Here is a 72089-nt window from a genome sequence, read left to right on the forward strand (position 1 = left end):
TCCTCCGGGAATTCAGTGAAGAAGAAGGTCGTTGTTTTACACCCATCTGAATCTACTCTCCTACCTCCTTCGTTAGCTTCCCAATCTTCCTTTCTGTTTTCCTTGTTTCTTCCCTCTTGCGCGTAACTTTTTGCCACTCCATATGCCTCGTATGTTGCCGTGAAGATCATTGTTAGTAAGGGTTTGAAACTCAAAGAAAGAAAGAAGTCGGACCTTCTCTCTCTAAACTCATTTTTCCAATATAAAATTAACAAAATTTGAAAATTTGAACATAAAACCAAACTACTACTACCCTATAAATCAACTGCAAACTTATAAACTTTGATGAAATAAAGCATTTATTTAACTATTTAACTCCATTTAAAACCGTGAAACCATCACATGCTCATCACCAACTTTCACAACCCGAATCTTTGAATCACTCTCACCATGAGCTCAACGTGGTGTCCCCATAATAGTCACATGAGATCAAAGGGTCAACCCACAAGGAAAAACCATAGCCCCTTTTAACTTACCCTAGAATTGAAACCAAATCTAAATAAGTATCCGAAATTTTTTTCAATTTTAAATCTCAAAAAGTTCTTAACTTCACCACTTTCAACTTCTTCCCATAACTTCTTTCCTGAAATGTAAACTTGTTTTGCTACCTTGTCAAACTCTAATGCACCTCCAAAGCTCATGTTGAAGCTTAAAGTTGAAACTTTCTTCTAAAGACAACATTTGATTATAGAAGCAATCATCATTTGAATTCATAGTTTCTAGATCTGTATAGAATTTCTTAGTTTATGGCATCTGAGTGATTATTTGACTATTGGGCTTGGCTAAAGATACAACAGAATCCAAACACTTTATTCACATTTACACCACCTCCAACTCAATTCAAATGATTGTTCATAGATTGTGATTTTGTATTCACATATGTACCACCAGCTAAATCTAAAAGTTTATTTAAAGATTTTGATTATGTTTTCATATACGCACCTTCTACTGATTTGAGAAGATATATTTTGAGTCAAACGAAGATGATTTAGATTTTTTGGTTTTTGAAATTTTAATTTTTTAAAATTTGGATGAAGACCAACGAAGTGGTGATAAAGACGAAGATGAAGAAGGGAAGAAGCCAAAAGAGAGAGAGAAAAATATTAAGAGTTGATGGTGTATCGTTATCATTAATATATCATCGAAATCTATAGGGGTCTTCATTGTTTCGGGCAAATTCGAACCAAATCGGAATCCAAACCAAACAATGGTGTTTGAGTTGGATATTTTTTAGTTTGGATAAAAATCAACCAAACCAATGAAACCTAGTGGTAATTGGTTTAAACAACGAATTTCTAAAATTCTACCCACGAGTCCATCTACTCGAACCAAACATATTAAATCATATAATTTATATGCTTATTATCATGAAAACTAATATAAAATATTCAACAATGAGAAAAAGATGAAATGTTATTTGTAATATTCAAAACGTATATTGAAAAATGAAAAAAATTAAGAATTTTATATTATATGAAAAATTAGCGGTCGTAAATTATATATTTTTAAAAATATTTTTGTAAAATTATTTTTAATGTATCTGATCAATCCAACCCAAATCAATCTATTGTTTTTCATTTTGGTTTGAATTTGATCTTTAGCATAAAAAATATACAAATCCAATCCAATCCAAATCAATCTATATGTTTTTTATTAATTTGAACATCGAATTCTCTCAAAATGGAATCCAACCCACAATCACTCCTAAAAATTCAACAATATAAACTTGGTTAAAAAAATCAAATAATAAAAATTAAAAAATAAATAAATTATATAGTAAACACTCAACAAGATATTTAAAATTAAAATTTAACCAAATATATACTCAGTTAGCTTACAAAATAGTTATTGAGAAATGAAAACACAACATTTATTAGATAAGAGTCAAATTAAAAGCTTAAGTTAAATTAATTGATCGTGAGAGTAATTAAATCTGTATTATACTAATGCGTGCTGAAGATGAATAAATCTAAACCACTCAACCATACGTGCGCAACCATCTCAAGCAAGGCATAGTTTAGTAGACCAAAACATCGTTAAAGTCGTGTTCTCGTATGTAACAATTATATAACTCATCATCTCACGTTACTTCACACATGATCTTTTATTCGAATATTCTTACTCTAAAAAACTATACCAGAAAGAAAATAAGATAGATCATGTGACATATATCCATAGGGTCATGCTAACGAGTGCCCTAGGGGCACTCTTTAAACATTCTAAATAAAGAAAATATTCTTTCAAAAGTTCACCATTTTAATTTTTGATGCATTAATTACGCATATTTCCAAGAAAAACTTACTTTTTAAAGCTATTAAAGAGTGCCCCTAGGACACTTGTTAGCATTTCCCATAACCATATTAGAAAAATATTGTACAAATAAAACTACACGCCCTTATTTTTTAGGGTATCCATCCACGTGATGCAAAAAAATAATAATATTTATTGAAGGGACAGAAATGAAATGTTAAAGTGAAAGAAACAAGAGGCGATCCGTAAGTTACGACGTTCTTCAACGCAGCACGTTCCTTCTTCTCTCTTCTTCTCTTCTTTCTCTTTCTCTCTCTCTGTAACTATAACTACCAATCATTCTCAACAATTTTTTCCAAATGCTCGTCTTTTCAACTTCCATCTCTATGGTAACTAACTCTTTTTCTTTCTCTTCTCTTCCATATCTTCTTTCTGTCTTTTTTACAATATGCACATAAACTGTTTGTTTATTGTTCTCACACAACCTGATATGCTTTTAGCATTTTATGTGTTTGTGTTCTTTCTGCACCTTATAGATTGTACTATCTGATTGGTTGATTCATATGTTAGATTTCAATTACATTATTTGTGATAGATTGCAATTTGTTTTTAGATGATATACAGTTCTGTGATCTTACCAGAGCTCAAATGTGGTTACAGTTTTGCATATTGTTTTACAAAGTGATGCTGGTGTGCTTTTCTTTTTGAGGGAGTGAGCTGGTATTCTTCTAGGTCGTTGAATTCCCGCGCACCCATTTGTTGCTCGAGAAATTTAATTTGGTCTAGGAAAAATATATTACTTTTATACTTTTCAGCAGGATTTTGTTGCTGGTCATTTGTGGAAAAAGCCATATGGTTTTGTAATTCATCATTTTCCTCATGGTGGAAGCTTATTCAATTGATGTTTTCTGCAATTATTTGTTCTGGTTCAAAAAGAATCCGGGTCTTTTATTTATATGGTTTGTGTTGGATGTTTGGTATGCGTTGAATGTGAGGCAAGACTAGACATAATAAGATTTAGAAATTAAAATATTAGAGACAGTATTGGGATAGCACCTATAGTAGATAAGATGGTGGAAAATAGACTTAGGTGGTTTGGGTATGTAGAGAGTAGATCTGTAGGTTTTGTAGTAATGAGAGTAGATTAGATGGAGAGAAATCAAATAACTAGAGGAATAGGAAGACTTAGAAAAACTATAAGAGAAGTTATTAAGAAAGATCTTGAGGTTAACGATTTGGATAGAAGCATGATCCTGGATAGAACATTATGGCGAAACTTGATCCATGTAGTTGACCCCATTTAATGGGATAAGGCTTGGTTGTTGTTGTTCTTCTTGTTGTCGTATCTACGGCTTGCTGTTATTTTAGATATCACATTAGAAGATCAAACCCATATCATGATTCATACCTGTACAATTTTTTTCATGTATATCTCAATTTTCCCTCATATTTTTTGACTACTTTTCAGGTTTTAGCTGATTGCTCACTTGATGGGAAATTCTTGATCAAATAATATTCTTAGTTGTTGTTATTGAATTCATTCAGATGAAGACTGGCTCCATGATTTTTTCCTTTTTGCAAGTACCTAGATGCAGAATACACACCTTAGCTAATAATTGGGGTGAAACCTTCCACAGCTTCGGTAACATTTGTCAAAACAATCATAGTGTAAGGTTGTTTGGTTCTAGAATTTATGGACTTCAGGGAGGCCACAGAAAAAAATGGACTCGAAGACCATTAACTACAAATACAGAAAGTTACGCAGACACCAAATCAAGAAGCACCAAGCAAGAAGTTTTGAGCGAAACAGTTTCAACTAGCTCTACAATAAATGTAAATAAAACACAGCTAGGTCAATTTCAGGAAATTCAACAATGTAACATTCAACAGGAGATAGCTCAGAATAAAGACTTGTCTAGCTTAGTCACTGTTATTGTTTTTGATATTGAGACCACCGGGCTTCACCGAGAGAAAGAAAGAATCATTGAGATCGCGCTTCGAGATCTTCAGGGTGGTCCGAACAGCACTTTCCAAACTCTTGTAAATCCTCAATGCTGTGTTGAAAACTCAAGAATCCATGGCATTACTACAAAAATGGTGAACGAGCCCGGTGTTCCGAGGTAACCTATATCTCTGTGGCACTTCGAGATTATGCTTACCTTTACAAAATAAAGTATTCCATTTTGTCCTTACAACACAGCCTTCACTTATATCTGGAATTTATTTGAATAGCCAATGCTAAAATAGTTGTATTGTTATAGTTGGAATTTATTTGAGCACACCACACGCCAATTTTTAATTTGCGTTCGTTGTCATCTCACACTCTGTCATATAAAATGCCTGACTTTGTTGTGTATTTGGATGCTTATTAGATCATTGCAAATTGTTGAAGCCTCCCTATGCTCCATTCGTCTTTCACTGTGAAATGGGTGTAGCATTGTCCTGATTTAATTAGTTGCTTCTGTAGTGAGAATACATAGTTGTCGGATGAATATATGAGGGTCTGTAGAATCATTATAGACTTATAGTTTACCTTGTTGATGTATATGACTTAAGAACATGATTAGGTCATTAGGCACAGTTTAAACTAATAAGACATTAACTTAAGGCGTTGAGTAGAGTTCTACTAACCATGTACTAATACTATGGGTTGGAATCAGATACTATATGTTTGTCATACAATGATGGCATTTGAAGTTTGGAATCAGATATTCATCAGTTTCAAAACTTATTCAGATGTAGTTGTCAAAATTTTCTTCTTCCCAAGTTGTTCATTTTTTAGTCATTGTGCATGGTTACACGGGGTGTGAAGCTAAGAAGGTAACCAAGTTCTGTGTCATGTTAGTCTGCGAGTTTTCTATATCACCATGTTTCCGGTAATTATCCTCATGCTCCCATATGACCTGAACCGAATCATCTGTGGACATTGATGATTGAGTCTATTTGAACTATTTAATTAGTTTTGCATAGAAAATCATTGATTGTTTTTTATTTCTTATGATTTCTTTTGTAGAATGGAAGATCTGGCCCCTATATTATTACGCTACGTTCAAAGCCGTGAGAAACCTGGGGGATATGTGTTATGGGTTGCTCATAATGCTCGTACTTTTGATGTACCATTCATCATTAACGAGTTACGTCGATGTTCTACACCGATTCCTCCGAATTGGCTGTTTCTGGATAGTCTTTCTATAGCACGTCAACTAAAGCCTAAAGGTTCATTTATGTTTGTGTTAAAGGCTTACCAAACAATCACACACACGCACACAAGTCCTTTCTGTTTCTGTACGAAAGCAGTAATTTTTTCTGTTTACAGGAACAAAACTTCCTTCAGTATCCCTTGATGCCCTTAGCAAGTTCTATGAAATTAAAGTTGATGGCTCCGCCCATAGAGCCATGGTAGATGTGAACACATTATCCATGATTCTTCCCAAGTTGACCCGTGATTTGAAATTGACCCTGTCCGCCCTTGTCGAAAGATCGTTCAGAGAAGTTGATATGAAGAAGAAGAATTCAAAATAGTTTTCTGATGGTATTTTACATTGATATGTGACAATAAAATTATTTGTAACCAAGAATTGAACTCAATATTTGAAGAAGAAAATGAACACTTTTATTCTCAATAGAACTATCATTGCCCTGTACTTTACCAACTGCTGAAGCTTTTACTTTGCACTGAGAATATTACTGACGTGATTTTAGTGGATAGCATTAACTCTAGTGGTGTTTGTAAATACTTAGCATGTCATATCATATCGGTGGATACGAATTGCGTGTAGACTTGACACATTTGTAGTGTTTTATTAAATCTAAAATACGAGTTTAAAATTTAGATCGTCAAATCTCAATCGGGTAGCTAGAAATGTGACGGTTGCATGCAACAATCTGGATCTCATATTAGTTCAACATGATTCTATTTGATAACTCTACTCTCTTTCAAACCTTTAAATTTCTCTTTCCTGATTTTAACAAGACACAGAGAGAGTAAAATTGAACTGAATGAAACTTTCCATAAATTTTCTGCCAAAAGAATGTTTTAAAAATAAACTGTTTATGGTTTATGGATCAGTTTGCTCAAAGCTATTGACACAGAATTACATTTGCTTGGTCAATATAGCTTTTAGGGGAATGGAAATGTATGTTTATGATTTAGCAGAAAATGCTGTTTCAGAAAATAAGAGGAGTTGAGAGTGGTTAGTTAAATGCTTGAACATTGATGGAAAAAAGAAAGAAATTGCTTTCATTGAGAGTTGAACTCAAGACCTCCCGCTTACTAAACGGGTGCTCTAACCAACTGAGCTATGAAAGCTTGTTGTTCCGTTTTCTTCGTATACTTAAATAAATCAATGTACAGATAAAATTCTTTTTGCATAAAATTCATTAAACTTGGAAGTTACATATAAAAAACAATCACAGTTGCACTAAATGCTAAAACCGAATACGAGTACACGGCATTTAGATACAAAGGTTTGTTGGTATCGTCACTCTCATTATTGTTTTAGGACAAATTTAACAAATTATCCTTTTGATAATTTAAAGATGACAAAACATTATCTAATTTATGGAAATGAGAGGGAGCATATAAAAAAGAGATTTTGATTCTCCATACCTTATCATAACTATAAACAAACAAAAAATATGTGTATTTTTTTAATACAATATTTATTTTAACTACATTTCACCTTTTTGGTCACATAAAGAGAAAAAAAAAAATAACAAACTAAAACTTGGGACATGGGTAAGAAACACCACTAGCATCAAATAGGAGGAGTAAATACAACTCAATTGGAGGATTACAAATAGGAGATTGTTAATCTCACCCTATGTGATAGAAAAATATCATTTGAAAAATCGAAAAAATATCCTTTAAATTTTAGAGATGCATTTCTAGATGTACATAAGTATTTCTCAAATGCATTCAAATTCAATATCACTCAAATGTTCAAAATTTATTATAGAGATGCATCTCCGTAATAACTCAATGTACACCACATACATTCGCCAATAAAATGTCTTATGTTGACAAGAATTGATCCAGAGATGCATCTCTGTGAACACACTAAACAAATTCTGAAGATGCATCTCTGTAACCACACTAGATAGCAATTTCTGCATTTAATTTAGAGATGCTTTGATGAATTTGACGATATATGACTTTTTTGTATAATTTAAACCACACAATTTCATAATAATATGAAAATGACATATATAAGTTAATAAATCTATAGTACACGATAAAGTCAAAATCCAGAGTACAAAATAAAATATAACAGGAAATAGTGTTCCTAATACAAAAACTATAAACCAATGTGTATTGACTGACTGCGGCTCCCTGTTCCTACGTTGTCTCCTGTACTACAGTGCCTCTCTTGCCTCCACTATCATGGCATCTATAACGTCCCTTACTGCAGAGCCATCTAGAAATAGTCTGTTGTCTATACCAGCCTGCCCTATCTGCATGATACAACGACATATAGGAAGCATATCAACTGCATGATTAGCCATAATCTGCCCCTCCTCTAATATCTCCTGATGAGCTGACCTATGTGGATCTCTCGGGGCATTTTGTACCATATAAGAATGTGACACCCTGAAGTACCACCAGATGTAATTATATACAATATTCCACTCGCTAGGAGTTGGGGTACTTTATGCCTCACCAGGTACCAGATGATTAAGATAATCATGAAACATGGTATCCATATCTCGGCGTCTCATAACCGGAGGAGAAAACTGTGAAGGGTCTTTGGGAAAAAGATGCATGTAGTTGAATTGCCTCATGAAATGCTCAGGCAGATAAGGATATGTCAATGTGAATCGTAGGTCAACCAACTAAAGTAGAAGGCAATGTCGTCCAAGGGACGTGTCTCATGGTAAAAGACATGTGCGTTGAATTGTATATCCTCTGCTACCACGTGGTTAAGATATACTCTATATGGATGTGTCGCTTGGTTCCCTCCGAGTGGTGCGAATACCATAACACGTGACATATCCTCACTGTAGGTCAACACATATGACCATCCAGATATGTGTGGAAATTGCTGCAGAATCCAAGTTTGAAAAATGCTAAGTTTAAATAATTAGTAAAAGATGCATAAATGGATGTATATTTAAAATATTACGAAAATGACACTAAATGATGTATAAATATTACACTTAAAAGTGTGATGTTGTCTGTAACATGTTTCGTCTTCCACATACAACTTTTTTCTAACATGGAGTACATGTATACCAAACAAGCGGCCCCCTAATTATACTCATGGACCTAATCAAAGTATCGTAGGTATACCACGTATATGTGGCACTCTTGTCTACAAATATGGTTGTGCTAACCAAATCAACCTAATGATAAAATGTCATTGACATCTCAAAAACTCTGACCGAACTGAACTCTTGAGGAAATCAACCTCAATGACAAATTGTCATTGACATCTCAAAAACTCTGACTGAACTGGTATCTTGAGGAAAACAATCAAACTTGGTTAAATTAAATTTGTGTTTACAAGGGTACTTTTTAGTTAAGATACACAAATTTACATTCAAGGTTTATACAGTAGAAAAATATGAAGAGTTTATGCTTTGACGGACTTCTTCTTCTGTATAAGCTCTTGCATATATTTTCTTCTTTGTGTGCTCTAGCCATCTTTCTCTTTTATGATCGTTGCTCTGCATTCTCCACTATTATCACTTTGATGGAGATTAAGGATTTCAGATGATAGTCATACTTTTGAAATTTTTGCATTGTCTCTCATTTTCTTCTTCATAGTTGCTTCTTGTTGTGTATGATTTTGCTTGTGTACCAACAACATTTTTCTCTACTTTGCTATCAACCTTTCTGAACCAAAACATATATTCATTTAATATCTTTACTGATTTTCTTCAATTCAGTTTTCCTTCATTTTACACTCTCATATGTTTTTGCATATATATATATATATATATATATATATATATATATATATATATATATATATATATATATATATATATATATATATATATATATATATATATATATATATATATATATATATATATATATATATATATATATATATATATATATTCTCTTTTTATTATATGCACCTTCATTATTTTTCTTTCTACTTCTCAGCTTTCTTCTCTCATGTACTTTCTTGTATACATCTTCTTCTACAACTCCACTCTCCACTTTTTGAGTCTCATTATCTTTTGGGTATCTTGTCTACGTGTTGTCTATATATGCTTCAATCTTTTAATTTCTCTTTAAATAGATAAAGAAAGTAGATCTGTTGGAGGAGAGATTGACTATCCACACAACAAATAGTTGTTGGAGACGTTAGCTAGTAACCGAGTAGAGTGGCGCTTGCAATACTATAATAGATGATGGGGCGTGTGAAAGCAGTAACGGTGCATTGTACAATCCTTTATCTTGATTTATCGGGTGATGGATATGATGTTATATTATAGTCACATGATCTTGTATTATTATAACATTTCCACACAAACTCCTTTCACATTTAACTTCATGATTCTGAGGCTTCTGATAGAATTTGGTGAAGAATGATCAGAGGCCAGAAACACTATATTTTTCTTCACAATTAACTTCTTGAGTCAGAGGCTTTTGATAGGGTTATAATGAAGCTTGATCAGAGTAAGTCTTCAAAGCTTTGAGATATCAGAGTCGTAAGGAATTAAAGTATATCTCATATGTCTTCGTCATAGATTCTTGTAGACGCATTGACTTGATAACCCATATGCTTGATATGAATTATTGGTTCTTCAAGATCTTCTTTCAAAAGTTATCCCTTTGAATCAAAGGTTTCAGATAAATAGTGGTGAAGCTTGTTCCGAGTTCAAAGTCATTTTGCATATCAGAGTGTGTTTTCTTCAGATAATGCCAATCTTCAGACTTCGCTAGTCTTTAGATTCTAATGATCTTCAGATTCAGTGTGTGCTTAACTCATCATCTAGTGCATTCAAACTTGACTTCTTCAGAATCAAAGTTGCTTTCTTTAGATATGCACACTTAACAACAGTTTGAGTACAAACTTGAAGGATTAGTTGACGAACCAAACTTGTTCCAACCAACACATACGATACCACCACATTCTACCATAGAACCCAACCAATGTACAACCAAACATCACACGACCAAAGCACCAAACCAACACATGGCTTTTAAACACCACAAGAACCATTGCTCTGTTTCCAAAATGATTCAGTGTCTCAATTCAACTAACCACCCCTCCCACACATAACCCAACCAATGAGACCCAACTACAACAACATGAGCAACGAACTCGATTGCGGTAGTGCCGCCTACTGGAGAGATATGATCCAAAATTTGTATGATCCCACTATCATCCTAGGACCCTCGCACCAAACACCTCAAGCTCAGGAGAATACCAGGAGACCTCAAACACCTCAAAGAAATTGTGGGAGACCTTAACGGAAAATGCTGGTAGGCGCTTGGATCGAGGGGGCATTAAAATTCTCTTCAATCGTTGTGTAACTTTTTTAAAACAATAATATTGTAATTTAATTTTTTTCTATTATTATTTTTTGTTAAATTAATTAAAAAATAAAAAAATAACATAGGAGCCAACATGTGTGGCACATGCTCCTAATGCTATAATACATGTGTCATTCTCTATAGAATGATATAAGTGTATGTGTCATTTGCTCTGACAACTTAGTATTATTCAGAATGCATGCGCCAAAAACAATGACGCATTCTCGACATGACAATTTTTTTTCAAAGTGGTTAGTTTAAAAATTAATTTAAAGATGTGATTATTTGAGATTTTTTATTTTTTTAAAAAGTGATTATTTAAAAAAAATTAAAAAAAAAAAAAAAAAACACATCCTTTAAATAAACATAAACAAAATATAATAAAAATGAAAGAAAGTGGTGGACTATAAGAAAGGAGAAGAGAAAGGAACGTGTTTTTGGGTCGCTGTGTTTGTCTCTGAGAAATTAGTTACGAACAAGAACAGAAGCAACCAGCACCTCAATCTCAATCTTCAATCTTCACTTTCATCTCAGATTGAGATTCAATTTCATTCATGGACTCTGATTCTTCTTCTCTTTGGAACTCTCTTCTATCCTTTTCCACCCTCACTTCCTCCAAATCCTATCTCTCCGCTCTTCAATCTCGATCAGGTTTTTCATTTTTCATTTCCTTACTCTTTCTTTCTTTTCTTTGTTTCTTATGCACTCATTGATTTTTGATTTTGTGTGTGTTAATGTAGATATGTTTATGGATGGTTTTGATGAAAATGATATCGAGGATGAAGATGATGATGTAAAGGAGGAGTTTTTATGTCCCTTTTGTTCTGAGTATTTTGATATTGTTGGGTTGTGTTGCCACATTGATGAAGAGCATCCTGTTGAAGCAAAAAATGGGGTATCAAATCATTCCAATTTTTTTTCTATTCAACACATTTTCTCATTGCAGTTTTTGTTATCTAGATAAATATTGTTTAGTTGAGCTTGATTGCCTTGAAAATTTAATCAGCTTGTTAGTTCATCGCGTTGTTCTCGGCATCAAGTATATACCTTGAGTTGAGAGTTTAGGTTTGGACTGAGGTTTTAGTTGATTTGTGTGCTGGATGTTTTATAGTATGGAGTAAACCACCTGTTTAGTCCTTAAATTATCACACTCTCTCGAATATAGTTCCCTAACATCTTAGTAATTGGATTTTATATACTTAGGGTTTTATTATATACTTAGGAACTACTCAGTTCATTCCTTCTTATAAGCAAAAAGAATGACTTTTTAGATTGATTCAATAACCGATGTATTTGGATTATGTATAGGTTAGATATATCAGTTATTCAATGAATCTAAGAAGTAGATTTTTGTTTGTAATAAGGAATGAAGGGAGTACTTATTATTCCACTTAGTGAGATAAGACTTGGTTTTTGTTGTTGGGACTACTTATTATATTTACATGGTTTAGGGACTAAATTGGAGAGAGTGATAGTTTATTGATTAAATAGATGGTTTAAATCTTCAAGAGAACTACTAGGTAATGAAGTTTGTTTGACATTTTATTAATTTTGAAACTAATTGTTTTTATTTTTTATTCAGGACTATTCGTTATTTAGGGAACTCGTCCTGTTTGGGATTTTGTTATGCTAGATTATAATATGCTGTCTCTTCAGGATGTTTGGCTATTTTGGATTGTGTTAAACATTTGCTAGACTATTGCATATTTCATTCCTTTAGAGAGGGCCTAAAACCAAGTCACAGAAGTTTTCTAGGCGTCTTTGTTTGTAGAGTCAGAGTACCATGTGTTGTCGGTGGCAGATGGTGGTCTATGGAGGAGAACCAAAATTCCGCCATACTGGCCGCTTTGTGGTGCTGTCATAACACGGATTATGACAGAAAACCCACAAGATTGGCCGATATTTACCATTGCACTGAAGCCAAAAACTGCCACTGATCCATCATGGCCAATATTCAATATCATTTACAGTACCCTACCTAAAAGGAGTACTCTTGGTTAGTATTCTCAGTGTTATCAAATATCCGCAATTGTGACGCTATGACAGACTAACATGGTGGTTTTTGGACTCGCCGCATTAGTACATAGACAATATTGCGGGTTTTTTCGCCGTAGTCCGCCATAACGGCGCCACATAGTGTTTGGTATGGCGGGATTTTGGTTCTTCGCCACGGACAACACTGACTGTTCTACATCAGTAAAATTATATGTATTTTTTACTCTTATCCCGCATTGTTCCATTCTATATAATCTTTGATATCCTTTTGTTCAGGTTTGTCCCGTTTGTGCATTGAGGGTGGGGGTTGATATGGTTGCACACATTGCCCTACAACATGGAAGCATACTTAAGATATCCTTTTCTCTTTTAGTTAGCATTTTGAGATATGTAGCATAAAATGAAATTGAACTGTTTTTCTTCTATAACATTTTCCCAACAGTATACTCTTGTTAAGGTTAATTAAAAGTCTTTAACCTAACCCTCTTACATACTGGCCAAGTGTAACATTTTCTAAATGTATTACTGGTTTAAGATATCTGTGTAGTCTAGTCATGCCCTACTTATGTGTGTTTATAATCTTATACATTCTACCCTTTTCCGTTGCCTTTGTCGAATATACATGATTATGTATGTAAAGGAATATTAAAGTTGTGATCAATTACATCATAACACTGGCACAAGAACTTGTTTCTCGTTTAATTATCTCTTGTTAATTGTTATTGCATTATTGTGTGGTGTTGATATTAACATCAGGGTGGTAGTGGTGCGTTGTATATTGGAAATTGAATTCTTTAACTAGTGAATACGTGCAGCGAAAGAGGAAATCACGGAAAGGTGGATCTTATTCAACACTATCATTATTGAGGAAGGAACTGCGAGAAGGAAATTTGCAATCCCTTTTGGGAGGGTCTTCATTTACACTGTCATCGTCTAATGCAGCCCCTGATCCATTGTTATCATCATTTATATTGCCTGTAGCTGATGAATTATCCAGTTCTCAGAGTCAACCTAACTTTATTACTGGGACAAGGCAATCCAGAAAAAGCACAGATGAGACTCTATCAAAAAAGTATGTCTATTTCACTTGTCGATTTCCTTTTCTTTATTTCTTTATTAAAAAAGTGGTCAATACCTCTTCATGAAAGTTGCTTATTTTTGCTAGTATTCCTGAATGTGGTGGTGATGTCACATTGTTCGCTTCTGCTGCTTTTCATGCAATATTGCTTTTGATAATTTGGACTCATGTTTGACATTGAAGAAATGGTATTGTTCTTGTTCAAAATCAAATAATACAAGTTTTAGGCTGGCTTGTGTTTTGTTGAGATTATAAGGCTAGCTTAGGTATGGTGCCTAATGATTTATACCCTTACAACTAGGTTTATCCTATGGTGCGCAATTGATATAGGTATCGCACCGGGCACACCTTTTTTCCCACCACTGAACCAATAAATCTCCCCACATTTGGTGATACACTCTCAACATCAAATCTTTGCCACTCTTTTAGTCACATGTCCTCCTCATGTTGGAAAGGGAAATAAAGGGAAACTCTACATCAAAAGCACATCCTTTGGCGACCATGAGACGCATATTGGAACCGGGGAGAAGCAGACCCTAATTTTATTCTAATATTGATTGAAATGTAACTATAGTGGTTTCTTCCTTATATTTCAGTTTCAACGAATTTGCAAAGAGGGTGCTCCTTTTATGGTGATGCTGCCCCTTGTTCTTTGCCAATCAACACCATTGAAACAGGAAATAAACAAGATACAAATCGACTTCTTTTCAACTCAGAGATAACCCAAGAATAGGAACATGATAGAAACTGGTATCAATATTAATAAATTTAGAAGAAAAGAGCATTATGGTGGAATTTTATTCATGTAGCCGACCTCACTTAGTGGGGGATGAGACTTGGTTGTTGTTGTTGTAGAAGAAAAGAGCAATTTTTTATGATTGAATCATGGAAATCTGTATTAAAACAGAAGACCAATGGAATTACATAGTATCCCACCAGAAAACTGACGTAGAGACACTAATAACAGATTGGTCTTTGGTTCCAAGAAATTCAAGAGTCTTGGTCTCTCTTTTCCAAAAATTAGAGAGTTTTGTCTCTCCCTCCCATAACTACTGAATAACTATCCAATAACCACTTCCCCCTTCCTTTCTTTTTTATTCCTAATAAATAATAGAACCGACAAAAAATAGAAACATAACTGCTGCATTAAGTAGACTAACAATAGCCCCCCACCCCCACAAAGAATCACCTTGTCCTCAGGGTGAAATGAAGGAAATTTCTAATGAGAGTTGCAACCAGTGTTCCCAAGTGGCTTCAAAGTCTGAAATTTTCAATTTCCTTCACCTTTCTTCACGGTTTCTGCAATCAAAATTGACGCCCAGTACCGTTACGCTCTTTGTGATACACTTCCTCCATTGCTCTTTACTTCACAATTTTGTTTGCTTCATTATGTCCATGTTGCAGCAACAGAGGTTGGCGTTTTAGACTCGCGGTGTTGGCGTCGTTTCGTGGCGGTGGGTAACGGGGAGAGAGAGAGGGGGAATTCAGGATGTAAGGTTTACAATAAATTTAGTGAGATTGATTGATCCAACGGCAAATAAATGTTGTGCAGCCTACACAACATATTTACGTATTGCACCGTAAAATTCACCTTACAACTAATGTCATGATCATTGTGATTACTCATGATTTTATTGAGAGATTTGTCTGTAAATCTTGTGTCTTGCAACGGTTCTTGTACCTCCAAAGATGAAGACAGCCTCGAATATTACTTGACCACTGACCCGGACCGGAACGTATGAAAGTTTGAACCTGTAGTACATAGATATTTTGCCTACTTTCCCAGAAGGCTAAGTTTTCATATCAATAGTTTTTTGATATGCTGAGGTAGGTTGTCTGATACAGATGTTTTTGAAAAGCTAAATGGAAACTCGTGAATGTTTCATTTTATATCAGATAAAGCATATTGGACAGTTACTGTGAAGTAGACAAATATGTTTAATTGACCATTTTGGCGTACTTGAACTGCCTCCCTCACATATCCCTATTAAATTGGGTGATTTTACAGATCTGGAACCCTGCTTGCGCTGCATACTGCACAGCCTCTCCAGAGTTGTTAGATTCAGATGCCGTGTTGGATCCAACTTTTCTGTTGCGGAGACACTCTGTGCACTGTGCAGCACTGCAGATGATCTAGATTCGTGCTTTTAGAACTTAGTTCCTCTCCATCATCAGTCCAAGAGAGAAATTGATATTATAGTAAGAGAAGGAGAGATAGAATTAGCGTGAATTCATGTAAGAGACGAGGTTGAGGAACATACCCATGCTCTTACTGATTTTAACAGTACATTTTGCCTGATGAAATCACCTGAGGTAGTATTCTCCTACCCTATAATTTGCACCTCTAATTCCTTCATCATGTTGTCGGTGTATTTTGAATTATTTATAGCTTTTTACATTCAATTGCACCTTTTATCTACTCGTTTTAAAATGTGATTTTTATGCCATTAAAAAAATGTCATCTCTGTGATGTTTAATGCGTCTAAGTGCCTTGTTGCAAAAGAATTAGGTGTTGTTCCTTGCCAATGACATGTTTTCAGACAGCACACATGAATACATTCTTAACCGTGTCTGTTGTTTCTGTTCAGAAAAGTGGAGACACCTACCTTGTCAGTCAAGGATAAGGAAGAAAAAGAAAAAAGATGCGAGTTTGTTCAAGGGCTATTGATGTCCACCTTCCTTGATGACATTCCATGAAGGAAAATCTATGGTGATGATTGCTTGTTGCTGCAGCGATGTCGAGCTTCTTCATCACACATGCGATCCCTACATCCTATGGTAATGCTTAGTAAAGTTGTGAATGTATTTGATCGTAGTGAAATAAGATGTGGAGAATGTATGTAATTTATGTTGTATGTGAACTGAAGTTTGGAGTTCAAATGCTTCATGTGTTGTTTAATTTCAGACCATCAATATTGAATGAAAATAGAGAAAGTTACTTTCCTACTGTACATGACATTCCTTTTGGTTTATCATAAATATTTATCTATTTAATTTTGTATGATATATTATAGAAATAAAATATTAAATTGAAAAATAGCACTTAATAAATTTCTTGGCTACCATAACAAATTTCCTTTCCTTGATATTACTACCGTTAGTAAGTTCTTGGCTACCATAATAAATTTCGTTTCCTTGATTCAACTCTATAGAGAAGAAGAATTTTGACGAAGAGCTACCATAATAAATTTGCTTTCCTTGATCTTGATCACTAACCAACTACACCTATACATCATTAATAACCGGCTTTAACATGTCATCAGTCACATTCTGATCTCAAAAGCACCACATACATGCATGTCTTTATTTTGTTAGTGTCATATACTCCTACTTAATAGTTTGATGTACCAACGGCATTTTGGTGAGTGTGTAAGAGATTGGGTAGAATTCTCTTGACAAATTTACAGAAAATGAAGAAGTTAGAAGTAATAGTATATAGTATTAAATTATATTTAATCCTCTCTCATAAAGGAACGGAGGTTGTACTTATTTTAGAAATATGCTAATCATTCCTCTCTTTATCCTAAGTTAAGTCATCAAAATGGCGTTGAATAAAAAAAGTGTAAATTTTAAACCAAAACAAAAATGACTAAAAGATAGACAAGACTATAGTTTTATTAAAATATTCTTATAATATATTAATATTTATAATTATCATAAATATAACCTGAAATGTATTGAACTTAAAATAATGCAAGTAATATTGATTAAAATATATAATTAAAAAATAATAATATATTAATTTTATATTTATTATAAATATAAACTAAAATATTATATTTGTTAGTGTCCAAATATCATATATGTTTTATAAAATATGAATGAATATTGGTTTTATTAATAAAAATATGTGAGTTGGATTATGTTACTTAGAGAATGTTGGATTGACTTATATATTTATTATATTTTATTTGTTATAACTCATTTCAATTTTTCTTTTTTATCATCTTTAATTTTTATCAATTACTTTTTGATTTGTATTTTATGTATTATATTATTTTATTGAGATATAAATCAATTCTACTAAATTTAATTTATTAAAATCAATTATACTAAGCTTAATTCTATCACCAGCCCATCCAAACTGACCTTTAATCATCATTACCATCTTGCTGATTAAAATGTATACATTTTGTAAATTTATAGATTTTCTCAATCTCTAGAAGATCAATGAGATTTAAATCAACCCTTTTGTAAGCTATGAGCTGTATTAGTATAATTGTATTTTTACGTATTGGACCACTTTTCGTTTAGGATGAGCAATTTATTCTTGAGAATTATATAACGCCGAAAATAAATGCTAATTGATGGGGTCATAGTAGCTGTACATGACATCAAATGCAGGAGAACGAGTTTGAATTAGCAACATCCCAATAGACAAATTGATAAAAAAAAATAAGAAGAAATTGTAACTAAGATTTTTAACATTATGAATCATTCTTCCTTATCTTCTGTATAACAGTATAAGCAACAGTGCCAAAATAAACAAAATGAAGTTTAGAATGAACACATAATGCGTCTTTCTTTGAAATGTTAGTAAATCATGTCAATGTATGCATGAACAAGTAAATAATAAATTCTTCTCCTAACTTAATTCCTAAGAGAAAAAAAAAGGTGTGCCTCTTTCGACACATTTAAGAATATTTTGTCTAAATTCCTAATCTTAACCACTGTGAAGACATTCTAGTGTCCAAAATCCTTTTAACCACATCTCCTACAAAAGAATCAAAACAAGAGGAGCAGCAACCTTTCATCATACTCGTTTGTCCGCCAGCAATTAATTCAATGTGGGGACAGACCGATGGTGGAGGCGCCATACAAACCTCGCTCGTCTTGTGCTCGAGTCCACAAGCAGCGAGTATCGTATGTGTAGAACTCTTTGCAATGTCTTTGAATGTACTATAATCTGAATCAATACATAAAAAACATGTTAAAAGAATTCAAATTCAAATTCAAATAGTATGAACAAAAAGCAAAACAAATGAATAACAAACCATGATAAATAAATGATAGAAGAAGAATTACCCAAATCGGCATCTTCAGACAATCTCTTGAGTTGGCTTTTAACCATTGACTGCACCTGCTCCTTTACAATGTGCAAGTTATCTTCTTCTATGATAGTCGGAGGAATACTACACTCGGTGACAATGTTTGATCTGCTGCTGAACGGGTGGATTGGTTCAATATCTGATAAGGTGCGTGTCCCTGAAAATCCAGGCCATATAACCGCATTCATAGCCACGTTGGAAAACATGGTTGAATCCTGAACCACTGACCTTATTGAATTGCTTATTGTTGTGGAGAAGTGATCTCCATTCTGCATTAATGGAGAGATGTTGTTGCCTAATCTCTCCTCAAAAAATGTGTGATAGGATGTTCCTACATCCTGTGTCCTTGTATATGGAGAAGTAGGTTCCCTATTTTGATCAATTTCAGAGCTATGCAAGTTACTTATTGTACTGGTAGCTGAAACACCGTTAACTCTGCCGGTTGTATAAGTCATTCTATCCATTGATCGTAGCTGCTGAATTTGACGGTGTATCCGTCGTCTCTCTGATACAGTTGGCGCCCCGCCACCAGACATCGGAGAAGCGCCTTCGGCACTTCTGCCCGAAAATCTAGAGGATGAAAGATGCCCAAACCCTTGACCAAAAGATGTATAGGGTGATGACATCAGGTTCAGGTCTATAGTTTCTCGTATATGGACAGGCGATGGTCTAGAAGGCTGGCTTTGGGTAGTAACTCTTATATCAGCACTGCGTTCTTGAGCTTGGGAGTTTAAAGATGCCAAAGCAACTGGTCTACAACCATCACAGTACCAATTACCTTCCGGTACTTCTCGCCCCAAACCAACACAATAAGTGTGTGCGGGAGAATCACATATATCACAGAGTAGCATGAGGCCGTCATCTCCACCGAGATTGCACTCTGAACAAATAACGGACTCGTATGGATCAATGTAACTCCTGAGTTCTTCTTCAGTTGGCTGATAAACCTGGATGTAAAATCAAAACATTTCCATAAGAATCAACCAATTGAATAGCAAAACCACAAGAAAAAAGTCACTATATTCCAAGTGAAATTCAAATACCTGATCACGTTCGGGCACTTGTATCACTGCTTCTTGAGCTGTTGTTGATCGTGTGGGCTTACTGATTGTTTTGAATCTCTGCTTACACAGAGGGCAGCGAGATTCAACCTTTGACCACTCCATAATGCAAGCAAAGCAAAAGTAGTGAGTGCAGCTGTTTAGTATTCCCCTTACTCTTCTTTTATTTTCCTCGGACAGACAAATTCCACAGACCTGCTTTGTCACCTCAATTTTTAACTCCTCAACTTTTTCCTTACCCTTTCTTCCTTGAGATTCCTCTATCTTTTCCTTACCCTTCTGTGCTGGAGGCTTCCGTTGCTGATGCAGATCTTCATGTATTTCAACCTCTTCATTTTTCATTCGAAGAGAAGCTCTCCTCAAGTTCCTTCTTATATTTCCGCACAACTCCATGGCTTCTCTCACCTGTTCTTTTTCTTCTTCGGAGATAGTAAACTCATAATCAGATAGTCTAGTCTCACAATCTGAACCAGAATTGGCGTCTTCAACGAGAACCCTTCTCCTTTTCTGGCCTGATTTCTTTCTGCTATTTGTTCTGATGGCGGGGCCATTATCAAAAAAATCGTCTGCATCATCATCACACTTTACTTTCCTCCTCGATCCTCCACTCTTTCCTCTTCTCTTTCTTTTGGGCTTCTTGGAAACTCTAGAGCCACTCCTTTTTCGACCTCTGCTAGAAGTTGCAGATACCCTTTTCTTCAAAGTCCTCTTCTTGCCCATTTTAATACCATTGTTTTTCTTCGTTATACCCCTCGTTTCTTCTTCCTCCTCATCGGTGTAATCTTCTTCCGTCGGGATAAATTCCTCATCTTCATAATTTAAATCCTCCTTTTGCTTCTTCCTTCCCCTTCTTTCTTCTTCCAACGGTATAAGTTCCTCATCTTCATCATTGAAATCCTCCTTTTTCTTCTTCCTGCCGCTTCTTTCTTCTTCTGTCGGTATAAATTCTTCATCTTCATAACTAAAATCCTTTTTTTTCTTCTTCCCGCCCCTTCTTTCTTCTTCCTCCTCATCCGTGTAATCTTCTTCCTCCGGTATAAATTCGTCATCATCATAATTGAAATCCTCATCCTCATCATTTCCATCTACCTCTTCTACTTCTTTTTCTTCTTCTTCTTCTTCGTATTCTACCTCTTCCACTTCTTTTTCTTCTTCTTCTTCTTCATATTCTACCTCTTCCACTTCTTTTTCTTCTTCTTCCTCTTCTTCGTATTCTACCTCTTCAACTTCTTTTTCTTCTTCTTCATCCTCCTCTTCTTCTCCATCATAATCATCATCATCTTCTTCTTCTACCTCTTCTTCTTCATCTTCTTCTTCTTCTTCCTCCTCATCTAGTTCTTCTGCATATTCAATTCTCCGTCTCTTCCGCGCGGTTTTACTCACATTCTTCCCCTGACGCCTCACACCCGTTTTACCCCTCGATCCCTTAAATTTCGTCACCCGTCGAAACCCCTCCTCCTCCACATCCTCATCTTCTATAAAACCATCAAAACTCTCAGCCGCACATCCATCTAAAGAAAAACAATCATCCTCAGCACAATCAGACACATTCCCCGCATCATCCGAAACCACATAATCCTCATCGGAATCATCCGAACCACCCCCCTTTGACCTAACCCTTTTCCTTAAACCACCTTTGCTACTAACCTTCCCTCCCTTTACCATCTGTTCAACACAAAAAAAACAAAACCCCAAATCACCAATTTATCAAAACCACAATCAAATTCATTTCATCATCCTAATTCCTTTCATCTTATATTCATTTCAAATGAGGTAACAAAGATCTGATTCATCAATTTGCATATAATAACCACAATCAATAAAATCAACAAAATCAACAAAATAAAAACGAAGAATCAGCAATTGGTTGAATCATAAACGGTTACAGATCAAAAAAAGGAAAAAGATAAGATTGAGATTAAGATGAGAATCTTATACCTGAGAGAGAGAGAAAGAGGAAGAACAAAGCGAAGCACAAAGGATCGAAATTCCAGAAAAAGTTTCTTGGGGCAGTTTCTTTAACGGTTTGGGTTTAATAATTAATTAATATTTAAGTATGCATTTTCTTTTTCTTTCAAATTCGAGAGAGAGAAAGAGAAAGAAACACATTCAGATTTTTCATTCGCTTCTTGAGAGAGAAAGTTCAAATGGAGTTCGCAATTTTGCGATGAGACCTGTGTGTAGGGTACAAGATGAATTACTATAATACCCCTCGGAGGACGTTACCTTGCGGTTATAAGATTGAGGTTGGCTTGTTTATGTGATTAGTCTTCGGCATATAAGACAATGTAAAACAACCATTTTTATGTTTCAAGTTAGTGTTTCATGAATTAAATAAGATGAATTTTATTTTGATTCTTTAGTTGATATATGAGATAAATTATAAATCAGTTCAATACGATAATTAAATATTTTATTCATTTATATAATGTTATAATATATATTTTAAATTATGAAAAATTAAATGGTAAAAATGAGCTTAAAGATAGTGCATTGTCAGTGTAATTTTTTTTACACATTCAGTACATCACAACCCTTAAAAATAAATACTTTATATATGATTAAGAAAAAGTCAAACATTTATAAAAATTAACGGTTTGGATTTTACTAACAGTGTAAAACTGCTTTACACTGTCGATGTAATTAAATCCTCGTAAAAATAGGTTGAGATTGAAAATATGTATGAAAATTGTTTTTAAAATAAATTTAATATAATTTTTTACATAGGTAGGTTTTTTTTTTTATTTACACTTACATTACATTACATGTATCATATTTTAATTTAATCAAGCTAACATAAACATTAAATATTTGCACAACATTTATTTTACTAAAAATTATTTTATAGAAGTGATTACTAAGACAAAGAATAAAAATATATTAAAGGGACTTCAATTATATAGTCGATTTTATTTATAAAAAACAAAATAAATAAATTTTGGAAAATATTTAAAATTAATCTTATTAATTTTAAATATTATACTTAATTTGTTCATTTGAATATAATAAATTTAAAATTTAAAAATAATTTAAATTAATACAAATTTAGTTTTAGATTTATATATATATACATATATATATATATATATATATATATATATATATATATATATATATATATATATATATATATATATATATATATATATATATAGTATTATTTTCATTTATTTAATTTATATATGTTTTATTTTTTTAGTCACCTCAAACACAATAGTGGATCCATCTCAGACGTGTGACATCCAACACACAGAGGGGACCCACGCGCCAAGGCCAATTCTGCCATTTCGAAACCACATCATGCTTTTAGTGGGTCTTCATACAAAATTAGGTCAATTTTTAATTCTTGTCCAATATAATAAGTTGTGCCTAGCATTGCTATATACACCTTAATCGTTCTCATAGTAAATTTGGGTTTGGAAACCATCACACGATACAACATTCGACATTTTGAACTGCCAGTAAGTAAGGCAAATGGAAATAACCTATGTGTTATGGATGAGAGTGTTACTCAAGAAGATGAAATTGTTCGTGAAACTCCCATTGAATGGGAGTCTGCTACATAAATTGTCTCGTGTTCATGACTTACTTTGTCACCTCCATCAACTTGACTTGTTATGTTAGGTTTAAAAGAAGTCATTGTGCTTTCCTGGAATATTCGGGGAGCCTGTTATAATAAGGCTAAAAGACACATGATGGATTTGATTAGAAAACACTCTTCAACGTTCTTAATCACTATGGAAAGACACATTGGTTTTCATAAGACCAATTCCTTCTAGGATAGAGTTGTATATGCGAGTGTTCACTACGTGGATGCACGTGGTTAATTATGGGGAATTTTGGTGTTAAAGCAGAACGGTAGTAACATTGTAGATTTCGTGCATGATGTCTTTAAGGATACAATTACAGTCAAGTTATCATTGGGAACTTCCTCTTGATATGTAACTGTAATTTATGCTAGCCTCGTGTACACTTGTCGTCTTGACCTGTGGCTCCACCTCATTGACCGGAGGAACACTGTTGATGGTCATTGGATGTTGACTAGAGACTTAAACACCATCATGCATCCAAGTGAACAAAAATGAAGCAATTTTAATCATTATAGGGCAGCTTCTTTATTGAATATCATTAATAAATGTAGTTTAGTTGAAGTATACATGACTAGTTGGAAATCCATTTGGAATAGGCCTTGTATCGGTGATCGGATGGTATATCGCAAGTTGGATTGGGCCTTTCCAAAGTAGTTTTTGCCCGTTAAAGAGACAATTGATAATATCATTATCCTCCAAGAAGCAATTAATTCGATGCGTAAATCTAAAAAGAAAAAAGCTGACATGGTGTTCAAAATAGATCTTGAAAGGCCTATGATCATGTTAATTGGGATTTATTAGAATTTTGTTTGAAGCGGAACATATTTCCTACCATTATTATAAAGTTGATCATGCACTGTGTAACTAGCTCATCCATGTCAATTCTTTGGAATGGGAGACAACTACCGAATTTTGTTTCGACTAGAAGATTACGCTAAGGTGACCCCCTTTCACCCTACCTATTTTTTATTTGCATGGAATTCTTTTCACACACAATAATCAGGGCAATCGAGGAAGGCAATTGAAAACCTGCCAAGTTATATCAAAATGGATCTTCTCTATCACTTTTTTGTGCTGATGATGTCCTTCTTTTTGCGAAGGTTTCTAACTCTCAGGTAGGGATCATTTCTGATACCTTAAATAATTTTTTCCATGTTTTATGACCTTAAAGTGAATATTGCTAAATCAAAGGTGTTATTCTCCGCTACCAATAAGAGGATTAAAATGGATTTAATTTTCCCAAGCATAGATGCAAATTATCTTTCTAAGGGGACAAATATTAGACACGATGTTGGGACAACTAGTCTAACTGATTTAAGATAGATAATGTTCTGGACTGGGCCAAAATTCGTCCCAGTCTGCTTTCGGCCCACTTGGCCTTGGAGGCCCAAACCATCCCTAAGTCCATAAAGGGCAAGCAGTGCTCGGTTCCTCGAAGACCCAGCGACATTGTATCTAGTGCCCGACATAAGGTGCTCCCCACGAGCATCTCACCAGACGAGAACCTAACTCCTCGTTTTGAACCAAGCATACTAAGCGCGCTCCCCGCGAGCACCCTCTACACCGAGGACCCTACTCCTCGTGGTCTTATGCCGAGGACCTTCCTCCTTGAAGGGTTATTTCACATCCAACCCCCCAAATAATGCGGAGTCCACGTAGTCCCTAAAAGACCGCGTCTCCCTTAAACTTCGGAGTGGTTGACCAGGACGGAGGGCACTCACGCACCTCCGATATTTCCGCCTATGAAACCTGGCAGTCTCCTAATTGGGCTTGGACATCCAGTTCAAGTAGCGAGATCTTAGCCCAGCGCTGGGGGATATAAATACCCTCTTTCACTAAAGGGTAAGGTATTCATTTCTCTTCTAACCTTTAGCGTGTACTTGCACTCTGATTGCTCGTCTTCTCACTTTAGCATCAGAGTACCTTGCAGGTACACCCCCCTCCACTTCACAGAAGATCCAGTTCCGTGCAGGCCTTGAAGATCCATCTGATCAGGTACGATCAGATAATAAATTTATCGGACGTATGTCAAACACGATGTCATGGAGATTGTACAGCATAAAACCAATTTTACTATCAAGTTATAACAAATTAACTTATAGAAGATGATGAAGCAAAATAGCATAAAAGAACACAAGAAATTGCTAACCCAGTTTGGTGAAACTATGCCTAAGTCTGAAGGGTACTCTATCCAAGGAATGAAATTCAATACTTCTAATTAGTATAATTAGTCTTATAGGAACACCAACCCCATGATGTTAAATTCCTCTTCCTAATCCTAGTTACTTTCTATTTAGGACTCCCTCTAAATATAAGAACTCCTTTCACTTTCTCTCAATCACTAATCCCAAGTGATCAACTTAATCATTAACACAATGATTGTTAAATTTACAACTCAACTAAGACAAACCAACAACTATGCCAAGTTACTAAAGCAATAGTGTGGTGTATAACAAATACTTTGTTCTCAAGCTTATAGAATTAGCGTCTTGGAACAAAGTTTTACAACTCAACTAACAAACCAAATTGTATGCCTTTTGGTTTCTAATTTAATTTTGTCCAAAATAATAGCAAATATTTTTGAATTTGATTTTCTCCATAATAATCTCCAACAAAAGGTATGATTTGTTATTAATTCAAATTCAAATTTAAATCTCCATTTAAATCTGATTTGATCTTTACATCTGTCAAACCAATCACACAAACACATTGTTTAAATATAAAAACAAATCTGATTGAATCTCAACTAGAATTTTGCTCCAAAAATGTAACAATATTGGTCAGTAGAACCAGGGCCAAATGATGCACACATGCTGGAACATCGTGTTCCACATGTGTCCCTTCTACACTAAAACTGCAACAATATTAGCCTTTTGACAGAGACTAGATGTTATAGTACACATGATGGAACATCATGTTCCACATGTTGCGCTAGAACATCCAAAAAAACTCTCTTCATATAAATCTTCTTCTTAGAGTAAATCTTGGACCTCAAGTTCTGTTAAGCACTTTAGAAGAACCTTGGACTGAGTAAATCTTCTTAGAAACAAACACAATTACACTCAGATTTCTTCATGAAATTTAGCTAATAAACTAAGGTCAGATGCTGGAATGTCTTGTTCCACATGTTGCCTCTGCACAACCTACATTTTTTTACATATGTTGTTTTACCTAATGCAGCCAATCAAAAGGAACTACCACGGGTATCAAGAGAACTCTTAATCTATAGAAGTACTTGGGTTTCTTTATATTGCATGGTCATATTCAACGCAAGGACTTTGAGTTCCTAGAGGAGAAAATCAGTCAGAGGTTATCATCTTAGTAACATAAATTATTAAACAAGGTTGTTCATTTGACTCTAGTTAGGTCTGTCCTGAAGTTCATTCCAAATTTATATGTAAGTGACTTGGCTACCTCAGCCAACTTGTGGTTTTATTGATAGGATGACTAGGAATTTTTTATGGAAAGAAAATTCAAACTCTAGTGTGCAGCTCATTGTCTGAAATAAAATCAGTAAGTCCAAAAAGATGGGTGGTATTAGGATCCAGAAAGCAAGAGAGGTCAATACATCTATGTTGGGTAAGCTATTTTGTGATCTCTCCCGAGATTGTGATTTCCTTTGGGTCCAAGTTTTGAATCATAAGTACATCAATGAGAAAGAATTCCTTAATATGAAAAAGAAATCGGGATCAGTTACATGAAATGTAATTATTAAAGCTATCTCAACTCTTAAAGATGAATTTGAATTTAGATTGGAGGGATGACAACTCCTCTTTTTGGTTTTCAATTTGGTTTGGGATAGGGAAATTAGCGGAGCGGGTTCTTTATGTAGATATCGACAATCTAGAAATGCCTTTACTTGGATGGAAATTAGAACTTTAATTTATTATATATGAATATTCCCACTATTGTTTGTGACCGCCTGGAAGCGCTTTCTATTTGTTTGAATTCTCTGGTTCCTGATCGATAAACCTGGAAAGGCAATTTAGACAGTACATATACTGCCCAAGATTGTTATAACTAGCTCAACAGACTTGAATTTTTTAAGAATACAACAGACAATCACTCTTGGAAGTGGGTGTGGCATATTCCTGCTTCTAAGAAGGTAAAATTCTTCCTTTGGAAGATTTTACATAATTCCATTTCTACAAGATCAATATTGTGTCATCGTGGTATGATCTAGACGAATCTTTATCCTATATGCAATCAGAACGCTGAGACGACTCTACACTGCTTTTGGAAATCTATTAGCTTTTTGGACCTACTATTCTTCCAAGGGGATATTTTATATGTTTGGATTAGATATGGAATTAATGGTGGCTCTATCTTTTTGGCCGCTTGATGGTGGTTATGGCACGCTAGAAACAAACTGTGTCTTGCGAATGAAGTGGTATTTTCATATACTTTGAAACTCATCATAGTGAACTATGCTAATCTTTTAGCCAAATATTTTCTCAAGCATATTATGTCTCATCCAACGAGAACAATCACGTGGAATGCACACAAAGTTAGTAATATGATTTTGAATATTGACGACAATAGCCTCGATAATCGCGACGTCTCAGGTTTTGGTGGATTGATTCAAAATGCTAATGGTGCTTGGGTTTACGGTTTTGCGGGTAATATTTCTAATTCTAACATTCTTCATGGTGAGTTGATGGCGCTATATCATGGTTTGCGTATGGTCTGGCAACATGGCATCAAAGGTCTAATGTGTTATTTTGACTCCAACTCTGCTATCAAGCTTATCTCATAGTCTATTAATGCTTGACATCACTATGACGATTCTTCACAACATTTAAGGATTTCTCTAGGGAATAACGAGTTCAAATATTTTATACTCTTAGGAAAGAGAATGTGTATTAGTATTTTACAGAGCCTCCTGTTAGAATCATCACTCTTTTATTATAGCTGATACTAGTGAGACTTTATTTTTTAGATAATTTCCTAATATATTTTTTTTACCTTTTCTTTTTCCACTATAAAAAAAACAATAATCTATTAGCATGCACTCATAATATACTATTGTTTTATAAATATTTAATATTTTATAATTAATATTGTAGTGTGACGTGGTGCATATAAGCAATTACTATTCTTAATCTACAACGATATTTTATAACATTTACGAATTTTAAAATTCATTGGTATAATTATTAAACAAAAACTTATATACATGATTATAACTTATTTTCGTTTGACTAAGTAGATAATGTTTTTGGTCCGTGAAATATCATTAAAAAATTTCACAAGGTTGAGCCTTTTTTTTTTTTTTTTGTTGACAAATTAAGCCATTTTTTAATAACACATTTATGTAACTATAGATTCACTAATCACTATTCTAGCGTAAAATCTAAGTTTATAATATGTGTGATTTTTTTATTGCATATTATTTCTACAATGTTCAAGTTAACTTCTATTTTGGTTGGTAATTTTTTTTACGGGAAATGTCATTACTGTCAATCAAGTTAGAATATTAGGTCAAGTATTTAACTAATCAATTATATATAATTAATAATTTATAAAATGTTTTTAAAATAAGTTGTAATATTATTAGTAAATATTAATTATTAATTAATTGTTTGATAAAGTTATGTTCCGAAATAGACTACGATAAGTTGACCTATTTTGCTAGGTCTAATGAGAGATTAATTTTTTTCTATAGGCGAAATGATAATAACCACTAAAAACTCACTACATATATATATATATATATATATATATATATATATATATATATATATATATATATATATATATATATATATATATATATATATATATATATATATATATATATATATATATATATATATATATATATATATATATATATATAAGACGACTCAAGTGAGAACACTTGGTTATTATGAGAAATGAGAACAATGAATCACGACCATTAAATTTTGATTTTGTTGATTTTAATGGACTAGATTGGTTTTTATTTCTATTTTGATTTAAAATAAATATTAAGGATCATAGAAAAAGAAACCAATCCAATCCATTAAAATCAACAAAATCAAAATTTAATGGTCGTGATTCATTGTTCTCATTTCTTATAATAACCAAGTGCTCACCTGAGTCGTCCCCTATATATATATATATATATATATATATATATATATATATATATATATATATATATATATATATATATATATATATATATATATATATATAACCGTGAATACTAAGCTTTAAACTCTAATGATGACGTCCAACCTAGCATTGTCGAGTTTTACTAGTTAAACTAAGATTTGTAGATGCCTAATGAGCGATATTTATCTTTAGTTTTTAGTTATTAAATTGTAGTTTCATTAGACAACTAACTTTGTGAGTGAAAACCTAGATGATAATGAGTGTAATCGTAATCTTATACACACACTCTCTTACTAGTTACTTTTGTATTTCTAAAGATACACACAATTAAAGACATTATTTTATTGTAGAACATGAATTGAGTAGTGTATGGATGATGACCATTGTAGAAAGGTTAGCACTTATATACGAATGACAATCAGAATTATCATAAGTAGACATACCACGAGATGTAGGATATCATCGAATTTATACCACTAATTGAGATATAGGCGATGCTTTTTCAGTGTAATACATCAGTATGAACATTCATATGTGTGCTAGTTGAATAGACACCTGACACCTCTTATTGGATTGGATCTTTGTGTTTGGCTAGTTTTGGTCGGTCGCTTGATCAGTGTGAATAGGTTGAAGAAAACTCTAGGAAGAGGAAAAGTTCAATTGAGAATCGAGTATGAGTTGGTGGCCTTAGGAACATGGGCATTAAATGCCTACCATGTCATTGAAACATTACTTCGAGGGAGGCTTCCATGTGGAACCATGCACATAGAGTACACAGACATCGCCCTTAGGGCACTTGAGTTCCATTATAAAATCAAAGTCTCATTTGGGTTGTTGATCATGACCTTTCATGCTCAATTATTTATCCGTCATTGATCTCGCTGCCTTTGGTGGCCTATGAATTGTTGTGAGTGAAGGAAATTGCTCTTGTTACCCTTCTTTTTTCGAAGTGATATAGCTTTCTTTGATTCCTTTGCGATTGCAATGATACTTGTTGTAACATTTATTTGTTATTTGCTCTTCGTCCCTAGTTGCAAAGTGATTCTTGGATTTATCGTGATTCTACTCTCTCCACATTGCAAGACATATTAAACATTTAGGACCCGTTTGGTGCGCAGGATAAGAGACAGGATATGATATTTGTATCATATCCTATCTTAATCCAGTGTTTGCTGACACAACATGATAGTATAAGTTAATCCTGAAATTTATCATATCATGTCTCACTAGTTCAAAATGTTACCCCTATAAAATATAATTTAAAATAAAAAATTAAATATGACAAAATATAAATAAAAATTAAGTTGATATTAAATTAAAAATATTAATAAATAATTTTTAAAAGCTATGTATAATTGTCATAATAAGGATCATTTTTTAACTTTATAAAATATAAAAAATTAGAATATTTAAAAGTAAAATAATTATTTAAATTTAAAAAATATGAATAATAATTTTATTTTTTTATTAAATTAAATATATGATTTTTGCAAGGGTAATTTTGTCATTTATATATATACCCTTGGAAAACAATTATATATTTTTTAAATTATTTTGTAAAATATTTTAAATTGATAATAAAAAGTAATATTTTTCTATAATTAAAAAACTCATTGACATTATTAAGTAAATAATTTCAATTTTTCTTAAAAAAGATCATAATAATTCTAGTATATATCTATAACAATATATATATTAGATAAAGAAAATAAAATTATATATGTAAATGATAAAATTACCCTTGCAAGAACATATATTTAATTTGATAAAAAATAAAATTACTATTCATATTTTTAAAATTTTAATAATTATTTTATATTTAAATATTCTAATTTTTTATATTTTATAAAGTTAAAAAAATTATCCTTATGACAATTATACATAGATTTTAAAAATTATTTATTAATATTTTTAATTTAATATCAAATTGATTTTTACTAATAGTCATTTTTAATTTTTAATTTTAAATTATATTTTATAGGGGTAAATTAGTAAATCATTTTCTTATCCTATCCTTCCGGATTCTAACCAAGCTCATATTAAAGATAACAATTTGAACTAGTGAGACTGAATATGATAAGTTTCAGGATTAACTTATCTTATCATGTTGTGTTAGCAAACACTCGATTCGGATAGGATATGATACAAATATCATATCTTGTCTCTTATCCTGTGCACCAAACGGACCCTAAATATTTAATATGTCTTGAAAGGTGGAGAGAGTAGAATCACGATAAATCCAAGAATCACTTTGCAACTAGGGACGAAGAGAAAATAATAAATAAATATTACAACAGGTATCATTGCAATCGAAAAAGGAATCAAAGAAAGCTATATCACTTCGAAAAAAGAAGGGTAAAAAGAGCAATTGCCTCACTCACAATAATTCACAGGCCACCTAAGGTAGCGAGATCAATGAAGGATGAATAATTGAGCATGAAAGGTCACGATCAACAACCCAAATGAGACTTTCATTCTATAATGGAACTCGAGTGCCCTAAGGGCGATGTATGTGTACTCTATATGACTATATGCATGGTTCCACGTGGAAGCCTCCCTCGAAGTAATGTTCCAATGACATGATAGGCATTTAATTTCCATGTTCCTAATGCCCATGTTTCAATGACATGATAGGCATTTATCCTTTTAAAGATGAACAAGTATTATGTAGGGGGTTCGAACCCGCACCCCTATTTTTAATGTTCTTGCATAGCTACCAACTTGATTTAATGGGACAGATTAATACAAATTTAATTTTAAGTTTAATTTTAAATTTATATTTTATGATATATGTATTTTATCTTTTATCTATGTTTTATTTTGTTTGGTTCACCTCAAACACGAATACACGATATTCTATTAACATGCAATTAAAATATATTATTGTTTCATAAATATTCATGTTTCATAGTTAATAACTTAATATTGTAATCTGATACGTTTATATTTATATGTAATTAGTATTTTTAAATTTACATGGATATTCTATGAATTTATGAATTTTGAAACTCATTAATTATGCTATTATACAAAAGTCCTGTTTGTTACAACATATTTTTGAACTTGCAACTTATAACTTATAAGTTTATTTGATAATAGTCTTTTCATTACAAGTTTATAATTTATTTTACTAACTTATAACTTATATTCCAGACGTTATTTCAAATAGTGTTTTAGTTTATAGCTTATCATTTTTCTTTTACTTATATTCTTATTATTTTAATTAAAATTCACTTTTATCCTTTATAATTTATTTTAATTTAAAATAAAACAATTATGTATTAAATGCAAAGAATATTTAAAAATTATGTCATTTTACATTTATCAGCTAGTTGAACCGCTATTTTTACCAAATACTCTGATTAGTTTATCTGCTATTATTCCCCAGCCATCAGCTACAAGCTATAAGCTGTCAGTCATCAACTATCAGCCATAGGGTATTGATCTAGAGGGTGATCAGAATCAGAAAGTGGGCTAGAGACATAACTTTCATAAAAACTAAGAATTATATGTAAAACCAAACTATGTTCTAACATGATCTTCTTCCACGGGGTCTTCCTCTTCTTTAACTTCCTTTTCTTTGATGCCTCTGGAGCATCCTTAAGCTCCAAAGCTTCAAAAACCGTGCTTTCTTCAAATGGCTTGATCTCTTCTTGCCTCTGCTCAATGCATTACTTCACTACCTCAGTTTCCTTGACCAAGGTAGTCTCTAAAGTGATTGAGGTCTTGTAGTTTCCAGGTGAAGTACTCATTTTGGATTTAGAAGAAGTTGAAAGATGATTTGTGTGGTTTGAAAATGAGGAGGTCCACTTTATAATGGCCCGTTGGAATATTAATCATGTTGCGTGTGAATGCATTTGCCTTTTAGATGTTTTGCATGATGTCAAAACTAGGATCGATTTAGCTTTTTTGTACATTGAACGTGTCTTTGAGTATATATGTGCACCCATGCATTAGAAGTCATTAGGAATCTTAGAAAGCATCTAGAACAAGTTTGGAATGGTTGTCATTTGGTACAATGCATAAAAAATGACATTTTGCACAAAAATCACTTGCATGTGTCGATACATACATGTTTTGAGTCGGCACATGTACTGCTATTTTAAAGCAAAAAAAAATTGTTTTCCTATGTCAACTCATCCCTCTTCATGTGTCGACACATGCTGCATAAATCACTATATGTGTCAACACATACATGTTTCGTGTTGGCTCATATGCTATAGTTTTTAAGCAAAAACACTTTGTTTCTTTGTGTAGACCCAAAAACCTTATATAGGTCGGCCTGTGCAATTGCATGAGTCGACTCATGACATGCTACAGGTCGAAACATGCATCAATGACTACCATCATGTGTCGACACACTACTTGCATGTGTCGACACATACTGAAGCAAATTCAAAAAATCAAATTTCTGTTGAATTCTAAGTCTTTCTTCTTTATCCAAGTCTCAAACACACACACACACACACATACATACATACATACATACATACATACATACATACATACATACATACATACATACATACATACATACATACATACATACATACATACATACATACATACATACATATATATATATATATATATATATATATATATATATATATATATATATATATATATATAAATCTTATACATGAATCCTTTTCAAATTGATGAAACTATAAACACATACTAAGATTGCTCATCGTCTTCAACCTCTATGCATACACACAAACAAAGTATACATAATCATTCATTGTTTGGGTGCCATATAGACTTGGTTCATAACATTCAATTTAGGTTGGTTGTTACCTAAGATTAGATTGGGAATCATAGGGGGTTTCATAGGAAAAACTGCGAGGGTTTTTACTCCAAGGTTATGCAATTGGATTCCATCGAGTGAAGAGCTTTGAAGAACGAGTGGTTCTTGCAAAGGAGTAGCGTGAGACGGTGAATCAATTTGTAATCTTGGGATACAATAACTCATAATTTGTATTCGACCGAGTGAAGGTTTTGAAGAACGGCGGTTTCTTGCAAAGGAGTAACGTGGCATGGTGATTCAATTGGTGTTTATTGGGTGACTTGATCAAACTCGGATCAAGGGAAAAGTAGTGCAAGGGTCAACATCAAACATAGGGTTTGTAGGTTTGGATTGCTTGACATCTCTTGTAAATAATTTTTTGCACAGTAAGATTGATATCTCAATTCCAAATTGGAATTGGGGGTAGACGTAGCCGTAGCGGGGACGATCAATGAATTACCTAAACAACTCCTCGAGTCCTCTCTCTCTCTCTATCTCTTTATTTCTCTTGCATTTAAATTTCCATTATCAAATTGTTAAATTTATTGATTAAGCGATTGATTCGTAGAAAATTTCTAGAAATTATTTTGATGATTGTTTAGTTGTTGATAGTCTTGCAATCACTTTGATTGTAAGAGGTATTGAGTATCAACAAACTTGAAAGAAATTTTTTGAAAAATCAATCACACGCCAAGTGTTCGATAATTTGACACTTTATTATTTTGTGTTTAAATTGGTTAGCCAAAGTTTAAACTCTTTTCGAAAACCTTAAAAGTTGTAATTTTAAATTAGGGGACCTATTCACCCCTCTAGATAAGGTCTCGTCGTCTAACATTGCGTGTTGTTATCTTTGATTCTTGGAAGTTTAAATACCAATAGTCATTAACGCATGTTACCTACTCATTATTACATCTTTTTACTTCTCAATTTCCGTTTTGTGGAAGATTACAAAATATTGATTTGCTCCCTCGAGAAGTAATTGTTTGTGTTTCTCTTCCTTTGGTGTCTTCAATTTCTCGAAAGCTGAAATGATTATGGATTACTCTTCAATAGCTTTAAACTATTTTTTCTACTAAGTATCTTTCTCTCTCTACTCTTTATTTTTTGTTGATGACAAAAGGGGGAGAAATATGGGAATATTTAAATAGTATATGATAAAAACATTTTTTATGTTTTTATTAGAACCTGAACCCACTTTAATTAACTTATGTTATATGCTGAATTTTGTTGATTATTTTAATCAAAATAATTTTAAATAACTTGGATAGAACTTAGGGGGAGCTTACAAAACTCAACCAACGGACTATTGGACTCAGGGGGAGCTTACAAAACTCATACTCTGAAGTTGTCAAGTTATGTAAACTGACCAACTATTGTTCTTAAATATGTTTGTCATAATAAGAATCGAGGTGATTGTTGGAATAAAATTTGTTCATGATCCTTGGGTTTTGATGATAACAAAGTACTTAAAGAACAATAGGGTATACTAACATTTGTTTAAGTGTGCATGATCATTAAGCTAGTAATTAACTTAGTTCTGACCTAGTTAAAATAACTTAGGAAGAAGAATCATTTGACTCAGGTTCAAATGGATCAGAATCTGATTTTCATGTAGAACCTTAGTGTCTGATGACTTAGCCTCGATTAAGCTTAAAACATAGTAAAACACCTCTGGTCCGTACTCTATGTAAAGGAGCTTCATCTTGTCAACTGTCAAAATTATTGAAAAAGTCAATTAGGGTTCTAGCGCAAGGCTCAAGGCTATTTGACATGATTTTTTCATTCTACTCCAGCATGCCTATGGTCACCTTACTTGAGAAAGACACAATGGATAAAGAGATTATTCAAAATTTAAATATCCTAACCGTACCAACTCTTAGTGTCTCTTTCTTGAGAACTGCTTCTTCAGCAAAGACACTTTTACAAGTTATCCTTCAACGACTCTTTTGTTACCTCTATATAGGGAATTTGAGATTCAAAGGAAGATACATCATTAAATAACAAGAAACTACAACAACAAACCAGAATCGATTTGATCACCAAGCTTTTATACATAGTTGTCGTACTACACATAAACTTGACATTTCTTACTCCTGTCTATCTTAGAAATATCAAGTAATCAGGTCTTTACTCGTGATGTATTCTTTATACCTCTTATTGTATATCAAGTATATCTTGTTGTAATCCTAAATATTTTGTTTAGAATCTATAAAGTCCTGAACCTATGTGTTTAGGCAAGTAAGTCTCTATCAGGTTCGATTGAGCAAGGAAGTCATGAACTGGTGTGTTTATTAGGCAAGGAAGTATCTTTCAGGTTTGATTGTGCAAGGAAGTCCCTTTCAAGTGTGATTGAGCAAGGAAGTCTTGGACGAGTGTGTCTAAGCAGGTTGTAGTCAGGTTCTGATTATAGTAAAAAAGCTCTTGTGAGACAAGAGTACTGGACTATTCTCGGTTAAAGAGGAACCATGATAGTTTCAATGTGTGTTTTTGCTTATTTTTATGCATTTAATCTTTTCGCTGCTACTTACTGTTGCTCAGAATATGAACTTGATCAATTTTAAAAGTTGTTGTTCTTAGAATCAAAAGTTTACTAGATACACAATTCAACCTCTCTTCTTATATATTTTTCTCACCTTCATAATAAAATTGAATGGTCATTGTTGATTTGAAGAGCATCCAAATTGAAAAATATATTTTAATTTTGATTCGAACGAGTTTACGAGTGACTTATAAATAAAAATTTATTAAAGAAAATATTAAAATAAAATTTTAAATGAAGTTAAGAGATCAAAGTATAATTAAACCGAAAATAAATATTGGAAAGGAAAAGGTATGTCTTTGCCATAAAGAGGTTGCATTATTTGTTTCTTTCTTCACCATTAGTCAATCAGAGCCGTTCAACTGCTTATGACTTCAAGCTTCTTTAATATATATCAACATCTAAACTTTAATCAAAGCCGTTAGTTTCATAAGTTAGAGGTACACGTGTGAGGTGGATATAAAGAGAGAGAAATAAATGGCCGTTTCGTAAACTCACAGCAACCACCGCATAGCGTAGCGTCCACACTCGATGGACGGCATAGGCTTTTGGCACCATGTGCTATTCCCTCAACTACTTCAATCTAATAATACTATTTGTTTAACTATTTTTTGGATTTTGTTTATACAAGAGCATTTGGTAGTTTTTTTTTTTTTTTTTTTTAAGTTATGTGTTTTTTTTAATTGTATTCGTTTGTTGAAATTTTATTAGAAAGTTTGGATTGGAAGAAAACAAAAAATTGTTGAGTAATTTTTAAAGAAAAAACCCAAAATAATTATTATTTTTTATTTTAAAACTATTGAATATATATATATATATATATATATATATATATATATATATATATATATATATATATATATATATATATATATTTTGGGCCAACCACACGTTCAAAAGGAGGCTTAGTCATCACCACTCCACCAAGATGTTGAAGGTACAGTGTAATCTTGTTTTAGAGTTCCACATTGGATCCAGGTTATGGATGTTTGCTTACCGTTAAATTTTATCGGAAGGCTTCATGCATTCCACGCCGAGAAGCTACGTCCATAATCGTTTCTCATATATAAGACATCTCACTTGAAACCTTAGGTATTCTCTGAACCATGACTCATATTTTCTTCGTTACCTTAGTAACTTGGGCATTGAAGTGTTAACCTTACAGGTCCACCCTACGCCGCCGCACCAGAGATTTGTTCCGCCACATCAAAACTATACTTCATCATTTTACCAAGATCTTTTGGATCCCTAGCGAAATAGTGGCGTCGTCTGTGAGAATCAAGTATGATTTTTGCAAATTTTCGTAGTCAAATTTCTTCTGATTCAAAGTCACAAATCACAATAGCAATTACCCTCGAACGAAGAAGATGACTTCTGATCCACTCGCGGAAAACCCCATAACTTCTCTAGATTCCATATCGTCTCTTACCTTTATAGTTGAGTTAGTTGGTATCAGATCTTCTATCAAGAAAGGCGCTCTACCATGAAGTTCACTTAAATCGTCAACAACGGTCGAAAGATAAGATGAATATATGCATATTCTAGGATTTTGAGAACACGAAAAGGTGGATAAAACTTCTAATGTGATGATTCTACTAGTCCTAATCACTGTTATAGCCAACTACTCTGTGTCAGGAACCCTCATTGATGACGGAAGCTCATGTGACATGGTGTACCCCAAGATCTTCACGAGGTTAAACTTACGTGTGCAAGATTTGAAGCCGTGTGAAGGTGGAAATATTTTGACATTCAATGAATCCCCGACTCATCCATGTAGAACCATATACTTACATGTCTTTTTCGGATATGGTAAAAACAAGAGAATCATGAAAGGTGGGCTTCCTCATCACCCATAGTGAAAGCGTTTACAATGATATCTTAGGAAGGTCGTTTATGGAAGCCTTAGACGGAGTGGCCTTCATGGTACATTTGAAGATGAAATATCATAACATTTTGAGTGAGTCGACCATTATTGCGGTTGATTTACATGGAGCTCGCCTTAAACACGAAATAATATTGAATAGTCCCCTCGTAACCAATGTCACCTCTGAGAGAATAAAAAAGAATGTTCATGAAGTAGTTGGCATGGTCAACCTTGTCGTACGAGAAGACAAAATCCTATAAGTGATCAACTTAGTCCGTCAACGGAAATCAAGAAGAAAACCTTAAGTTTATTTCTAGACAGTGAGTTTGAAATCGTCTAACTTTATGATAAACCAATAGGATCAGTTAATATAGGTGTTGATTTGCCGACCATGATAAAGAGGGAACTCGTTGAGTGTCTCAGGGACAATGCTGACCTTCTTGAAATTTCTCCTGATGAGATGTCTAGCATAGACCATAGCGTATCAATGCCATTAATTCAATATCAATCCTTTCTCGTGATGCATGGTCCAACGAAGAATGTGACAATCCCATGGGAAGGCTAAAGCAACCATGAAGACAACTCAGGGTTTGCTTGAGTGTGTCGGGATTTTAAAATCTGGAGAATGCAAATGGCATTTTGGAGTTTCTATAGGGTGTGTGATTGCTACATGAGACGTAGTGAACAACATCCTTAGTTAAAGGGGATTATTTTTCCCACCCTTTGTGATGGAGAGCCGCCCTATAGAAATATGAAAATACCCCTCTTAGAGATATGAATGAGCAACATCTTTATACACTACATTCCTTCCTAAGTTAGTCACACTCTCATTTTTTCAAAAAGATTAGTTCGAAAATATACTTTAAGATTAAATTCGAAAATATATTTCTGTAGGTGTTTAATGATGGGGTATCTAGCTGATTACATATTATTGTTTGCATGTCACTGTTGTTAGTACCACAAACTATTCACGCCTTCAATAAAAAATTGACGCTGTTGCAGGAAAGTTGATTGCTTATAATGGTGTTGCTCATTCATATCTTTATTCATGCCTTCATTGATATCTATATTAGGTTATAAGAATAATACTATATAAATAAGCTAGAATATAAAGCTTAATTATTAAGGTTAAATATGTTTCTGGTCCCTATAAAATTACTAAATTTTGTTATTGATCCCTATTAAAAAAATTACATGTTTTGGTCTCCACAAAATTTTTATGCACGTGGTTTTAGTTCCTACTGTTAAACCGATGTAAATTTTTGAATGATTATTTTATAGACATGTTTAGAACGTTATAAAAAGTTCCTCGAAAAAAGACTCAAAATTTGATTTCTAAGTCGTTATTTGCCTTACTTTTTTTATTATCTTTTGAAATTTAAAAAATTCATATTTAATTATTCTCATTTTAAAAAATTCTATAATTTGGTAAAGAAATTTTTTATAGTATTCTAAACACGTATGAAAAAACTTATTCAAAAATTTAAAAGTTTAAGGCTAATTAAACAGTTTTCAAAATTTAAAAAACTAGTATAGACTAAAACTGCATGCATAAAAATTTTATACGGACTAAAATATGTCAATTTTTTTTAACAGGGACTAAAAATGAAAATTGAGATATTTATATGGACCAAAAATATTCTTAACCCTAATTCATATTAGTAACACATCATATAATAAGTCATAGATAATTCAGATTTAATCGGATGATATATTTATGAATTACTTTTTATATTAAAATGAAAGTGTGACCCACTTATGTTGTCAGTAGAATGGGATTCGATGGAAAATATATTTTCAAATTTAAGATGTATTTTTTGTTTTCACAAGGGTGCGGGAGTGCTACTAAGAGTGAAAAAAGTAATGCCCTAATTAATTAAATGGACACTTTGTTATTTTAAATTGGGCCTATTGTGTAACAACATAGTTTGTACTCGGGCCTATATAAGACACTTGCTTCATTGAATGAAGTAAGAAATTGCACATTATTGCACTTCTACCTTATACAAATGGATTGGAACTATTAACTATAGACTCTAATTAGTTTACATCATTTCTTAGGGAATTAACCTTCAAACTTTTTCTCATATTTTCTTTCATGATTTCAAATTTCCATCTTCAAATTTTTCTTCTCCATTTATTTCAATAAAAATCCTAACATGTATGCACAATTTAAGAAATGAAACGTAGAAATAGTATTTTGAAAATTATATATTTAATTTCTTAAAAAAAAATAATATAATTGATAATATCATATAAACAATCCATGCTATGAATGATGAACAAATACTTTTATACATAATATTTTAAAGCAAAATCATACCATCCCATGTTTTTTTACAAGCACGTCCAACAATGTTATAATCAAAGTTGACAGGACCCGTTTGACCAACAAAACATTTACTCGTAATAATCATTTAAGTTTCTAAGTTGAATAGTCTATTATAAAATTATTTAAAAGCTATAGATAGCCATCTGTTTGATGAAATCTAAAAAGTATTACTTTAACAAAAAAGTGAATTGGGCCAGTGGAGCCCACCGATAGAGAATTGGGCCGGCAAAACAACTATTCATGCCGGCTAAAGCAACAGTTATTTGGGTCCACCTAAAATCAAGTATTCTTCATGCCTTTCATCCGGAGCTGCTAGGTTAGGATCCGAACCATGTGTTTAAAACATTGGAGGGAAACAAGCCTCCTATGTGATAAGAAAGCCACTTGGTACTTATTGAGTATGATTAGGAATATCTAAACATAAGATATATTTAGAGTTCTTAGTCGAACTTGAAAACTAGTTCTTAGTTCTTAGTCGTATTTTATTTATGTTTTAAGCGTGATTCTCTTTTTCTACAGAGAACTACACTGAGGAAATCATAAATAAAATACGGAGCAGAAAAATAAAAGATAAATTAAAGAAAAATGATAGGTTTTAATTAATAATGTCTTTAAAATGAAATATACAATGAGTATTTATAAGCAAAAACTAATCACATAGACTAGAACATTGTGATATACATAGTCTATCAGTGACTCGTCTTAATCGATTATTCTCGTGAACAGTGCATGAGATGTCCAACGTTTGGTTTGGCTTTCTCAATCTCTTGTCTTATATGTGAAATTCCGGCACTTGCAATATAGATGTCAAGACTGATGTCCTAACACCACACAATGTCAAGACAGATGTTATGACATCTGCTGATTGACACCACAAATATATCAAAACTGAAATAAACTGCAGAATGATAAATAACACAAATAATTGTTAACCTAGTTCAGTGCAACTCACTTGATCTTAGAGCTACCAAGCTAGGAAGAAAATCCGCTATAATAGTACTAGTTAAAAGTCTAAACAATCTTAGTTTACAACTTTTCTCCTAATCACTACCCCGTGCAACTTCTACCTAAAAATCACCATCTAGATGTGAGAAATCTCAATCTCACTTCCAATCACCATAGTGATATACACAGTCACAAATCTTGTAACCAGAAGAACTAAATAAAAGATTACACTTTAAAAAAAAAAAAACAATATTTGATATGGCTTAAATCAAATCAAGAACAATATTCAACTCTTTTGCTTAAAAGCTTCAAGAGTGAGAACAATCAATCTACCTCAATGTATCAGAAGATACATGAGTGACACACAAACTAAAACCCGAAAAACCTTAAAAGATTCCCAAAACACTAACCCTTATTTGCACTCACAATTTCTATTTGTGAATGCTTGTTATACTAGGTTTAGCAAGTCCTTATTTATAGACTCTTGCAGTATGGGCTCTACCTCTTGAATTAAATCCAATATTCTCTTTTTTCAATCAGCTCCAAGATCTTCACAAAAAATAGGAACAAATCAAATCTTACTTTCCTAAAAAAGTCTCAAAGATTCTTTTTCTGAAACCAAATCAAATTTGTATTTGTCCTAAAAACTCCTTGATTGGTTGCGCGTGTATGAGTGCCAGAATCTTCCAGAGACTCATATTTTTCAATCAAATCTTTAAGGATTAAAATTAGTCTGAATTGTCATGATGTTTTGGTATAGCATATCACAACATCTGGCAGAACATATGTAAAAACTCATGACAGCAGAACCTGTCATGACAGTTGGTCAAGATGTTTCAACATCTTGCTTAATATCAATTAAGAACTATGTTTTAGCAAAATTATGTCAATCATAATACCACAGAACTAACAATATGGCACCATTTTTTGATCGAAGCCATTCATCCAATTGGTTCAAAAGAGAGCTTCTAACTTCTTCACCTGAAAACCGATTTGAAACTCTCGACATCTAGGTAGCTCTTCTTAAACCTATTGTGATATTAACTAGAATTTAGACGGGGAAAGCTGGATTGAGCCTCGTTGGATACTAGCCAAATTTGGTGGCGAGGCAATTTGGTTTTAGCCACTTTTTACCAAGATCACATTTTACCAGGAAAGACGAAATCTGTCTGGCTAACACCCTAATAACCAAGAGAGACTATAAGGCGTGTTTAGACTTTCACGCCTAAAAGTCATTAATCTGAGTCTTTTCAAATTTGAAGCTTCTTACCTTTGTACTAAAGAATTCGAAGAGTGGTGGGGAACATATCATAATGATGTTGTTATGGATCACTCAATTCTACTATAATGTCTGATCAATGCTTTTTCCTCTCTGCAGAAACAAACCAAGAAGAAAGGTCACGATACACACATCAAGCAAATTCGAGCTTTTTAAAATTACTTCAAAACTATGTATAATCCTTGCTAACTTAGGCAAACTATTTATGATGCAACTTTTTCTTTAAAACAAAGAATTACTGAAAAATATTCCAAAGTGTAAATTTTCCTTCTTATGTAAAAGAAAAATATAAATTTGCTTTGGACTTTCATCTTCCCAAATTTCCACCTGTACCAAGTTGTGAATTTGGCTTAGCTTTCCATCTATCACTTCCAAAGTGGTTTCCTTTTTGTTTATTTATCAGTCCTAAATAATGAATTAAAAAATTTCCCAGAGAGTAGTTTCAACTGACTATGATATATACAATTTTACGTAACCTTTAAGAATTTATCTTGAACACGTCTGAGTTATATCCACCGTCTTAGATAGTGAGATATAGGGACTCTTAAAACTCACTAATTCTCCTTTTTATTTCATACTATTTATTTTTGTTAGAATTTTTTAGCTCGAACTCCCGTTCCTTCAAAAGGTTCAAAGAAAAAGAAGTCTGAACTAGTTTAAGGTGAAGGCGCATATCCTTAGAGGGAAATTGTTGCATGTACATATCACATTCAGGGGGAGCACCCCCGATACAGTTTTTTTCTTGTCATTTCGCTTTCGTATATTATTGTTTATTGAGTCCCCTTCATTATTGCACATATCTGAATTAGGTTCAAATCAATTCGTTATTTGTAGCATGCGTAAATCAATAGTTATATTTGAGCTTGATCATGATGCTTTTAGTCAATTGCATGAGAATAGTGGAATAAGAACCATACGTGTTATTGATTTAAGTTAGGTGCAAAGTAAAATCTCGAAGTATTTTGAAAACAAGGAAAAATTGAGATTTGTACGTTTGATTCGAATCAAGCACACATCCTGACTCGAATCAAATTGAACAAAGGCAAATAAAACATTTCAAACACCTTAATTCGAATCAGGCGCTTTTTGGTCAACTCTACTTGATTTGATTCGAAACAGACTTTACACCTGGTTCAAATCAAATAATTTTTTAGGATTTTCCATTTGGCTCTATTGGAATTGATTTGAATCAGGATTTACACTTGATTCAAATCACAGGGTCTTTGATTATAATTAGACTTCATTCTTGATTCGAATTAGATGAAAAATGGGTCAAAAATATTTTTCCTTCTTATTCCACTTCACTTGCTCATTTGACTCAAATCATGCAATGTTCTTGATTCGAAACTAACTAAATTTTTCCATTCATTTTTGTGCTTAATCTCAAACACATATAATATCATTTTGTCATCATTCGTCATGTAATATTTTCATAATCAACATTGTGATTTTCTGTGAAACCAACTTCCTCTCACTTTTAAAAAGATCAAAACCCTTGAAATCCATATTCTTTCTTTTTCAACCTTTGTTTTGATTTTAGATCTTAATAATGAGAGATTTGTAATTGATTGAGGGAGATGACGTCTTGAAACTAATTGTTCTTGAAGATTGGATAAATTTTTCCAGGTTCTTGCAAGATTGAGGTTGTTGTTATTATGCTGAAAAATTCTAGTGCAACCAAATTCAAACCCCCTTTTCTTGTGTTCCTCGTACCTTCAGTTTTACGTACCAGAAACGTAATGAAGAAGTCAAATAAATGAGACTTGTTTGAGTTTCGTCTTTCCTTCTTGTGAGTATATTTTGAGTTCCTTCTTTGAGTGTCCTTCCTCTTTTCCGTGCTTCGTACGAGTTGGAGAAGATATGATGAAAGTATGAACTTTGTTTGTGGAATAAATGGTGTTATCAAGTTTGGTTAAGTGAAGAAATAATGTTTTTGAGTTTGGTTTAGTGCTTCGTCCGTTAATGGATATGGCGTTTCAAGGAGATGACAATTTTTGCTATGGCTTAATGGTGTTCATTAGGGCCCAATGATATTCTTTAAGGGAAAATAGAAAAAACAAGCTATATCTCTATTTTGAAGAAGGAAAAAGGGTAAAACTTTTCCCCTCGATTGGAACCTCTTAATTAAGGAAAATCCTATTTATTATAATTTAAAATAAATAAATAAAATTAGAAATTATTATTTTTAATTGATCTACTTTTTGTCTCAGTTGTACCTTCCAACTAAGGGGATGTCTATTTTATTTTAAAATTTTTAAAAAAGAAACACCAATATTTTTAATAATTTTTTTTTAAAAAAGAAACAAGGCCACTTTTCACATTTAAAAAAAAACTAGGTCACTTTCCCCCAATTAATGTATCATTTGAGGGAAAATGTAATTCATTTTCGATTTAAAAATAAAAAAGGTTCTACTTTTATATTAAATAAAACACAAATATGTTAATGTTGAGAATCGAACATATGATCGGTGCAACTTTTCCCCTCAATTAGTGGTTCCAACTAAGATGAAATGTTTTGTAAAAAAAAAAAAACTAAGGTGAAATGTAATTTTATTTTTTACTTAAAAAAATAGAATGTGCCACTTTTATAATAAATAAAGCACAAATTTGTTAGCACTGGAAAGTCAAGCCCAAGGCCAATATAACTTTTCTCATCGGTTGGAAGTTATAACCGAGGTGAAATCATTTTAATTTTTAATTTTAAAATAAATAAAAAATGAGGGTGCCAAATTTTAAATGTTTCACTCCGCTTCTTTGTACAATCGTGATGAAAATTTTGTCATAAAATGTGTTATTTCTAGTAGCGATAACCTCTATGTGAATATCATTATGTTGCTTAAGAGGTTTATTATCCTTCTATATTCCTTTGTGTTTCTCTTGTAATGCATGCCAACTTTATTTCTATAATTGAGATTGATTTGGCCAATGCATATGCACAAGATACAAAATCCATAGAGTTTTTCATACTCCGAGTCCGAACCAATAAAAAAAAAAATCTTTGTATTGATATCATATTAAAATTAGAGTTGACCTAACTCAAACTTACAAAACTGACTTGTAAGGTGATGAATGTCATTCTATAAAAATTATTTTTAAACTCTATATCTAACTAATGTGAGACTTAGGATATTTCTAATAAATTCAAATCTAAATTTGAGAGAAGTTATATTTCTCCTCATCAAGGATAGAGTTAGAACTCCATTGAAATAATTTTAAGAACCTTGGATTGAGATTTCACAATGAAACAAATACAAACAATTCTAACATCCTCCTTCGAAGAGAAAGTGAATTCATAATATCTCTAGTCAATGAAAATCACTTCCCACCTTTCCACCAACTTCTAACAACATGTAGTTTGAAAGAGCCTCCATCTTCAAAAGTTTTTGAAGTTTGGATTATAATTTGTCCAAATTCTGAGAAATTTACTTAGGGTCTGTTTGGTAAAAATAACAGTTGACAGATAAGCTAGCTGATAGCTTATAGCTTATGACTGATGGCTGATGACTGATGACTTATAGCTTATAGCGGATGGTTGAGACTGATAGATTATAAGCTCATTGAAGTGTTTGGTAAAATTAGCGGTTCAATTAACTTATAAATGTAAAATGACATAAAAGATATTTAATATATAATTATTTTATTTTAAATTAAAATAAATTATAAGGGTTAAAAATGTATTTTAATTAAAATAATAAGGATAAAAAAGGAAGAAAAAGTAATAAGCTATAAGACATAAGCTAAAACGCTATTTGAAATAGCGTCTAAAAAATAAGCTATAAGCTAGTAAAATAAGCTATAAACTCGTGATGAAAAGATCGTTACCAAACGGGTCTAAATTATCATATGAGCTTATAAGACATAAGCTATAAGCTCGAAAATAGTCTTGCCAAACAGAGCCTTAATGTATTACATTTTTAGCGGATCTTTTAAAGTATCCAGTAATATGTGGGGAGTCAATTTTTTTTTTAAAAATGGTAAAAAAATTATTTTTTAATAATATTTTAAATGTTTATCTTTTTCCTATGAATTTTGTTGTGAAGATAAATTACTTGTAGATTTTTTTTTTCAGATTTTGGATTATAAAAAATTTATGCATTTTTTTTCCAAATTTATAAAAGACTGTTATTTAATTTTATACATTTTTATCGAAAATTTTAAAATATTTAATAATTTATTCATTCTTATTGGAATTTCTTAAAATCTGATAAAAACTAATTTTTTAATAACATTTTAAGTGTTTAATTTTTACTTACGAATTTTTCTAAGTATTTTAGATTATATGTATTTTATGTTTTTTTACCAAAATTTTTAAAAATCCTATAAAAATCATGTCAGAATTTTTGTATTTGTATAGTCTATCAAATTTTGTGTCTATCAGAAAATTTTTCAACAAGTAATTAATGAAAAAAATTTTTTAAAAAAAAACTATTTTTAATATTACGAAAATATAAAGTATCAAGTATAAATTTTGAGTCAAATATAAATTCTCTCCCAAATTCTTTAGTTTCTTTTTATCTCTATTGACTATCATTGAGCATGGTGCCTATCTCTTTCCAATGGCCCATTCGACCTTTTCTTTCTCTTTACTTGATTCAGAAATTGAGAAAGCTTTATACATCTAAAGAATGTGGAACTCTTTCTATCCAAATAAAATTAACAAATAATGGATAGAATGATACTTAATAGACATTATAAGAAAATTATGAAACCCTAGAAAGTGGAGAGTGCCGAAAGAACCCATATACACCACCCCTATATATACATATGATAAGCATTCACGAGAAATAAATACAATTAGATAATGTTGAGAAACCAACTTTAATGATTATAGAGATGTTATTCTAACTATTTATACATTGTTAAGAGAGATTGTGGGGGAATATGGAAACGATCCATGTGAACGTACAGAATTTAAAATTTTAAAAGTTCGTTAATTTAAATAATGATGTTAATCATGCATTTGGAGGGGGTACTTTGGTGTTAGATTTTGTTATACTATGTCCAAGTTCTTTGAAGCCTAATGATGCAACATGTCCTAGACTTTACATGTATAAGGAGCTGGACTGTTTGTCAAGTAGTAGTCAAGTTAAGTAGGGTGGCAAAGCGCGTGTCCGCCCGACAAAAGCCCGTAAAAAAATAGAACGGGACGGATCGGTTATAGTTGATTGTGTGGGTCTAAAATATTTCTCTGTCTCACAAAAAGGTGAAGACGGGACGGACAAAATCCGCAGAAACTATATTTTGTAAGTCTAAAAATACAAAATTTATGTTAATGCACATGTCCGCAAAAACCCGCATAAAAAACGGGGCGGAGTGGGGCGGTCACACTAGAGGGTGATGGCCTAAAATCTTAGTCCTTTCCGCACAAATATGTTGATAAAACGGACATGTTCAACGGATCGGATCTGTTTTGCCATCTTAAAGAGAGGTTTTGTATTGTCGCCAAAAAGGAAGTATTACAGTGAGCCCAATATTAAAAAGAGAGAGAAAAAAAATGTAATACTAAGATTTATGATATTTTGGAGAAAAATCAACTATTTCATCCATCTCTAATATTTTTATTGTTGTTGTTGAAGTTATTAGATATATTAGTAACTTGTTTATAATTAGACATTTTATTAATTGAATTATCTCATTTATTTATCCTTTAAAATTTATTAATATATTTGGCCTAACTAAATTTACTTGTTTATAATTAGACATTTTGAGAAAAATATAAATAATATATATTAAGTGAATTATCTCATTTATTTATTCTTTAAATTTATTAAATAATTAATATATTTGGCCTAACTAAATTTATTTTTTAAATTTATTAAATAATATTAATGTATTTGATCTATATAATAGTCTAAAAGTGTGTTTGATTCGTAAAAGGGTAAATACTGAACATATAGTACAATACAAATCTTTAAGATACTGAACAACGTCTTATCTTATACGATATTTAATAAATAATAGACAGAATAAATAAGATTAAAAATGAATGGAGCGGAACGGAATGAAGTGATATGAATTTCATTCTATTCCATCACTTATCATCATTTTTCTTTCCCCCAATTTGGTAGAGTGAACTATTATAAAATTTTCAAACAATAAAATGAGATATTCGTTCTGCTCCGCTCCGCTCCGCTCCGCTCCATTCTAAAATTTTTCATTCTGCTTTGTTAATTTTATGATATCCAAACATAGTCTAATTTCTTTATTGTTTGATGGGATTAACCTTGCTTTTTTTTTAATCATTTTTCTTTTTTAATATATAGACCTTTATATAAAAAAATAATGTCAAACTTTGTTTATTTTGATAGTTTTTTTTAGTTGTTAAACCTAGTTATTCTATTATCTAATATTATTTATCAAATGTTTAGAAGAGAGCTTGCAATTGCAAGACATCACTTGCAATAGATCATGTGGTTTTATCAATGTAATAATCACAACAAGGACTGAATCAAGATGTCTAATGCTTGATATATGATCAGATCTTGCCCATTTAACTGAAAAATGAACAATTCAATTTAGATGTCCTGTTCAATTAAGAAATTAGGATAATCTATTTTACCATTTTAGTCAAGATCATATTAATACATGATATCTATGCCGTGACTCATGATCTAAAAAAATCGTCTATTTTGTATGATGCAATAGAGTTTTCATCAAAAAGGGTAATTATTAGTGTTTGATACTAGTAGTAGATTAGTTGGCAAACAGATTGATGGAAACAAATGAAAAAGGTCAATCATAATATTCACAGCCTATCTTTTTTATAGTCTCAAGAAAAGTAAATCATGTTTTGGCGTTTTTCCAACCAAAAAAAAAAATGATGTTATAGGGTGAAATACGTCCAATAAAAATAAAAATAATGTACAAAAATTTAATTTCAAGATATAATTATAAAATATATTATTTTGATAAAAAGGTGTAATTATTGAATCCAAACAGTTTTTTATTTTTTATTTATAAAGTAAAATTCAGATTAAAGTAGACACACAATAAGGCCAAGAGAATTATCAACCTCAACAATAAAAAAATCTTAATTTTCTTTTAAAGTGTTATGTGGTTACGAGAAAAAAAAATAGAAGGACAAGCTCTTCTTATGCAACGACGAGGGTTTTAGGTATGGCGGAGTGGAATAGACCTCCAACGTCTAAGAGAGTGAAGTATGAGATGTATGTTAAGAGTGAGAGTGAGATCATACTTATAAATGACATGTGGTAGAGCTTATATATGTAATGTGGACAATCATTTGATTAGATCTAACAACGAACAATATACTAGTAGTTAAGATCAATTGTACGATATTTTGACGAGGTCCTACACATTCCTCTATTTACTGCGTCGATATTTTGGATTAGGTCTTACAATTGGGCCTTCTTATTTGGGCTTTGGCTAGCCCGACACACTTGCCCTCAAGTCCTTGTTGCTACTTGTTGAAGCGAAGATTATATCGCCCAGGCTGTTCTTAATTACTCTCTTTGGGCTTCCAGGGCAACCTTTAACTCGTTGAAGTGGAAAAATCAAGTGAATAAGAGCATGTGGCCTCGGGAACATGCGTATTAAATGCATGTCTTGTAATTGCAATGTTTCACAGAGCTAACTCGTCATGTGACCCTTGGTTTGACGACAAAAGTGACATTTTTTTAGAGTATTTGAGTACCTAAGTAAATCGAGGTTTGATCAGGGTCATTGATAGCATGAGTACACTTCATAATGTCTTTTAATATTGATTGTATGGTGGTCGACCAAGCAATATGTGAAGATTTAATGGAGAACTTTCTCTTCTTTCCACTTTGGCCGCTTGTGAGATTTAGGGATTCTTTCGTTGCTCTTTCTATTTTTAACTCCATATTGTGCTACATATTCCTGTCAACTACTGTTCTAACACCTTTCAGGGTGTTCTCCTGGTCTTACTCGCACGCACATGAGGAATCACCTTTCTTTAAAGGTAACGAATAATATCTCTTTTCGTTATTTACTTGCTTATCGTATTTCAGAATGATGCAAAGATGGTTAAGGAATAATCAAACAGAGATATCATTGCCAAGAATGGAGAGATGTATGATGGTATTGGTTCCAATGAAATTGCCAAGGGTTTTCCTTTCCTAAATTTTCCCTTGACGAATCCTATTGTCGTGAGCGAATTCAAGCGATAACAAAAGGCTCAAACTTACATCAGGGTGCATCATTGCGTTTTTGGTTATGAACCCATAAACAGTGAAGTAATATGGTGGTTGGAATCTCAATCTCGTGCTTATACTTACGCTTGTTCTTTTTTATATGTTGGAATTAAAAATGAAATGGATCAAGATAGTTATCAAACTTCTCAAGAAACGTGAGACGAAGACCCAGTGTAAAAGGTGGATCAGGAGACGTTGGAATTAGTTTCCGTATTCAGCAATAAAGGAGGTTTGGACCATGCTTTTATCGAGGTGGGTTCCTTCTGGGACTAGGAGCTTTTCCTTCGGGAAAACGACACCATAAAATGATGCTTCAAATGAAGAGGGTGCCTAAAATTACACCATTGTCTTCTAAAGCTATTACTTTGTCGGGTTTGGATAAGGTCCATAATTTGGGGAGCCATGTTGATTTGGCCTCTTTTGTTCCCTTTGTTCAGTATCATATGAGGTGTGAAACCCTCTTAACCAAGCTACAATGAAGGGCGTTTGAACCCGCCACTACACACAATCGGTGAAGGTTCCTTAAGGGGAGATTTCAACGAAGTATGACCCACCAGGGAGTCGATGTCAAAAAGGTCTCAAAGAGTGGATATGGACATGGGAAGGTGATAAGTGCCAAAATGTCGATATTTTGAGTATATATTTGTGGCACTTATCGATTCTATTCTTATGATTTTTGTAATAAAATCCTAACTTTTGTGTAAATATGTGCATACATGTGTTTTTGATTCATTTTTATACCAATTAATAGTTTTCCATTCATTTTATAGGTATTCATGCATCTTTGGAGCATTGAGTAATAAAGACCAAAGGCTAAGCTTCAAGAATGCAAATTCTACCAATTCATCAAAGAATAAGGCTCAAAATAAGAATGACCAAAATCATCATTTTGGTTTCTATTCATTCATTATTGGATAGAGCATTGAATAAGCTATCCAACGCTTCAAACCGGCCGCAATTCGGAGTTACGGTTCTCAACTTATGGCGAAAACAATATTTCACTTTTGCTGTCAGCCGCTAAGCGGGAGTACCTCCGCTGAGCGACCATGACAGATATCAGCTCGTTAAATAGGGGTAAGAATCACATTTTTAGGTTATGTTTTGGGGTAATTGTTCCCAAATCATCAAACCTTCATTCTTAGGGTAGATTAGCTTAGAAAACAACTTCGGAGGTTGCATACGGATGATCGGGGGTGGATTGAGCTTCGACCGGAGCTGACAAACCGGGAGATTTTTGGTTCATTTCTCTTCTTCTTTGTGTATTTCTCTTTGGTTGGGTTTTGTTTGTATATTTACTTGAATCTTATGTATATTTACTGATTATAATGTTATGTTTAACTTGCTTTACAAATCTGTGTTGATGTTGTTCTGGATTTTTGCTCTATGCTGGGGATTTGGGTTGCTTTAGAGATAAACTTCTTGAATCCTTATCTAGGATGATAATCTGTTGGTTCTGAACTCTAGAGATAGATTTAGAGCTAGCATTCACTGTTTGTATCTGTACTTAATGCTTTCGTGTTTGAGCGGCGCGCGAGAGATCGCCGACGCGAGAACACGGATGTTCTCGCGACTTCGCGTTAGAGATAGCCTTAGTTGTGAGATGATCTCGTTTGTGCTCCAGAGATGGACACTTATGTGAGAGATACGTGATGACATAGATGAGTATCGTAGGTTGAGTATAACGGGTTGGTAAGTGTATGTTTGTGAAGAGTGAATATATTTACATTCCTGATAAGTTATTTCTCTTCTAAGAATGTATTTATTCTTTTCCTGTCTATATCTTTGTTTACTTTTTGCTCATTCAAACCCAAGCTCGAAACCGTAGAAACTGTTGAATGGCATCTCTCCATCTCTGAGGACGATAAATCCCGGATCAATATTTCCAAATCTTGTTTGTTGCTTGCCATATACTGCATTCAACAAAATGGCGCCGTTGCCGGGGATGGTTGTTTGAATTGCATCACAATAGTTTCCGTGGTCTTGATCTTTGTATATATCGTATATATTGTATAGTTTCACTTGTATATTTTCACTTGTATATATTTACTTGTTTACATTCACCACTTTTCTCTTTGTGTATGTTAATATTTATATGTGTTCCATGTTTGTATATATGTGTTTGTTGATGTACATATTTGTATATTTGTGTTTTCTTTCATGTTCGTATAATTGTTGTATATATTTGTACCCGTAGCATTTTTTGAGTGGTTGGTTAGGACACTTTCTTTAGGTTTGCGTGGTGAGACGTCACCATGGCATGATTGGAGGAAGCCACTTTCCAAACACCAAAATAATAAAGGCGTCGAGCTAACGACGTAAAACAAGCGCTTGTTGGGAGGCACCCCAACGGTTGTAAATTTTGTTTATTTTTATGTTTAAGAGGTATTTAGGTGAAGTGGAACAAAATTAGAACAGCTGTTGCTGTTATGATTTTTCTGGTTTTTCTGTCATCCGCTAAGCGAGCCTAGCTCCGCTAAGCGATGACAGTAAAATTTTGTTTTCTTGCTTTGTACCAGTGGGGTTCCTATTCCACTTGGTTTACTCCTTTTTCCCACTTTCACCAAGGCTATTTAGTAGTAGATACTAGTTTTATTTTTCTAATTCTTTTATTGGTTGTTTGTACTCGAATTTTGTCGGTAATTCGAATATTTTTGAGGTGATTTTCCAGAGCTTGCGTGTTTCAACTTGCGGATGTATGGTAGGATATTGTTTTTGAAGTTGTATCATTCAAGGTACTCATTTATCGCTTTCTATAGCATAACATGTTTAGGAAACTTTTCATTTGTACAATTACCATACCATTCATTCTTTTGCATTACTTGCTTATTGATTGAATCACTTTAGTTCCCAAACCATAAATGTGAGGAAGCTTTCCATTGTTTACATATACTGGAGGCCACAATCTTTGTTTTAACTGGATTTTATTATGCTTAATCTTTTGTTTATGTTGATTTTATGAAAGCATGAAAAGGATCAAGGCATTTTGTTTCATTTTGAGCACAACCACCATAACCAAATAGTCAATTCACCTTGTGAGTGTGTGATCATTTGTTAACCCTTTTGAGCTTTTTGTCAATGTCCATGTTGTTTTTGCTAAATGCTTATCTTTGAGTGTTTAGTTCTCATTTTTGCATGGATGATTGATTTTTTGTTTTCTTGAACCCTCAACCATGATTTTTGGTATGAATTTTTACCTTGCCTTAGAAAGTAGGGAGTATTCATATGATGGTGTGGTTGAATTCAAGTTGGGGAGAGAAATGGTTGCTACTTATTTGGTTGTTGCTATGAGGTTGAAAAGAAAAAAAAAGAAAAAAAATGTGAAAAGAAAATAAAAGAAGAAAAAAAAAGTGAAAAAGTTTTGAAAAACAAAAAGAAAAGAGAAGTGAATAATTGTGCTAACAAGTATTATGATTGGTTTGAGAAACTTGTGGTTAAGAAAGAAGTTTAATCGAGATTTTGTTGCTTAGAACTTTGTGGATTGATCACTCCCTTAGGTTTAGGCAAGTTTTTGTTTCGATTAGCCTTAGGACTTATCCCTTGTTTGTTAACCAAGCCACATTACAACCTTGAAAAGTCCTTGTGATTCTTGCTTTTGTATCTTCAATGTGATTTTTGGATGAATGCATAATTTAATCTTTTGTTTGCAAGATTGTTGGATGAGTGTTAAAAGTCCTTCACCTTTGTGTGTTCTTCATCCATTGATGAATTTTTGCTAGGTGTGATTCATGATGTGAGCATGTATTGTGTTAGAATGTTTTGTATCTTTTTGTGCTTAGGATTCGTTTCATTTACATGTTGTCGTTGTAGAATTGTGGTAAGTCTTTACTTTGTTTATACGTTTTTGTATTAAGCCATACATTTGTTTTTGGTTTTCAAAACTTGTTGATTCACAATTCTTTGGTTTATTGCTTTTGATTCTTTGATTTATTTGACATTGTTTGAGGACAAACAAAGTTTCAAGTTGGGGAGAGTTTGATAAGTGCCAAAATGTCGATATTTTGAGTATATATTTGTGGCACTTATCGATTCTATTCTTATGATTTTTGTAATAAAATCCTAACTTTTGTGTAAATATGTGCATACATGTGTTTTTGATTCATTTTTATACCAATTAATAGTTTTCCATTCATTTTATAGGTATTCATGCATCTTTGGAGCATTGAGTAATAAAGACCAAAGGCTAAGCTTCAAGAATGCAAATTCTACCAATTCATCAAAGAATAAGGCTCAAAATAAGAATGACCAAAATCATCATTTTGGTTTCTATTCATTTATTATTGGATAGAGCATTGAATAAGCTATCCAACGCTTCAAACCGGCCGCAATTCGGAGTTACGGTTCTCAACTTATGGCGAAAACAATATTTCACTTTTGCTGTCAGCCGCTAAGCGGGAGTACCTCCGCTGAGCGACCATGACAGATATCAGCTCGTTAAATAGGGGTAAAAATCACATTTTTAGGTTATGTTTTGGGGTAATTGTTCCCAAATCATCAAACCTTCATTCTTAGGGTAGATTAGCTTAGAAAACAACTTCGGAGGTTGCATACGGATGATCGGGGGTGGATTGAGCTTCGACCGGAGCTGACAAACCGGGAGATTTTTGGTTCATTTCTCTTCTTCTTTGTGTATTTCTCTTTGGTTGGGTTTTGTTTGTATATTTACTTGAATCTTATGTATATTTACTGATTATAATGTTATGTTTAACTTGCTTTACAAATCTGTGTTGATGTTGTTCTGGATTTTTGCTCTATGCTGGGGATTTGGGTTGCTTTAGAGATAAACTTCTTGAATCCTTATCTAGGATGATAATCTGTTGGTTCTGAACTCTAGAGATAGATTTAGAGCTAGCATTCACTGTTTGTATCTGTACTTAATGCTTTCGTGTTTGAGCGGCGCGCGAGAGATCGCCGACGCGAGAACACGGATGTTCTCGCGACTTCGCGTTAGAGATAGCCTTAGTTGTGAGATGATCTCGTTTGTGCTCCAGAGATGGACACTTATGTGAGAGATACGTGATGACATAGATGAGTATCGTAGGTTGAGTATAACGGGTTGGTAAGTGTATGTTTGTGAAGAGTGAATATATTTACATTCCTGATAAGTTATTTCTCTTCTAAGAATGTATTTATTCTTTTCCTGTCTATATCTTTGTTTACTTTTTGCTCATTCAAACCCAAGCTCGAAACCGTAGAAACTGTTGAATGGCATCTCTCCATCTCTGAGGACGATAAATCCCGGATCAATATTTCCAAATCTTGTTTGTTGCTTGCCATATACTGCATTCAACAGAAGGTCGGATCTTGGTGGAAGTTATTCACAGACCCCTGTCAGTTTGTCATTATTATTTGCGGCTCATCCTGGTCCTTTGATTTTTGTCACTGAATAGAATATGTCTATTTCTCGAGCATGGTCGAAGTTTTTTGTCAAGAAGAAATGACACACCAGATGCGTAAGTCTTCGACCATCTTGGCCTTCTATGTTGTAGGTAAATGGGACCTCTTCGTGTCTGACCATCTTTGGAAGGAGAAAGAAGATCTCGAGGAGCATACGGGCACCTTAATTATAGAGTGAGACCGTTTTATTGATGAATTATTTAAGTCGGGAAACCTCTAGAGGAAAATCAGTGACGAAGTGTGAGCTTTCAAGTATCCTTACTTATTGGTGAGAAGGTGTGATTGCTGACTCAGGGATTATGGGTGATGGATGTTATGTTGTCATCGGTTCATAAGGCATTATCATATATGAAGATCGCCCTTGCTAATGTTAACAGAACTTTAAATTCTTCTCGCGAGACTGTAAGGGAGTTGGAAGCATCCTTACATGATTTGTTGAGCCCCCTCACGTTCCAAGCAATAATCATGGGACTTTGTCTCGAATCACTAAGGACTCGTTCAACTCCCTTATGTCAACTTCAATTAGGATCCTTACAAAAGAAATCCTTAGTTTATTTGTCGTACAATCGTCAGTGACCATAAGTTTCCATAAGGCACTTCCTATTTTGCTCAAGCTTTTCGCTCCCCACAAATGTAAAGGAAGTTGTGGTAGCTTCACCCATATCAGAACCCTCTTTAACATGTCATTCTTCAGGCTGAAGTTTGGTTTCCATTCTTTGAGTAGCATGGGTATATTGCAGATTGGTAACGACCCCTTCATTAACACCATTTCCTTATCCTTCCATAATTTGAATTGCAAATGAAGTAGCCTTCATCATTGTAAAACCTATATGATAGTTGCACGAAGTTCCAAAATTTCTCCATGTAGTTGTTTTCAACTATTTCAATTTCACCATCGACCAACTTTGGGGCTACGAATTCCATCGCCATCCCATTCGCTGGATCTCTGTTTCCTCTGATAATATCCTCCCATAGCTTCCACTCTTCTATATCTTTGTGATCTTTTATGATTTCAGATCGGGATCCACTTTCATCATTTAGGGCTTTAGTAATTGTGTTGTTTCGATCCTCTTCCTTCTTATTTTTCAGAATTCCTTCCGTATCGATGCTGTCCTCCTCCTTCTCTTCCATTTGTGGTGTTTTGGTCTCACTACCGTCTTGAATCGTCGGCGATTGGGACACCTTTTTTCTCGGCCGTTCCCGTCCCTTCCACTCATCGTAGCCCTTAATTAAAATATTTTTTTGAAATTATTTCTCACTTAAAACAAATATATTAGAGAAAAATATTAATACACATATATTTTTTAATTTATAAAAAAATCTGTTTTATTATAGATATATATATATAAAAAAAATGAAAATACCTAAAATAATTGATTATAATAATACTAAATAAAAATAATTATATAAAATTAGAAATCACATATTATAACTATATTATCTAAAGCAACACTCTCAAACCCATACCATTACTCTTCGTGTTTTTTTGTGTGTGTGTAATCAAGATAATATTAACGGGGAGAACTGAGGATTCTCCGACTTGTTTACACGATAGAACGGGAAAACTACCCGACAAAAGAATAATAAAAAGAAATTATCGACCAATTAGAGTTACGAAAGGAAACCCAACATCTCTTAGTAAACTCGTAAAAACTATAATTGAAATTGGTAATTTCTCCCAAAAGAGACCATTTCCAAACTAAGATCTTTACATTCCAAACCGTATTATCAACATTCCAACCGTTATTCCGGAAACAAATCCCTTTCTGAATTAACCAAATAGACCAAGAAGTTGCCAACTAAAACACTATCCATTTTCCCTCCCGAACCTTCTTACTCTTATAAAACAAATACCACTCCATAAAATTCACGAAACACTCCTCCTCAAAACCAACTGGTTTTCCAATCCAAAGAGCAATCTCATTCCAAATAAACTTCACCACTTTACAAGTAAAAAAGGAATGGTTCTTACTCTCTAAATCAATATCACAAAATGCACACATTAAGGAGTTTAAAGGAAAATAAATACCTCTATTCTTCAAAAGATCTTTTGTTGAAAGTCTATTCACAAGAAGTCTCCAACCAAAAGCCTTAACTTTATAAGGCACGTCCAACAGACAAAAGGTCTTTTGTTGGAAGTCTATTCACAAGAAGTCTCCAACCAAAAGCCTTAATTTTATAAGGCACGTCCAGACTTAAAAGATTCAACATGATAGATTCAAGCACCTGCAGCCTTTGCCAAACTGATGAGGAAAGCATAAACCATATGTTTTTTACTTGCAGGGAAACTATGAGCATTTGGAAACAGGTTTTAAAGTGGTTGAATGTGGATCACCAACCGAAACCATGGCATGAAGAGGTCTTGTGGGCTTTGCAGTATGTGACGCGCAAGGGATGGAGAGCTAGCATTATGAAAATTGCGTTGGCAGAAGCAATATACGGTATCTGGCATCGAAGAAATATGGTTGTTTTTGGACATAATACTCAAATTAATACTGTACAAAATATTATAGATAATATAGTTTATGGGGGTTGGATCTATAGGAGAACTAGAAGCCATATTGCTCAATTGATGTTATAGATTTTGTCTGTGAGGGTTGGATCTTATGATCACCTTGTGTAACTATGTTTTTTGAAAGTAATATATCTTCATTTACTTCCAAAAAAAAAACATTTCTTCATTTTATTCAAAAGGGGGACCCATGACGAGTACTTCCTCGGATTGACGCCAATCGGAATCCCAAGAAAGTTAAAAGAACTAGCTTCCACCCTTTCCTCGAGCCTTTCGCTACCTCAAACTCTTTATTAGGACTACCCTTAACCAACACCGACATCTTGCTTTGAAAAATTAAAAGATCATCCATCTTCTCCAAATCAAACCAATTCCCATTTTCTCCATCATAATTCTTAAAAAATTCCAATTCACTTTGTCATACGCCTTCTCGAAGTCTACTTTGAAAAGAAGACAATTCCTCCCCTCCGTTTTGACATAATCTACCACTTCATTAGCCACCAAAACTCCATCAAGTAATTGATGATCCGACACAAAAGCACTTTGACACGTGGAAATAATGGAGTTCAATACCTTTTTTAATCTTCTCGCCAATAACTTTGCGATTGCTTTGTACATACACCCTACTAAGTAAATGGGTCTATAATCGTCCAACGAAACCAGGTTGAGAGATTTCAGAACCAAAATAAAAAAAGAAAAAGTCACCTATTTAGACAACACATCTCCGGAGTAGAAGCAAGTAATCAACTAAAATTTTATATATTGAATAAAAAATTCATTATATATGATATTATAAAATAATAAAAATTATAAAATAGTTAAAAATAAATAAATAAATAAATACAAAATCAAGCTTAATTCATAATTATTAATATTATTAAAATTAAAAGAAAGACCCACTTCTTCTCAAGTTTAATTTAGACGTTCTCCATGATGAAAATTATATTATTTTTTATTGATTCAAACTTACTAGTTAACTATTTGGCTAACTTTTTTTTTTAGTTTACTTAAAATGTGTTTGTACGAAGCATTTTAATAAGGGAAAGTAATTTTTTTAGAAAATTTAAAATGATTTAACCAAAATTTATTATTTTAATAAAAAATTAAAAAATTGTTAAAATAATATAAATTTATGAAGTATTTTATTCAAATTAAATTTAAGAAATTGCAAATGACACCAAAATATAAAGAATTTGAAATTACGCATTCACTCTATATAATTTAAATATTACACTATTTATTATTAATTTTTCAAAATTTACAAGATGTCCTCATATTTTATGAAAATTTTAAATTCACCCCAATTTTTTTTAAAAAATTACACATAAGTCTCTAACAATTTACAAATTGGTCCCTATTTTTCATATTTTAAATTTGGCCTAAAAATTTTAAAATTTATGAAAATAACTTAAAAAATTTAACAATGAATCATTTTAATACTCCTTCCAAACAAAAAAATTTAAAAATGAATAAATTTTAATTGATTTGCTTAAAATTTTGAATTCCTTAAAAATTACCAATTACCTCGTCCAAACACAATATTAATGTTTTATATTTCTGCTTTCTAGGTTTATGTCTACATGTTTATTTGTTTTTATTTTTTTATTAATACTATTAACTTGTGCTTTGTCATTTTACATAAAGATATTAATCTAGTTGGAGAGACTGATTTTCTCTAATGTTTTTAAAAAAGAAAAAAAAGAGAGAAACAAGAGCCATAAGTAAAAAACTTTTGTTATTTTTTTACGTAATATTTATTTTTGATATTAAAAAACTATTTATCTCCAAAAAAAGAAAAAGAAAATAAAATAGCCACTTCTATAAATAGTCTTCAATTTCTCTCTTAAAATAATATAATTGATTTGACTAAAAAAAGTGATTTTTTTTGTAAAGTTGTTAATTTATTAAAAAAATTGAAAATGGAATTAACTATTAGTTATATAAGTAAAAAAAATATTTATAGTTTGAAAATTATACTTTGACCAAATTATTTAACAAATTCAGTGTATATATTATGCACTAAATAACAATTTCACACACGCATTTAATTATCTTCCTACATAAATATTCATGAAAAAATATTTTAAAAACTCATTTTCTCTGTATTTAATTATAAATACTATTTAATAAATAAACATCATTAAACATAAAATTTTAATCAAATCACTAACATTAATAAAAATTAATTCAATTGATAAAAAATTGACTTGTTCGAAAAATCATAAACTTTAATAAAAATTCATAATATAATACAAAAAAAAGTTTTAAAATTATGATTACATTTAAATATCTCGATGCAAGTTAGTACACCATGATTATTATTTATATTGATATTGATTAGACTAATTAATTAATTAATTAATTAATTAATTAATTAAAGAGAGTAGTATATTATTGGGTTGATTAGGGATTAATTAAACTAAATATAAACCATGAAGGTGATGACATAGCGAATGGTTCGGAAGCAGGTTCGGTGTTTGCTTTAATACACCAATATTATTATAGACACAATAACTTAACACACAAAATCGAAGGAAAGCGAGGGAAAGGACCTAACATTTTCAAACCCTTTTTTCTTCTTCTTCTTTCTCTTTGCTTTTTCTTCTTCATCATCATCATCACCACCATTATTATTTTATTTTTTCATTTTTAGTTAAGAATTCTATTCTTTTTATTTTTATTTATAGGACAATTCTTTTTGTTTTCTTATATATGTACACAATTCAGATTGGTTTCTGGGATTTTTTTTGTTCATTCTTGAGACGTTGATCATGTCTACCGAACATGTTTTACCGTTCTCTGTTGTTTCTGTCGTTGAGGATGTTCTTCAACAAGGAGCTTCCAAATGTCAGCCGAACAGCGATTTCAAATTTGCTTCCAGAAAAGCCGAAGAAGCTTGTATATATATATCTATCTATCTCTTACCTCTCTTTTTTTCATTAAGATTTTTTTTTTTTTTACTTTCATCAATATGTGATTAATTAAGTTTTTTTGTGAAACTCAATCATAATGTTTTTTGTCCGGTATCACGGTGATATTCAGAATCACGCCGTGATTTTCAAAACATACGGAATTGTAGGTTTTGAAAATCACGGTGAATATCAGTGATTCTGACAAATTCACCGTGATATCAGACACGGACTTTATAGTTTATTGTACTATGTAGCGGTGAATCGGTGATGGAGGATCTTTATGTAACTGAGATCAAATTTGTCTGTTATTTATTGTAGCTTTGAGAAGGTATGAAGCGGCTGGTTGGTTGAGAAAAACGGTCGGAGTTGTTGGGGGGAAAGACTTACCGGCGGAACCTTCTGAAGAAGCTTTTCGGATTGGTTTGCGTAGTGGGATTATCCTCTGCAATGCTCTTAACAAAATTCAACCTGGAGCAGTGGCCAAGGTATGTTTCTCATTTCACAAAGATATGCCGCGGTATATTTATGCTCTGTGATGATAATGATTGAATTGAACCTGTATATCTTTAGGTGGTTGAAGGTCCTAGCGATTCTGTTATTATTCCTGATGGAGCCGCATTGTCTGCTTTTCAATACTTTGAAAACGTAAGGAACTTTCTTGTAGCGGTAGAAGAAATCGGACTTCCTACCTTTGAAGCTTCTGATTTGGAACAGGTTCTTACTAACCAAACTTGAACTTTTTTAGTTTATTAGTACTTTGGTTTCATGGGATGGATTGAAATCAATACAAATTGTTAGTGTGAAAATTTTCGACACTCTTAATCAATCGTAATAGTCAGATCATAAAAAACGTTTGAGTTTAATAATTATTACTTCTAAGGTCATATGTAATAGTCAGATCGTAATTGTGATTTTTTTTCTTTGTTCCACGTGCGTTATTTATAGGGAGGAAAATCTTCGAGAATAGTGAATTGTGTTTTGGCACTCAAGTCCCATGCTGAAGGGAAACTTGGAGGAAGAAGTGGGTCAGGGTCATTGAAATATGGTCAAAAGCCACCTGCACCTGCGAAACCAATGGTGAGGAAAAACTCAGAACCATTCATGAAGTCTCTATGGAGCATGGCAGCAGTTGACAAAGATGGTTACACGAGTGATAACTCTTCGTATAGTGATCTTGGACACGATCGACCTGAAGGGGTTAGAGATAGCTTTATTTTTATAATATTTTTTTTTTGTTGTCAAAATGGTAAAAAACTTATGGCTAAGCTTCATGAATTGGCGTACTTGCAGGGTTCATTTTCTTCCTTAAACTCACTCGTTCGCCAATATTTGTCTGATAAGAAGCCTGAGGAGATTCCCATTGTAAGGCCTATTTCTTCTTTAATGGATTCAGATGAATCTGCTTGCCAAATTGAAAAGTTTTCTGAGTGATTTTTGCCTTGCTCTTCAAGTAAAGTAACCGCATTAAGGTTTTGTGTATGTAACAAAGTAACATAAACCGTTTGAAAAACTAATGCTGTTCATGGTTTTGTATTTTAGAGTTTTCATATCACTTCGGCTTTGTACCTCATATATTAAAGATATAACATCTGTTTCTGCAACAGGTAGTGGAGTCTCTTCTTAACAGAGTCATGGAAGAATTTGAGCGTCGAATGCAAATTCAACAAGAAACGCAAATTCAGCAAGAACCACAAGTTCAACAAGAAACGGTATGCGTCTCTATCGCTTTTAGTTGTGTTGAATCTTATACTTCTCTGAATCTAATGATAAAACTTTAATAATTGCAGTTGAAAACAACAACTCAAGAAGATAACGCACCTTCTGAAACGGAACAATCAATTTCAAAAGATGTTTCTGTTGATGAAGAGGTAAAATCCACATTCCATAGAATACTTATTTTGCAAGTTCAGATTGAAATTGTTTAGAATGGTCGGTCAATATCACAATCTCAAAATCTTAACGGCTTTTTTTGGTCCGAGGATACTAAAGATGGAAGAAAAAGAGGATGGAGAACAGTTACAAGACAAACAAGAGGAATGCTGTGATGAGAACAGTAACAATGGTGATGCTGAAGAATCAAACAGCTTCAATTTAACGCAGCAAAGTTTAGCCGAGCAACAAAGTAGAATTGTCCAGCAGAGTTTAGTCGAACAACAAAATAGAAGTGTTCAGGTAACTTGTATTGTAATAATGTATCTGGAACTCAATGTATGGGAATCAATGAGGTTAAATGACAACTTCGACGTTAAAATTCTGTAGGAAGTGAAAAACATTGTCCTTCAAACAAAATCCGGAATGAAGTTTCTGCAAAAGGAATACCAGAAGGATATGATCAATCTTAGTAAGCACCTGCGTAGTCTAGCTGCTGCTGCTTCAGGATATCATAAAGTTCTTGACGAAAACCGCAAATTATACAATCAAGTGCAGGATCTGAAAGGTAAACTCTAGTGGCGAAGACTCAATAGTCTATGTATAATTATGCTCCTAGGTTGTCCATGTTCTAAAATGAGAGTGAATGGACAATATTTTTGCGTGTTGGTAGGAAATATTAGGGTGTACTGTCGAGTTCGACCGTTCTTGGGAGGGCAAGCGAGTCAAAATAGTGTTGTCTGCGGCATCGAGGAAGGAAGTATGTCACTCATGATACCTCCCAATTCCAAACTTGGTAAAGAGGGGAAAAAGACATTTAACTTCAATAAAGTGTTTGGTTCTTCTTCAACACAAGGTTGGTCTTAGTTTGTATATTTCCACAAAAATGTTGCCAATAAGTATGTTTTCATCATCACCGATGTTTATCGTTTTCTTGCAGGGGAAGTTTTTGCGGATACACAACCTCTGATTCGTTCTGTTCTCGATGGTTACAATGTTTGTATATTTGCATATGGCCAGACAGGATCAGGAAAAACATACACTATGGTAAGAGACTTTATCAACTAATGATATTTTAAAGTCTCAGCAATGTCACGTCATTAAAAAAATCCCGAGCGGAGGAAAAACATATTCCGCCGATATTGACTTGTGAGAATATGTATTTTTGCAGGCAGGACCAGACAATCTTGACGAGGACACCATTGGTGTGAACTACCGTGCATTGAGAGATCTTTTCTTTCTCTCAGATCAGAGGAAAGACACCATTATCTACGAAATCTCCGTCCAGATGCTTGAGATTTACAATGAGCAAGTCAGAGACCTACTTGCTCCCGAGGGTTCCAACAAAAGATATCCTTTTCTAATCTATCTATACTATGAAACTATTAAGACTATTTTATGTGGATACAATGCTGAATTATTATTGATTTTGTTCCTTGATGCAATCCTTAACACATACACACATTAGAAATCCGCAATAGTTCCAGCAATGGCATCAACGTGCCAGAAGCGAACCTTGTTCCAGTTTCAACCACTTCCGAAGTCATAAATTTGATGAACTTGGGACATAAAAATCGCGCAGTTGGTTCTACTGCCATGAACGATCGTAGCAGTCGTTCTCACAGGTAATAGCAATGACATTGTTAGGTTTGTTGTTAAGTACTTTTCAAACTTCATTAAACAAACTAATGAATGAAAAGGAGAGTTTTTTTTCCGACATACTACTTATCTGATAATTGGTATATAATTGCAGCTGCTTGACAGTTCACGTTCATGGAAAGAACTTTGTATCAGGAAGCATTATTCGCGGTTGTATGCATCTTGTCGACCTTGCAGGAAGTGAAAGGGCTGATAAAACCGAGGCCACGGGAGATAGACTTAAAGAGGCTCAACATATCAACAAGTCACTTTCCGCCTTAGGAGATGTAATCGCTTCCCTTGCTCAGAAGAATGCCCATGTTCCATACAGGAACAGCAAACTCACTCAGCTACTTCAGGATGCACTTGGTATGATTTTCCTACAACATGTCTTCAACCGCATTAGGATCTGTCTCCTTTGTTGCCTATTAAGGAACTTCTTTCTTTACATGAATATATCAGGAGGGCAGGCCAAGACCCTGATGTTTGTTCATATGAGTCCCGAACCTGATGCTCTTGGAGAAACACTTAGTACCCTCAAGTTCGCCGAACGTGTCTCCTCCGTTGAACTTGGAGCTGCGCGAGTGAATAAAGATAACACAGAAGTGAAAGATCTTAAAGAACAGGTTCTTACTTTGTTCTTTTTGCACTCTAGTCTATTGGAAATCTTTGCATTTTCAAGTTATGCAATTTTTGTGCTGAATTTTTTTAATGTCATCTTTGCGTTGTCAGATTGCTATGCTAAAGGCAGCCTTAGCAAGGAAAGACGGAGAAGCAGAACACGTTCAGCAACCTACCAATAGTAGCCCTGTAATACCGAGGTTGAAATCCTATGCATCGTCCCCTCCCATGCAGCGTAATGTGACATCTTCTGGAGGCCGTAAGCTGCCAAAAGATGATTCTAGTAGCATAATGGTAACATGTTATTCTTTATAGTCAGAGATCTTAACTCCATGAAATTAATTTAGTCACATTTCAAAAGCATGATATTATATAATCATTTTTCGCCCCATTTTGGTTTATTAAGTTACAAAGGCTAGACACTCTAAATACTTTGGTCCTTTATGCCAATTTTCCGTTAAAGTCTGTCAAATTGCCTACTTGTCATTACATTTTGATGATTAGACATATGAGTCGGCAACAAGAAGAAGGAAGCATTTGATGGACTCAAACGAGAAAACGAACAAAAAAGACCAAAATGTGTAACGTTTGTAAGTTAATAGGCCAAAATAGAATGAAAAAAATTTAAGCGGCCAAAAGAGTAATTTAGCCTAAAATTCATGCATGGTCACTGATGTATACAAGTGTTGTGAATAATTGCATATAGGGCCAGAAAAAGAGCGCATCAAAGCTGAAAAGAAGAAGTCTAGATCCTCACGACATGTATAGGAACTCACTACCATGGCCACATGTTAACCATCAAGCCGCAAACGGAAAAGAGGACGACAAAGAATCAGTTTCAGGCGAATGGGTTGATAAGATTCGGATGAACCGGACAGACAGCTTAACTAGCGATGATAGCTTAGTGGAACAATGGGAAGCAGATAATAAAGAATTCTCTCCTATAAGTCCAAGTTCATTTTCAGAAAATTCAAAGTTATGCTTGGAACCCGCGTTCGACATTGCCACAATGACAACAGAAGAATCTGATGAACTTGAAATCGCAACCAGCGATTCTTCAGAATCAGACATGAATTGGCTAATACAAGCACCTAAACCAACCGCGATTTCAAATGGATTAGGCTCTATTAAAGCAAAGAAGTCTATTAATCCAAGACCATCGAAGATCCCCGAAATCAGGTAATTATTTCATGTTAATTAGACACGAGTTTAATAATTATGCACTGACTTATAATATTTTTTTGACACATTCATCGAATGGTATCACACAATGATGACATTATTGTATTATGTTGCATATGTATATGTGTTTCTGAAGAGGTAGCAGAGCAATTTATTGTCTGTTTGTCTTTTATTTTTGTATAATCTTTATTAACACTGTGTCTGTATGTATGAAAGTAGGAGTATGATTCCATCATTAATTCCTACTCCATCAAAGAAACTACCAATTCCAGTTATTCAAGCAAGAAAGAATCAAGGATCTATTGATGCAAAGAGGAGGAATGGGAATGCAAAGTGAGATGAGAGCATTGTTCAAAGTGTTGAAAAGCTTTGTTACCTTTCTCTATGGAGTTTTTAATACATTTTTTTGATGATTTTAATACTACACTTAAACAATACATTTGTTTGGTGGAAGATTATGACATTAAGTTTTAACAATCAATTTGAAATGAGATTTAAATAATTCAAATTGATCTATAGGAAAAGTTATTTTAATGTCATGAATTTTCATAAGGACAAATGGATGTAAGTTGTAATGCCGGAAGGACAAAAGTTAGAGTTGGATTATAGTAGTTTTCTTTTTTTTTGTGTATCTATTATATGATTTTGTGGACAGAGTAAACAAGTGGTTTTTGTGCAATTTGAAATAATTATTTAAGTGATTTATAACTTAAGAAAGATATGATGAATAGCAATTAGTTTTTAACCAAATGCATCAAACAATTTTAACAAAATAAAAAAAAAAGACTTTAAGTAGGTAAAACTTCTTTGTTGTGAGAGGTGCCACGTTTAATATTAACAATGTCTTGGAGGAGGAACATGTTTAATTATTATGCATTTTTAATGCTTAGAAAATTGGATGGACGTGGTAACTAATAAATTTAATTGAGTTAAATTGGTGTAAACTAATGATTTATGGTTTAATATTGATAATAACATTTTGTCAAAAAAAAAATTGATAATAACATTTTGTCAAAAAGAAAAAATATTGATAATAACATTTGTTTAAATTTATATAAACTAGTAGTAGATATTTAGAATTAATATTTTTTTTTTAAAAAGCGTAAAAATTAATTTTTATATTTTTATCATATCGTAAAGAAAGTAATACTTTAATAGCTGTTATAAAAAATATATATATTTTATATATTTTTTAAAATACTCATGATAAAAATCAAATACTTTAATAATGTTTATTAATTAAATTTTATTAATAACCTAGTTTATTTCACACATATTTGATTGTAGGACACATATTCTAATTCATGACATCTAATTTATTTATTTTTAAAGAATGTTCTCTTAATTAGACAATGACAATTCTAATTTAATAGTGATAAAAATAAAATGTAAAATATTACATATTTATATTTTTCGTGAATCTATTTACAATTGATATATTTTTATAAATATAATAAATATTATGATTTTGATTTTGATTTTGATTTTTTTAAATTCTTTTATCGCTTGAACTGTAAAGTTAGTTTGGTAAAAAGTTTAACTATCCAACATAAATTATTAATTATGAATGTAAGAATCAAGAGGAGAGTACAGAGAAGAAGTCACATGAGAGTATTATAGATTAAGTGGTGGCATCTGAAATTTGAAGGGTGAAAAACAAGGTAATTTCTTACACAAGATCTTAGAGAGAGGGTTTGGACAATCACAAAAATGCAAATATATATGAAATAAGATGGCCCAAGAAATTAGGAAAGTAACTAAAGAGACGTTGGGAGAAACAAGAGGTTTTGAACGTAGGGGTAAAGAATCATGGTGGTGAAGCGAAAGTGTTTAGAGTAAAGTTAGAGTAAAAAAGGATAGTTTTAAAGAATGATTTAGGTGTAAAAATGTAGAAACTTAGGAAAAGTATATTCAAGAGTTAACACTGAGATGCATGCTTTTTGAAGATGATATAATCCTACTTAGATATTCGTATGAAGATTTAAATGAGATGTTAGAGACTTCGAGACGAGCTTTAGAAACGCATGAATTTCGCCTAAGCAAAAGTAAGACGGAGTATGTGGAATGTATGTTCAGTAAAAAAAAGTGTTACCAATATATAGGTGAGAGTTGGAGACCATATCATCTCACAAGTCACATGGTTTAAATATCTTAGGTTCGTAATACCAAAAGATGGAGAAATAAAAGAGGATGCAAACCATTGAATTCAATCTAAGAGGTGAAATTGAATATGACTTCAATGGTTTTATGTGACACAAAGGAACTGTTCAAGGCGAAGAGAAAACTTTATAAGGCTGCAATAAGACCCGCATTTGGTACGAAACATATTGTTAGGCGGTTAAGAATCATCACGAGAATATAGTAAGTGTAACAGAGTTGAAGATGTCGTGTTGGATGTGTGGTAAGACTATGTAAGATAAGATGAGAAATGACAATATTAGAGAGAGTGTTGATGTAGCACCTATAATAAGAAAGATGGTAAAAAATAGACTTAGGTGGTTTGAGTTTTTAGATAGAAGATCTGTAGATTCTATGGTAATTAGAGTATATTAGATAGAAATAGAAGAAAGCTTAGACAACTACTAATAAAGATCTAGAGATTAACGATTTAGTAGAATAAAAATCCTAAATATAACATATGGAGAAAATTAATCCATATAACTGACCCCACATAATAAGATAAAGAGTTAATTATGTTTTTGGTCTCTATAAATATCTCAAATTCTATTTTTAGTTCCTATTAAAAAAATGACATATTTTGGTCTCCACAAAATTATTATGCAAGTAGTTTTAGTCCCTACTATTAAACCGATGCGTATTTTTGAATGATTATTTTACATAAATGTTTAGAACGTTATAAAAAGTTCCTCGGAAAAAAAGGAACTCAAAATTTGATTTGTAAATCGAGATTTGCATTACTTTTATCATTATATTTTGAAATTTAAAATATTCATATTAAATTCTTTTCATTTAAAAAAATTCTATAATTCGATAAAGAAATATTTTATAATATTCTTAAGATGTATGAAAAAAATTATTCAAAAATTTAAAAGTTTAAGGGTAATTAAATAGTTTTCAAAATTTTAAAAAATAACCGGGACTAAAACTGCATGCTTACAAATTTTATACGGACTAAAATTTATCATTTTTTTAATAGAGACTAAAAATGAAATTTGAGATATTTATAGCGACCAAAAACATACTTAACCCTAAGATAAAACTAGATTATGTTTTATTCTTGTACAGATTAAAAAAAACATGTTAACCGTTTCTATATTTATGTACATAGCTTTTAAGGATTCAAGGTTTGTAAGTGTTTACATCATCCTATTTCATGTAATGCAAGTGAACCCATCTAATACATAACTTTTCTTTCTTAGAACAAACATTCTAGAGTAACTTACCAATAGTTGCTTTATTCCAAGATGATAGAGCAATCAAGTTCAAACCACATGCAGAAACCAGATCACAAATATGTTCGAAGGAAATAAGAGCTTTTTTGGATGAAACATCCCTCCTTGTCCATAAGAAAGTAATTTGAGAACATAACACTCTTTATCAACTGAAATCTTATCAATAAGAGGTTGACACGCAAGTATGAAAGTAATTTGGTGCTCCAATGATTAATCTAGCAAGTATCTTATCAATAAGAGGTTGACACGCAACTATCGTAAGTTTTCTACTAACAAGAGGAACCCCCCAAATATTTAAACGACAAGGTACCAATAATAAACATGATCTCTTTTTGAATAAGTTATCCGTATTTCCAACCCCAAAATAAACCTTGCATTCTCAAACCCAGACTCTTTTTGAATAAGCACGTGAGTATTCGCATTTCCAACTCCAAACTAAACTTTATATTTTGAAAATTAAGCCTTGGAATTAGAGAAATTAATTTATTGTGACAATAGGGTCACAATAAATAAAAATTTCTCTTTTAGAAATTATAATTGCACGTTCAAATCCGAATTCAAAATTAAAAGTTCTTGTTAAAAGACATCTTTTACCCTTTTATCTAAGTAAAAAAAAAAAAAAACTATTTTGTATTAAAATTTTCAATAAAATTAATTTTTGACAAAAATGGAGATAAAATAAAAGTGACACTAAGAAGATTCCTTTACAGAAACCCAAAAAAGAATCCTTTTTCCTCATCTTTTCTTTTCTCTCACAGTGCGTCTCTTTGCACCAATCAAATTACAGTCACACACCCAAAAACACTTTCTTCTCCGTAACATCACTGAATCCCATCCTCATCCTCCGTTTCTAGGGTTTATAACCATTCCATCTAACCCTCTCTTCCTCCTCAATCGATTCTCTTCTACCCATGCTTTTCGCCATCTACAATGTACTTGAATCTAGCTTCTCGATCTACCACATTTTTTATT

The 72089-nt window shown here is 32.7% G+C and overlaps 5 protein-coding genes and 1 non-coding gene across 10 annotated transcripts in view; 4 read left to right on the top strand and 2 right to left on the bottom strand.

The window, feature by feature from the left end:
• Positions 1-2509: 2509 nt before the first annotated feature.
• On the top strand, positions 2510-5933 carry LOC131610540 (exonuclease DPD1, chloroplastic/mitochondrial). The gene is made up of 4 exons (XM_058882510.1): positions 2510-2678; positions 3758-4409; positions 5303-5505; positions 5606-5933. The coding sequence occupies exons 2-4, from the start codon at positions 3835-3837 to the stop codon at positions 5809-5811; spliced, it is 984 nt and encodes a 327-aa protein (XP_058738493.1). The 5' UTR covers positions 2510-2678; positions 3758-3834; the 3' UTR covers positions 5812-5933.
• A 591-nt stretch (positions 5934-6524) lies between these two features.
• On the bottom strand, positions 6525-6598 carry TRNAT-AGU (transfer RNA threonine (anticodon AGU)). Its single transcript has one exon. It is a non-coding gene; the product is annotated as a tRNA-Thr (tRNA).
• A 4612-nt stretch (positions 6599-11210) lies between these two features.
• Positions 11211-16807, top strand: LOC131610542 (protein DEHYDRATION-INDUCED 19-like). Its single transcript, XM_058882514.1, has 5 exons — positions 11211-11434; positions 11524-11678; positions 13055-13132; positions 13588-13850; positions 16445-16807. The coding sequence occupies exons 1-5, from the start codon at positions 11338-11340 to the stop codon at positions 16551-16553; spliced, it is 702 nt and encodes a 233-aa protein (XP_058738497.1). The 5' UTR covers positions 11211-11337; the 3' UTR covers positions 16554-16807.
• Positions 16808-18359: 1552 nt separating this feature from the next.
• LOC131610541 (uncharacterized) lies at positions 18360-22138 on the bottom strand. Of its 3 annotated transcripts, XM_058882513.1 has the most exons (5): positions 21904-22138; positions 21097-21630; positions 19948-21054; positions 18882-19851; positions 18360-18762 (listed from the first exon to the last, which is right to left on the bottom strand). In XM_058882513.1, exons 2-5 carry the CDS (start codon positions 21628-21630, stop codon positions 18506-18508), a joined length of 2868 nt encoding a protein of 955 aa, XP_058738496.1. In that variant the 5' UTR covers positions 21904-22138; the 3' UTR covers positions 18360-18505. The 3 variants fall into 3 exon arrangements, with proteins under 3 accessions (XP_058738496.1, XP_058738494.1, XP_058738495.1); XM_058882511.1 differs by having other exon boundaries at positions 19948-21630; XM_058882512.1 differs by lacking the exon at positions 21904-22138 and having other exon boundaries at positions 19948-21835.
• A 39853-nt stretch (positions 22139-61991) lies between these two features.
• Positions 61992-68405, top strand: LOC131610543 (kinesin-like protein KIN-14G). 2 transcript variants are annotated; one of them, XM_058882515.1, is made up of 18 exons: positions 61992-62380; positions 62713-62879; positions 62965-63108; positions 63340-63591; positions 63685-63756; positions 63999-64103; positions 64182-64262; positions 64384-64566; positions 64654-64831; positions 64937-65119; positions 65204-65310; positions 65435-65613; positions 65727-65888; positions 66017-66270; positions 66364-66527; positions 66634-66816; positions 67229-67701; positions 67921-68405. In XM_058882515.1, exons 1-18 carry the CDS (start codon positions 62254-62256, stop codon positions 68039-68041), a joined length of 3135 nt encoding a protein of 1044 aa, XP_058738498.1. In that variant the 5' UTR covers positions 61992-62253; the 3' UTR covers positions 68042-68405. The 2 variants fall into 2 exon arrangements, with proteins under 2 accessions (XP_058738498.1, XP_058738499.1); XM_058882516.1 differs by having other exon boundaries at positions 61993-62380; positions 67924-68405.
• Positions 68406-71825: 3420 nt separating this feature from the next.
• LOC131612809 (probable protein phosphatase 2C 5) overlaps positions 71826-72089 on the top strand; it is a 3093-nt gene continuing 2829 nt past the window's right edge. Inside the window, exon 1 of one of the 2 annotated variants that reach the window (XM_058884555.1) lies at positions 71826-72049. The gene's annotated coding sequence lies outside the window, so the exon portion shown is untranslated. The remainder of the gene's footprint in view (positions 72050-72089) is intronic. The other variant, XM_058884557.1, reaches the window with a different exon arrangement.

The sequence above is a fragment of the Vicia villosa genome, linkage group LG6 (genome assembly GCF_029867415.1).
Source record: "Vicia villosa cultivar HV-30 ecotype Madison, WI linkage group LG6, Vvil1.0, whole genome shotgun sequence".
NCBI lineage: Eukaryota > Viridiplantae > Streptophyta > Magnoliopsida > Fabales > Fabaceae > Vicia > Vicia villosa.

Coding starts and splice junctions, on each gene's coding strand:
- LOC131610540 (XM_058882510.1), top strand. CDS start 3,835: ATGAAGACTGGCTCCATGATTTTTTCCTTTTTGCAAGTACCTAGATGC. Junction 4,410..5,302: donor AACGAGCCCGGTGTTCCGAG/GTAACCTATATC, acceptor TTTCTTTTGTAG/AATGGAAGATCTGGCCCCTA. Junction 5,506..5,605: donor ACGTCAACTAAAGCCTAAAG/GTTCATTTATGT, acceptor TTCTGTTTACAG/GAACAAAACTTCCTTCAGTA.
- LOC131610543 (XM_058882515.1), top strand. CDS start 62,254: ATGTCTACCGAACATGTTTTACCGTTCTCTGTTGTTTCTGTCGTTGAG. Junction 64,104..64,181: donor CACAAGTTCAACAAGAAACG/GTATGCGTCTCT, acceptor TAATAATTGCAG/TTGAAAACAACAACTCAAGA. Junction 66,817..67,228: donor ATGATTCTAGTAGCATAATG/GTAACATGTTAT, acceptor AATTGCATATAG/GGCCAGAAAAAGAGCGCATC.
- LOC131610542 (XM_058882514.1), top strand. CDS start 11,338: ATGGACTCTGATTCTTCTTCTCTTTGGAACTCTCTTCTATCCTTTTCC. Junction 11,435..11,523: donor CGCTCTTCAATCTCGATCAG/GTTTTTCATTTT, acceptor GTGTTAATGTAG/ATATGTTTATGGATGGTTTT. Junction 11,679..13,054: donor CTGTTGAAGCAAAAAATGGG/GTATCAAATCAT, acceptor CCTTTTGTTCAG/GTTTGTCCCGTTTGTGCATT.
- LOC131610541 (XM_058882511.1), bottom strand. CDS start 21,630: ATGGTAAAGGGAGGGAAGGTTAGTAGCAAAGGTGGTTTAAGGAAAAGG. Junction 19,852..19,947: donor AAGTGCCCGAACGTGATCAG/GTATTTGAATTT, acceptor TTTTACATCCAG/GTTTATCAGCCAACTGAAGA. Junction 18,763..18,881: donor GTCTGAAGATGCCGATTTGG/GTAATTCTTCTT, acceptor GTATTGATTCAG/ATTATAGTACATTCAAAGAC.